This window comes from Colossoma macropomum, unplaced genomic scaffold, assembly GCF_904425465.1.
Source record: "Colossoma macropomum unplaced genomic scaffold, Colossoma_macropomum, whole genome shotgun sequence".
Taxonomy (NCBI): domain Eukaryota; kingdom Metazoa; phylum Chordata; class Actinopteri; order Characiformes; family Serrasalmidae; genus Colossoma; species Colossoma macropomum.
Genome location: NW_023494787.1, coordinates 9,806,108 through 9,878,196, shown reverse-complemented (window position 1 = coordinate 9,878,196; position 72,089 = coordinate 9,806,108). Strand labels below are relative to the sequence as shown.

Sequence of the window (72,089 nt, the reverse complement as noted above, 5' to 3'; positions counted from 1 at the left end):
CATCGTTATTCCACTCTGCCACACAATTCAGAATATCTGAAGCTCAGTGCTTTTTCAAAGATGAAGACTGAATAAATTAGGGAATTAGTTACAGAGCTCTGACTGCAATGGGACAAACTTTACAGAGTGTTTTTCTACACTCTTGTCTCAGTGAGAGAATGAGGCAAAAATAATGTCAAAGTGTAATTTCCCATAAATTTCAAAATATATAATAAATATAATGCAAGTAGAGATATACATGAGTGTCTAATAACAAATAATGCATGTGTGCACATTTTACTTTCTGCACTAAAGCCACATTTGCTGTTGAGTTTGAACTAAAGAAAATGCAGACTGAAGACAACAGAAAGATGCTTCATAAATATTAACTGAATTATTCATCGATTTATTATTGGTGTTTTTAGGGTCAAATGTGAAAAAAATAACCAATTGTAAGTGACACAATATACACACCACACTTTCAAGAATGTACAAAATAAACTTAGAACAGCAGACACACAAAAGCTTAGCTTAAACATTTAGAATTCATTGTTGGTAAGAATGAATGAATGAATGAATGAATGTGCAGGATCCTGTCTGTCGTCTCCATTTCAGCACACAAAACTGATCCACATCACATACAGTGTGCTGTCTAGCCAAACAGTGTTCTAAACATCTTCTATGGTCTTCTAGAATGTGTTCTTCAATCTGGACAGTTGATGTTCCTAAATGTATCCTCCACGACTATAAAGCAGGGTGATCTGCTGATGCTCATAGACCTTCCAAAACCAAGAGAAAAGCTTCTTCATTTGGATTTAGAAGTAGTGAATATGGTGGAAGGTATAATACGGAGCCTTGTTGATCCTGGAATGAAGCTTGAACGACTTCCACATGATAACACAGGCCCAACACAGAGCAGAGACTGTTTATCAGCTGTTCTTCCCCTTTTCTACACTCCTCTTCTTCCTTTCTTCCATCTTGCTTCATCATACAGCAGGCAGCAGCGCAGTACCTGTAGTTGCTATTTGCTCTTCATGTGTCTGTTGCCAGTTTGCTCTGCAACCCTGTTGAAGTTGTTCAAGCTTCATTCTAGGGCCTACAACTAAGGCTCTGATTTACCCTTCTCACCATATTCACAACTTCTAAATCCCAATGAAGAAGCTTTTCTCTTGGTTTTGGAAAGTCTATGAGCACCAGTACATCCTCATCAGCAACATCAGGTTCAGGAACTACTAGGATTGGAGAACACATTCTAAAAGATTGAAGAAGATTTTCAGAACATTGTTTGGCCAGACAGCACACTGTATGTAATGTAGATCACTTTATTTGTGCCAAAATGAAGATGAAAGACAGGATCCTGTGTCTTTATTCATTTATTTATTTATTTAATTATTTATTTATTTATTTAACAACAGACAAAGAAAAGCTCAAATGAGCTTTGTTTTTTTATATATTCTTACATTCTTGAAAGTGGTGTATATTTTGTATCACTTATAATTTGTGGGGTTTTTTTTCTCATGTAAACACAAATAATAAAGCTATATATGAATTATTAAGTTAAATTATATGACGTGTATTTGTATTGTCTCTAGTCTGCATGTCTGCATTTTCTTTGGTCCAACTCAGTTTCTCTTTGCAGAGAGAAACATCTGATTTGTTGTAGAAATTCATATGATCACTGTTTGGTATTTTAATGTGAATATTTCATTTTGAGGAAGATGTTCATGGTTTTGTAGCCAGAGGTTCATTTTGGTCTTAGTATGAGAGAATTTTCTACATGTGTGTAGTATTTTGAGAATGTATGTGTGAGCATTTGATAGTCTGTAAGAAATAATAATAAAAAAAGTAATAAGAACATTTAACTTTCTGCATCATGCAAGAAATATATACACACATTTAAAAGTTTCTCCCTCTAAAAGATCATAAAAATATGTTCAAGACATTGGTGTGGACAGTTTCAATTAGTGCATTTCTGACATCTTCACCATGTCTATGACATTTCTTGCACATATTTTTGTGATCGTTTAGAGGGAGAGATTTTAAGTGTGTGTAGAATGTCTTTGAAGCTATCAGGACTGATAAAGTGTTGAGTTAATGAGCATAAGAAAATCGTCCATTGCTATTTGATGAGGGGAAATGCCTTTTTAAGCCAGTTACAAGGTTTGGATTCTTACTGATGAAAGCACATATTTGTTTTTGATGTTAGTGATGATGCTGGGTGTGAAGCATAGCCTGCGTAAGATCAATAGACTCCAGCACGCATGACCATCATTCATACTGAATTCTGTATTAATGTGCCCAGTCAGTACTCAAAAAAACATTGTGCTGTGAATGGACTGTTATGCTAAGAAAAAAATCACTGTGTATTGCAATCACTTTTATTAACGGAGACAATGTACACTGAACATTACTGAATATTGACAATATCTCACATGTTTAAATGAAATCTGTTCGCTGCCGGTTGAGAATCTAATTAAACTTTCTATGAAGCCTGGATATTATTTGTTTGTTGATGTTCATTGGTTCCAAAATGTAACATCTACTGAGGGCAGAATGTTATTATTACTGTGTTTTCATTTAATAGTAGAAATGGATGTACATTGTTTGGTTTAAATTCAGGCGACTTTAGGTGATGATGATTGTGTATAAGTTTTAGAGAAGAAGGGACAGAGAATAACCTCACCATCATTTACTTACAAAAACTGCACTGCAAAGCTGTACTAAGATTATATAATAATTATAATTCATAGTTTTTTGACTATATATTATGTGAGTTTTTTACATAATGTAAAGAATTTCTTGCTATATATAATGTATAATGAATTATACTGAATGCACAATGAACTACAAAGGAATTTATTTTTTTCCCTTAACTTCTCCTCATTTTTATATTCTGAAAAAACTCTGCCTCTCTCTTGACTTGGACACAGCTCAAGTGGTTTTGTCTATATTACTAGTTCCTACACACTTAAAAAAGATGGTTCTTCAAGGTTTCTTTAGTAAAGAAAATGGTTCTATATAGAACCATGAACACTCAAATAACCCTTTGCACAATTAAAGGGTTCTTTGCATTGTGAAAGCGTTCTTCAGATTGATGGAGAATGTGCCATAGATGGTTCTATATAGAACCTTTTCGAAAAAGGTTCTATATAGCACCAAAAGGGTTCCTCTATTGCTATGATATCAGGTTTGTTACAATAGAAGAACTCTTTTTGGTATATAGAACTCTTTTCTAAAAGGTGCTATATAGAACCATCTACAGCACATTCTCCATCAATCTGAAGAATGCTTTAAATTGCAAAGAACCATTTAATCTGTTTAATTTAATACTGTCTCTATTTGATTAAATAGACTAGTGTGGCATAATGAAAAGTTCACACAGCGATTTTTTTTTAGTTAATCAGTTTATTGTCCTCTTCAGAGGAAATTCTTTCCACAGTCCAGATTTAAGTGCTCCATCTGACAACATTTTACATATAAAATATGTAGCTTATACAACATTACAGCTCACTTACTTTTTTAGTTAAAAAGTGCTGCTTACCCATGACCAGCCACTCAAATCCTCAGCTGTAGAACTGCCCCGATCAACCTCGCTTTTAAGAGGTTAACATTCTGTGCCAAAGACACTGTAAATTCACAAAAAATGTGAAGCCCCTGAACTACATTTGCTTGTTTCCTGCCTTCAAGCTCAGCATGCACAACCATGTCTACACCGGCTTTCACAGCCAGGATTCCTGATTGGTCAGTGACACGGCTTTTTCCATAGCAGATGGTTGAAGATGCAAAAAAGTACATTATAATCTATTTGGGGTCTACCTTCAACCAACATGTGTCATGACAGACAGGCAGTTGAGGGAGACAGTTTCAGACTATAATGCAGTACTTTAGACAAAGCCAACTTCTTCAAAGACCCAAAAGTTTTAGTCTATAATATTGTAATATTTCAGTAAAGTGCTTTTCTGTCTCTGAACATTTATTTAACTTTTCTTTAATGGAAAATGCTCCCCACTGCAGCTTTAGCATCAAGGTCCAGGCTCTTTCTCAAGAGATCCTAGCTGAAATGAAAGCTTTTGCTTCATCTTAGTCTTTCTTGCTCGGCTCAGTCGGCTTGTGTTTGGCGGGACGGAGCCGGGCTGCAGCCGCTGATTAAACTGCCCTGAAGGGCTGCAGATCCTTCTGTGATCAAAGCACAGTGTTTTGAATCTCCATGCCAACCATTACAAATCAATGCAAAACCCAGCGCCAGTTACACCGCAGGGAAGGAAAGCACTAACGTTTAGATTATTAATTACACAGTACTTTTTCTTTTTACTTTGACTGTTATCAATGCAATTGATTATGGTTTAAATTGATCTTGCTACTTTTTTGTAGATAGAAATGGTTACATTATTATACATAATTTGTGCGTGGATGTATGCAATATTCTGCAATATATATAATTGCTTTCATGAAATTTAATTGCCTAAAATGTATGACATATTTACCCATAATTGCCTCTACAACAGTAATGGCTGAATCTGATAAATGGCTGGGAATGGTCTTACTGTACAGGTCAAAAGTCTAAAATGCATAGTTTTTGTCAGCCATCCTCTATCCCTTCACCAGGTCAGTTTCTGATCACAGAGCCACTCTTGGCTGGATATTTCTGGGTTGTAGTCCACTCTCAACCTAACTGTGAAACTGACTTGTGTAAAAACCCCAGCAACACTGCTGTACCTGATACACTTGTACCAGCACCACACACACCATATTAGTGTCACTGCTATATTGAGAATAATCCACCACCCAAATATCTAGTTATCAGCAGTCTTGTGTTTAGAAACTGACCAGTGTTGAATGGGGTAGAAGGGGGTTGACAAATTGTGAAGCAACAGATGGGCTAAGTATATAGTGCCTATATAGCGATCGTTCCATGCCTAATATGCTGTTGGTCCTCTGCTTGCCACAAAAACACCTCTAATCCACCGAGGCATTGACTCTACAAGACCTCTGAAGATGCCCTGTAGTATCTCACACCAAGACATTAGCAGCAGATCCTTTAAGGCCAAGGCAACATCTTGATATTCTCGTCAAGTTCCTCAAACCCTTCCTGAACAATGTGTACAGTATGGCAGGGCAAATTATCCTGCTGAAAGAGGGAATACCAATGGCATGAAGGGTTGTACCTGGTCCACAACAATGTTTAGGTAGGTAGAACGTTTCAAATGACACCCACATAAATACCCAGACACAGCAGAACATTCCCTAGCGCATCACACCCCCTTACCGTCTTGTCTTCTTCCTATGTATTCTGGTGCCATCACTTCTCCAGGTAAATGGTGCACACGTACCTGGCCAGGCAACCTTCTTCCATTGCTTTCGACGGTGTCCAGGGGTTAGCATGGCCATTCTGTCTGGTCTGCAGCTATGCAGCTTCATATGCAGCAGAGCACATTGCGTTGTGAGACATTCCTCACGTAACCATCATGAAAAATATCTGTGACGTGTGCAACAGTTTGGACACAATGGGAAATCCTTTGTTGCTGGGGGCTCAACACCCTGTCACCAGTTTGTGATCTGTCCCTCCTCAGACCACCATGGGTAAGTACTCACTACTGCTGACTGGGAGCACCCTGCAAGCCTTGCCATTTTGGAGATGCTCCAACCCAGTCATCTCACTATAACAATTTGGCCTTTGTCAAAGTCGCTCAGGTGTTCATGCCTGCCCATTTTTCTTGCATTCAACATGTTGACTACGAGAAGTGACTGCTCACTTACCACCTAATATATCCCAGATAATGACATTTGCTGTTGTTATGAGATAATCAGTATTATTCACTTCATCTGTGAGTGGTCATAGTGTTTTGGCTCATCAGTGTACAGTGGTATCTATATATATAAATCATGTCTATATAATGATTCTACAAGGGAGGTGGAGCTCATAAAGTGAGCAGAGAGTGGAAGCAAAAGGGAAGTCTTTCTAATAAAGTGGATAGTGAGTGTAGTTATGAATCGAACGTATCTAATAGGTGTTTTCAACTCGTGAATTGGTTTGTATTTGCTAGAACAACCACTTTTCAATCAATCAGCCAAGCTCGGAGCGATTTGCCTTGCTTTTTACTATTAGAAAGTGCATTTAAAGTGATAATCTGTGCACCATATGACAGTGATCTTTGAGCAACAACACCTCTGAGAAACAAAGCCTCAAGCCAGAAAGTTTTCCACTTTTTGTGTCTAAATCAGCTGAAACTTCAGAGACTGTATCACTGCTTTCATCACAGAATATCTTCCCAGGCACGCTAAAATGTAGCCACAATCAGCCAAGACATGTTTGTCAAGATATTTTTTTAGTCTGAAGGCCATTATACCAAAAGAAATGTAGATAAATGACACAAAATGTGAAAATGAGACATGATTTTTCTCTATAAAAATCTGTTAAAAATGTAAAAATCTGTAAAATTACATTCATTTAAATGTAGTAATACTGCCTTTCACTATAATTCAACAGACTTACTAGTTCAACCAGTTATTCTGACCTACAGTATTTTACTATAATAATAATAGTGACAGCCATTCAAATTAATGCAAATGTAATGAAATATAATTTCTTTTTGCGAATTTATATTCTATTTCTGTAAATTAACAACAGCAGTGTTAGAATACAGTATGTATGGCTCATTTACATGCATTCACCCCTTTTTAAAAAAAAAATTGACCATTATATTTTACTGTACTTTGAATGTAAAATACTTTTTTACAGTGTATACTTTAAAGTATACAGTGTAAACTTTATTAAAGCTTTTGCACATAGCTTAGATGTCAGTAACCCACTTAGAGCTGGTTTTGGAGATGTTAGCACAATCCGTGACAAAGCAGAGGGAAAACTAATCCTTCTGACACTTGTGTAAATGTTCTTGTTGTCAGGACACAGCCAATCAGTTAGCTTGGTTGTCGCCATGCCAATGCCAGAGGCAACAATGATTGGCTAGTGAGTTCTCACAAAATCGAACAGAGGCCTTCTGAAAAGGTGCATTTGGTGTGCAAGATATCATCAGGTGTACATGTGATTGCACAAATAAATTATATTTGAAGTTTAGTATAGTTGAAGTTGAAGTTATAAGGCGTGTTTCAGCCCAGACTGCTTTTTGAATGTAGCATAATACAAGGCATCCAATCAGAACAGAGGTCATTTACATATACCAGTCTTAAAAGCACGGTAAAAATAGCAGCCTATTTAACTCTGAAGGATGATGATCAAGATATTGAAAATGTAGAAGTAAATTAATTCAGACTGTTTTTGATACTTAAAACCAGACAATTTCATAAATGGACCTCTGATGCTGTATGACATAGTATTATATGTGAAAAATGGGTGTCATACAGTGTTAGAAGCCACATCTGTGGAAAGGAGGGAAAATATGGAGATCTGATTTTTTGCCAGACTATTTTTTTATTTCGACACAGAGGCCATAGAAACTGGACTGTCAGACAAAGTTGCACAAGCAGATTTCCTCGAGCACGGAGCCGATCTATAAATATGAACTCTCAAGCTCGTCTTACTTCGCTGCCACAAATACGTCTAAGAATTGCCAGAGAGTTCAAAGCCCCTGCTGATCAGCACGATAACCTCCAGTTGTAGACATGAAAGGAATGCTGTTGTGTTGATTTATGCATGCCGCGAGAACATTAGTTTGCTGTAATGAAGAATTCACAACCAAGCCAAGTTTTTTTTTCTTTTTTCTTTTCTTCTTTTTTCCTTTTCCATTTCTCCCATTTTACAATATATGTTGCCTTTCAGTAGAACTGCCCTATCAAACATACACTGCCACTTATCAAGCCTGTTTACTCTGTGCAATTAAACGTCAATGTCGTGATTGAACTTGAAAAATGTCCCGGATTCTTACAATTTATTGCCTTAAGCTAATTCTGCACATTAATTGCTTTTAAATGGACTTTTGAATTAAAGGGTCATAAACGTGAAGGACTCATTTGAGATGTTTAACTCCAGAAAGGTTGTTCAATCATGGGGCCAAACCAGAAAGGTGTGTGTGTGTGTGTGTGTATGTGTGTGTGTGTGTGTGTGTGTGTGCGTGTGTGTGTGTGTGTGTGTGTGTGTGTGTGAGCGCATGTGTATACATGCTGGTTCAGTCATTTTAGGGAGTGAGCTGTTGTCTTCACCTTTGAAATGGACACAGAATATCAGTCATGGACTTGAATGCATTAGTACTTGGTAAATATTTTAATTCATGTATTTGGTAGATATTTTTTGTATATATATATATATATATATATATATATATATATATACATATCAGGTCAGGTACTGATGTTTGTTGATTAGTTCTGGTTCACAAATACCACTCCAACTCATCCCAAAGGTATTGGATGGCGCTTCATTACTCCAGAGAACGCAGTTCCACTGCTCCACAGCCCAGTGCCGGGGGCCTTACACCCCTTCACCTGATGCTTGGCATTGTCCATGGTGACATTAGGCTCATGTATGGCTGCTCCAGAGCTTCCCATTCTGTCAATTGAGATTATACAAGCTGTATGTGCGCAACTAAACAACTTCGTCAACAATGCACTTTGAAGTAGCTGTATTCATTAATTTCAAGTGCTCTTAAACCACAGAACTGTTCACACATTTGTGCTCTTCAGTGTGCGTAGATTCCTAGAACAAATCCCAAATAAGAAAACATTTGTAAATGTCAGAATTTTCGTGAAAACTGCATAAGTGTGTTTTAAGAAGAAATGTCTTAAGAATTGTTGATGAATGAAACCCATTGTTCTTAACTTTAATAAAACACTGCTGTAAAAAGATTTTACTCCAAGTTATTTTGAACCATTTCTGTTTCGATTGGTTCATTTATCATAAAATATTCACATAATATAAAGGTCTAAAAAAAAAGCTTGCGAATTCCTTAGAAACTGCAGCTTTCATTAGAAAAAGAGGCCAAATCTGATCTTTTGTTTACTAGCGTTAAAGTTAGGGGTGGGTTAGGTAAAGCTTTAACATATCATGGAATAAAGGAATAACTGGAATTTGGGAGGAGGAACATAGATGAAACCCATCCTCCTTCCAATCTATGGACTATAAATTCCCATCCTTAACTTCCATTTCCTGTGAGGAAGTTCTCGCATCCCTGACCACCACCCCAACTCCTCCCTGTTCCTTAATCCTATATCAGTTCTACCACAGTTACAAGGGGGGTCTGGCTTTCTAGCTCCAGGCTTAAGCTGCCCAGAACTCCAGCCTAAGTTCTCAGAGTTCTCTTCCCTCCCTCAATCAGTCTTCCATCATACCATCATCACATGCTGAAGGCACAATCCAAACTCGCAAACATAGGCTCATACAGAAAAACATGGAAACACCTCACACATGTCAGCACATTGTAATAATTTGTTGTTTTACTTAAAAAGTTTATAGATTCTAAAGTAATTTGGATACTTTAAAGTTTTGAGTTCATTGAATGTATATCAACACAACGATAACCTAAAATTCTGACACCCCTGGTCGGATGACAAGTTTTGTTGATTTTCAAAGTGAAGTTAACACATTGTCTACAGAGAGCAAACTTCACATTTTAATGCATTTTATTTGCTGAATTTAACACATTGAAGAAAAACATAAAATGTGGCCTGTGTAAAAGTTATAGCACGTATTATATTTTGTGTTTTATTTTATTTCCAGTATGTTAAACTTCCGCTAGAAGGTGAGTTAAATTATTTTCACTCAGAAAATCAACAAAACTTGTCATCCAACCAGGGGTGTCAGAACTTTTGTATACGACTGTATAAGTTCCTTAAAATTTAAAAGTTAAGACAGCCATGTTGCTTACTTTTTATGTTAAACACCAAATCCTTTTTTTCACAGTACAGTGTGTGTGTGTGTGTGTGTGTGTGTGTGTTTTAGCTGTGTGGAAACTTCCTTCTGGATCTCTATGTTGTGTTTGAACACTGTGTTGTGTCTGCTGAACCACTGGAACATGGCACTGGAGACATATGATTTTCATTGGAGGGATAAAAGGCATCTATAATGTTGTTTTTTTTCCCCCGTCTTCTTCTTTTGTATGTTTAGTAAAATCTAAGGGCCTGCAACATCCCTCAGCCATACATATGGTACTGCTTTATACGTCGTGAGGAAGGATTCATTGAAGTGAAATTGAAACTTCATGACATGTCATTATTATAAACTTATAAATATTTTTTTTGTTGCCGGCAGGCTGTTTCTTTGCTTAAGAAGCAGTCACTTGGCTGACTTTGTGGAGATTAGCTTTAACTCTTAGAAGTCTGGAGTTATTATTTTCCATTTGCTGTACTATTCCAGTTTAATTACTGATTATATACATTTAATTACACAGTGACTTTTGAGATTTGTGTCGTTTTGGTTTGTTTTTTTGTCATTTGTTTGAGCATCAAGCATATGTAGCAAAAAAAAAAAAAAAAACACAACAATAACTTTTTACCAAACTCTCTTCTTCTACTTACACAAGTGTAGTATGGACTGAAAGTTTAGATGCCACATTTCACAGAATTTGTCCACTTGTTTCAACGAACTATGAATGAGAAGTAATTAAAATAAAAGTACAATGTGCTTTTGTTATTGCTAGTGGTAAGGGTGACTTCTAAGGGTTGCTACTAAACCTAGTTGTGTATATATATATATATATATATATATATATATATATATATACAATACAACATGAAGCCTGTATACTGTAATAACTATGTAAAGGTTATTACCCTCAGTGATAATATATAGACTATAGACCTCAAAGTTGACATAAATGACTATATATGAACACTAGGGGTGCGGGAAAAAAACGATTCTTAGATGCATCGCGATGCAACCGTGAACGATTCTGAATTGATTCACAAATGTCAAAAATCGATTTTCTAAATATTTAATTTATAACGTAATGTTGACGGAACGCAAAAGGCGGAACTTGGAAGTGCAGAAGTGCAGCGCCCGGACAGTCTGTGGCGGCACATAACAAAAACACTACTGGATGAGCGAGAAATCCGACCGGCTCCCTCTGCATTAAAGCCAGGTTAGGTCAGGAGTCACAACACAAATGTTAAGAAGAGACATGTTGTCCTTTCAACAAAAATCAAACCAGGTTGGGAGCCACAACATTTAATGTCCAGTATGTCTCAGTATGTGATAATGTCCTAGTATAGGCTAAACAATATAAACGAGAGCGCAGATTTATTTTGCTCTGCTTTAAGCTTCGCCTACAGCTGCTTTCCTCCCATCTCTGCCAGAAAACTTTTCCTCAAAACTAGAGCAGTTTCTTGTGAAATGTCTCTCTACGTTCGACTGTTTTACGAGGCTAAAGTCGCTTCTCATTCTCGTTTGAATTTACCTGTTCCACCTTAAATTCTAACTGAGGCGCCGAATGTAACTGCGCTGCTTATAAATGCGAATAACGCATCGCTGCTAGGTGACCTGCAGTCTGCACGCCGGTTCTCAGTCGTTGCGAAACAGGGCTTTCGTGCTATGTTGCACACGTCCCGTCTCAAAGATACTTTACTGACACAGCGATCCCCCCCATCTCTACAACGAGACCAAAACAGAAGTTATAAAATCACTAAAGAAAACGGGTAGAATAGCTGTAACATGTGCTGTGTGGACATCCACTGCCACTGGATCTTATTTGACCATAACTGCGCATTTTATTGCAGATGAATAGCAGCAGCTTCTCATGCTCCAAACAAGAGCACTAAATGTAAAAGCCTTCTAGTTCACTTGCCACATCACTTCCATTTGTTTTATAAAAAAAGATATTGGAAGTAAGTTCATTATGGATCATTACAAATACTTTGCTTTAAAAGTTCCAAGTCACTTTAAATAACAACACCGAGTCACTTAGTCATTTTAAAATGTATATTGTCTCTATATTCTGTGTATATTTTGTGTATATTTAATATATTTCAGTTGAAATATAGTATAGTTGAAGTATAAGTACATAACTGGAAATAGCCAAAGTACAAAACCAAAGTACATAACTAAAATAGTGGTAGCAGCTGTCTTACAACTTTTTTTTTAGATATACTTTTTTTAGAACAATTTTTATAGATATCATCTTTAGGCAAACTTGATACACTGAACATGGTTTCTTTAAGGTAGGTACCTTGTTCTTCTATGGTTCCTTTCCATTTCAGTTACAACTTCTTTCACACTGTAATTAAATGCCTAATCTTGCCTGTAATCACTGTCCCCATCAATGTAGGGCAGCTCTACAAGCCATTGACTAATACACATCTGTCAGTGTAGTGAAATATTCCTCTTTCCTATGGGAGCTACAGCTGCAGCTCTGCTCCCAGTGCACAGGTGCATTTAAGGTATAAAGCATGTATTCATAAATCTACAGAGATATAGAGTCAAGCACACAGCTTGCTCTCACTTTACTTTTTTGGAAACAGTTAGTGTCATGTGGGAGGAGACGGATGGATTCTTTGAGAAATCTTCAATTGATTTTTTTTTATATGTGGATTACAGGTTTTCATATGACTAGAGGACTGGTACCTTGTGTTCTCCCCCACCTGAGCTAATTGGAAATCTTTTGATGCTATTCTCCTTGATGCCCAGCTGGGAGGCAGTCATGGAGTCCACACCCAGCACTTGGACAGAGTTGATTTGGATTTTTGGGATTTTTATTTGTTTGTGTTTGTGTGTGTAGTTTTTGTAGAACCATTGAGGTTCAGATGCATGCATGGCAAGTAGGGCAAGGTCAGCACCAGTGCATTGCAAAGTCTCGGACAAATGAAAAAACGTCCATGTTTGTCAGATAAAGATCAAATACTTCAAAGATTTCAGAACTAGCACCAGAGCTCTCTGTTTTGTGTTGCTTAGCAAGAAACTGTCATTAAAAAAAGCTGCATATTTGGTTGTCGCAAGGAAATATTAAAGAATAAACAGACAACAGCTACAAGCGTTCAGTTTTATTCAGTTTAGCCTTCAACCATTGCGTTCCCATGGAAACGAGTTTATAGATTGGTTTTGATCATGTTATCTACATGCTAAAGTGATGTACACATTACTAAGTTGTTGTGTTATAGTTAAACACCATACCATAGACCTCCGCAATGACTTTAACACTATAGACCTCAGCAATGACATTAACACTATAGACCTCAGCAATGACATTAACACTATAGATCTCAGCAAAGACATAACACTATAGACCTCAGCAATGACATTAACACTATAGACCTTAGCAATGACATTAACACTATAGACCTCAGCAATGAAATTGACACGATAGACCTCAGCAATGACATAACACTATAGACCTCAGCAATGACATTAACACTATAGACCTCAGCAATGACATTAACACTATAGACCTCAGCAATGACATTAACACTATAGACCTCAGCAATGATATGAAGTTAACAGATTTCTGTGACCATATAAAAAATCAGTGACAACCTAAAGACTATTTAACTATTGACTATACATCTCAGTGATGACATAAAAACTATAGACTTCAGAAATGATATCTAGACAATATATAGTATACAGTAAAGACTATATAGTGGAAATCTAAATACCATACTATGTAAGAGCTATGGACGGCAGTGACAACATAAAGACTATTGACTTCAATAAGTACATATAGTTGATAGAAATCAATGCTGACATGAAGTCTATAGACCTCCTTTCAATTACAGTGCTCCAGTCTTCCTTTTACTGAAAAGTAGCAGCCCAAGGATAAGGGAAAGACATTCATTATCATGTTCAGTATTAAACATGATATACATTTGTTTATACCTCAGAATTAATTCATCTGCATGTTTCTACTGGTAAATGGGTAGCCTCTTTTCAGGGCTGTTATGCAGTGAGTAGACTTGCAGGAATCTGGATTTGCATCCTTTCTCTTTCTCATTTCCTCTGTGGCTTCTGAAGATGTTCTGGAAAGCAGACCAGGCGTTTATTTTTTTCATCCTCTGCTGGAAACAGTGTGTTTGTTATGCAAAATAAAACCCAACAGACGCCCACTTTACACCAAACCCAAGAATCCACTGCAATTACCCCCTCAGACTCATGAGCGTTTGAGGCCTGCTGTGGTTCAGCGGCGGCACACACACACTCGCGCACGCTGAGGATCCTGATTCTTTGTTCTGCCGACCCTTGGCTTGTTGCCATGGCGATTTCTCTGGCAACACCTCACTGTAATAATCTCACAATGGCAGGCGTGCGAGCCGTCCATCACAGAACTCTTTAGATTTAACACACACACACACGCACACACACACACACACACACATAAACACCATGAAAATTGAAAAACTTTTTATCTTAGTGGTAAATGTGATTTTGCCAGTGATAACACTATATAAGAGTAAAATACATACAGATAAACATAAATACGTAAAACATAAGAACAATGTTTTGTTTTAAAGATGTTTTGATATATTGATTAGAAGAATACAAGTTTGGTTCCTGACTTCTTTAATTCTATCATCATTCCTGAGTTAATTTATGGGGAATTCCACTGATTTGGACCAGTAATGTACTGGCCCCCTCAGAGACTTCAACATCACTGAATGTGCTTGGGGTTACTTAGATTGTGAAAAGCAAAGAAATGTAACCAACTTCTAAGACTGAACTTTGGAGCTGTGGAAAAATATCCCTAAAAAAAACCGTTCAGTTGAAAAACTGAAAGTCTCCTAAAAAAATGGGAGCTGTAATAAAGGTAAAGGGTGGACACATTATATTTAGCTGTTGTAGCTTATATGTAGTTTTTTAAATATGTTTTCTTGTTACTTTTTTCTTGAGGCTGAATATAAATAACTTAATGGCTGGAGTGGGTGGTCTCTGACTTTTGTACCATACTGTATATCTGACATGTTAATTCTCACACACACAAAACTCACTTTCTCGCTGTCTCATCATGATGACACCTAACATGCACACACACACACACACACACACACACACACAACATCAGTATACACAGTGATGTATGGCACATTAATTCTCCAGCCAGTCATCTCTGCATGTTCTATCAGAGCTCTGCTGAACCACAGACTGATATAAGCCAATGCTTTCAAAGTAGAAAGTAAGAACACATTGAACAGGTGGCTTTACCAAGGTGTGCACCTTCCAATCAGTATATCACCTGCCCATACACTACAGACTGCTCTTCATCTGTGTGTGTGTGTGTGTGTGTGTGTGTGTGTGTGTGTTTGTTTGTTTGTGAAATATCCTCACCTATACCCAGGGCCTTGTCAGTGGATGACATACTGCAATTTGTCATTAAGAAATCTGCAGGGATATTTTTTCATACCTTTAAAGTTCAGTCTTAGAAGTTGGTTGCATTTTCGGCTTCTCGCAATCCAAGTAATTCTAAATACATTCAGTGCTGTCAAGGTCTGGACTCTTGGGTGGTCAGTCCATTGTTCAGAGAATATTAGCAGCTTCTTTTTTTGATTTGCAAATGTTTTGTCTAATTTCTTTTCTCAGTAAGAGCTTCTTGACGGCTACACATCTTTCAGACTCATAGTGTTGAGTCGTCTTCTCACAGTGGAAGGATGGACAGAAACACCTGTGAATGTTTTCAGATCTGAAGCAAGAATGGAGTCTGTTTTTGTCCTCTCTCTCAGAGATGAAAGTACTGTTTATCTAATGGTGACTGTTTTGGTGGTCTACCAGGTCTTGCAGTCAGATTTTCTCTGCAGCTTTAAATCATTTTCTGAACTCCAGTTTTGGAAATGTCTGTTATTTTTTTTTTCCAATCTCCTCAGCAATATCTCCTACTGTAGGTGTCTTTTTATATGATTTCCTTGATAAATTATCTGCCTGAGGTTTGATCACCACTTTTCAAATGCAAGACATTCTGCATATTTATTATAATTTAATTCCTAATGTTTTACAGCTTATTCAATCATTACTCATCTACTGCTCTGTTCATCATTCTGAACACATTACAACCCTTCAGAATGTTTTAAATAGTGATTACAAAGTTTACATATAGACAAAGTAACAGCACATAAAGCATAATGCACATCAGAGTCAAAAAGAGATGCAAAGCAACAACTTGCATGCAGGTATGTCAGAATTAGATATTTATATACAAGATAGACCTTGTGATAAATAAAAGCTGTTCCTCAGTGGCTCGAAACCTCCACTGAAACAAAACAAGTCCGCTGGCCTGCTGGTGTGATTCCTCCTGCTAACACTGCTGTTACTGTCCCAGCATGAGGCCTAATAAACCACTGACGACTGTAGAGATAAGAAAAGAGATGGAGCTTCACAAGTCTAAAGTTCCTATTGTTGTTCTGCAACATAATTGATCTACACTATATCATTATTTAAATGTAATTACATAATGAATAATTACATAGGCATCATTCAAGACTTGTTCTTTGGTCAATAAAGCCAAAATTAGTCACGTCTAAATGGTTTATTCACTATGCCTGAAGCCTTATTCATTAATACCCTTAATGGAACATTACTGGAGGTCTGTTATGTGAAAATCACTAATAATTGCACTATTAGTTGTCATAAAGCACAATAAACAATTTGTTAAGACCTTGTTAAGACTTTGTTAACACTGTTAATTTTTTTGTTGTTTCAATGTAAATATAATAAATACATTTTATATAATAAACTATTTTCTCCTCTTCATACCCAAAAGTTTAGCTGTGAAATCAGCTTTTTCAACAGAATTTTTCCTTTTGTTTTAATGAGCTACAACATGAGTTAAAAATAATTAAATGTGGCGTAATTTAACCCAATGTAAGCATTTAATGGTATATACAGTGAAGAGAGGTTCCAACAGCACCTTCAGAGGATGTAAAAGTAGCCTTAAAAACAAACAGGGGCACCCCAGGACTGTTAGAGTTGGTTCACACACACACAGTATGGAGGGGTTTTACACCCCTCTGGGCAGTGGTGGGGGTTTTGGGGGTAATAAAGGGGGCTAAACCATCACACTCTTGTAAACTTAATCTACACTGCCTTAATTACTATCTGGCGCCTCTCTCTCTCTCTCTCTCTCTCTCTCTCTCTCTCTCTCTCTCTCTCTCTCTCTCTCTCCCCCACCCTCTCTTTTTCTGTCTTTCTTTCCTCTCTGTCTCTCTTTCTACTCTCTCTTGCTTTGTCTCTGTTTTCCCTTCTCTCTTTTTTGTCTCTTTCTATCTCTTTCTCTTTTTTTCTCCCCCTTCATGTCTCTATCTCTCTCTTCCTCTCTTTCTTTCTCCCTCTAACTCTTTCTCATTGTCTTTTTGTCTGTTTCTATCACTTTCTTTTTGCTGTCTCCCCTCTCTCTCTTTCTGCTGTCTCTTTGTCTCTCTTTCCTCTTTCTTTCCCCCCCACTCTCTCTCCCTCTCTCTCTCTCTCTCTCTCTCTCTCTGTCACTCAGACGGGTTTGTAATGGGATTTGCTCTGTAAGTCTCCTGCTGGACGGGTCAGTGTGGAGTAAATGAACAGCATGCCCCCCCTGCTGCCCCCCCTCGTTCTGTTTGTCTTTACCTTCACTCTCCTCTGGAGCGCTGGAGCCAACCAGCCTTTCTGCTAATCAACCGTTTCCTAGCAGCACACACACAGAGACACACACACATGCACACACACACGTTTGTTTCTGTGAATTGTGGGGACATCACATAGACTTCCATTAATTTTCTGGAGACTTAGCCAAACCTTAACATAGCTACTACTAGCCTAACCCTAACCTAACTTTAAAACATGTCTGCCCCTTAAAATTCAACTATTTATGTTGTGAGGACAAGCTTGTAGTAGAAAGGAAGAAAGGTCCCCACAAAAGGTTTTGGTCCCAACAACATGACATAAACCTCACACACACACCCACACACACACTCCTCCTCTCTCCCTCAGATTCAGATTAAGACTCAGATTGTGATTTAATATAGTGATGTAATTTAAAGTTTGCCAAAACAACAAAAAGGATATGACCAACAGTTCAGATCATTTTGGAATCCATATTGTTTGGAAATTTTGATAAAACCTCTTCAAAACAGAAAGTAGAATGACAACTGATCAGCAGTTTATTTCTACTGACTCTTTTTAAATCCATACTCACTGAAATTAAAAAAAAAGAAAAGACTTTTGAAAATGAGCTGAACCTAAAAGTCTTTCAGACCTTCTTTAATTGTGACCCCTGCTTAAATCCATGATGTGAATTTGTGTGTGTTCCCCTCATTTATCTTTGCTCTATGGAGTTTAAACTTGCCAAAAAAAATATATATAATTAAAAAGTGTCATTCAACATTGCCATCAAAAGGATAGAAGCATATCTTAAACTAGAGTCTTATTATACACAATCAACAAAGTATCCACACTGAAAATGTAATGCATTCAACCCTCTATTGCACGATGTTGCCTCAGAGCAACAAACTAATTTTCCTCACTTTTCAATAATCTTCTACATATTTAAAGACAACAATAGGGTTAACAATAAAGGGAAGAGTTTGTGTAAGTCAATAGAATGCATGTACTTGGTCATGCTATCTCTTAGTGGGCACATTTAAACTTCTTTTTCAATATTCAGTATAAATTTATTTGTTATGAGAATTTGCAGAAATATGTTTGTTGCCTAGAAGCAACATTGTGTGACAATGGGATGGATTTAGCCAGTCACAAGCCAAGTCCCACCACTTCAGGGAACACTATATCATTTCTTCCCATTGGCGCACAATGTTGCCTCACGGCAACATACTCCAAAAGGACCTCTGTACACATTATTTCTTTTAAGTGTTTTTGAATTTAATAATCGGGTCTGAAAAAACTAATCAAGGACCACTTTATGCAAGAAACGTGTTTGAATATAATTTTTTAATTGCTCTTATCATGTGTGCAGTACAGAGGTAATTTATTTGATTCATTTGAATAACATCAATCATGTTGAAATAATAATAAAAAAGCCATTTCAAAAATCAAGAGTATTATCAGGGGGTTTGTCCCCTTTGCTGTAACAGCCTGTATCTGTCTGAGTTGTTGGAACATAGGATTTGACTGCATTCAGCCACAAGAGCATTACACGCCAACTCATCCCAGAGGTATTGGATGAACCTCCATCTCTCTAGTGAACGCAGCTCCAGTGCTCCACGGCCCAATGCTGGGTGGGCTCTACACCCCTCTACCAAACGCTTGGCATTATACATGGTGACCTTAGGCTCATGTGTGGCTCCTCCAGAGTGTCTAATTCTATTGGTAATGCATTTCTAGGAATATAAGATATGTAAGCTGTGTGTGTGCAATTAAACACCTGTGTCTGTAAGGGGTGCACCTTAGAGTAGCTAATTCACTAATTAGAAGGAGTGTCTGGATACTTTTGGACAGACAGTGTTTAGTGCATCACCACAAATATCATCAAAGTAAATCAATAGAAAGACAATATTACATTGATGTAATATGTTGAAGTATCAAGTTAAATAAATTAAATTATGTAAAGCTTAGCAGTACATTGCAATTTCTATACACACCCACCTTCGGAAGAGGAAACAAGGGTGGGGGGGGTGGGGGGGATTGGCTCAGTGGTCTGGGCTGTAGGCTGTATTCTCTGGAGCCAGAGTAATGAAGTGTGAAATTCACAGATAGAGACGTCCTGCTGTACACTACACAATCAACACAGACACCCAGACTGCTACTCTCTCTCTGTTTCCTTCTCTCTCTCTCTCTCTCTCTCTCTCCTTCTCTCTGTCTATCTGTCTCTGTATATCTCTCTCTTTATATATGTTGCTGCCTATCCTGTCTTCTCATCTCCTCTCTTCTCTTCCATTCTCTCTTTCTATCTCCTCTCTCATTCTCCATCTGGCCTGTATCTGTATTCTATTCTGATTTACGAACACGTCTCCTTCCCTGGTGCCAGTCTTGTTTTTTCCCACTTGTTTTTCAGATCTGGTGCTGTCCCTTAAAGCCCAGCCACTAATCTTTTTGACACCACATAAGCATGCAGTCCTTCCTGGGATGACTTGAGTGAGAAGAACCCATTTCACAATCACAATTAGAATCACTATCAGGTACAGAATCAAATTTATTGTCAGAATCACAATCAGATGCACAGTCTGAATCACAATTAGAGTAAGGATCAGAATTACAAACAGACTCACATCCAGAATCACAATAGAGTAAGAATCACAGATGCAGAGTCTGATCACAATCAGAGTAAGAATCAGAATTACAAACAGATGCAATCTGATTACACTCAGAGTAAGAATCAGAATTACAATCAGATGCACAGTCTAAACCACAATCAGAGTAAGAATCAGATTTACAATCAGACTCACATCCAGAATCACAATCAGAGTAAGAATCAGAATTACAAACAGATGCACAGTCTGATCACAATCAGAGTAAGAATCAGAATTACAATCAGATACACAGTCTGATCACAATCAGAGGAAGAATCAGAATTACAATCAGACTCACATCCAGAATCACAGAGAAAGAATCAGAATTACAATCAGATACACAGTCTGAATCAGAATCACAGAGTAAGAATCGGAATTACAATCAGATGCACAGTCTGAGTCGCAATGTGTAAGAATCAGAAATACAATCAGATGCACAGTCTGATCACAATCAGAGAAAGAATCAGAATTACAATCAGATACACAGTCTGAATCAGAATCACAGAGTAAGAATCGGAATTACAATCAGATGCACAGTCTGAGTCGCAGTGAGTAAGAATCAGAAATACAATCAGATGCACAGTCTGATCACAATCAGAGGAAGAATCAGAATTACAAACAGATGCACAGTCTGAACCACAATCAGAGTAAGAATCAGATTTACAATCAGACTCACATCCAGAATCACAATCAGAGTAAGAATCAGAATTACATTTAGATGCACAGTCTGAATAAGAATCAAAATCAGAATCAAAATCAGATGAACAATCAGAATCACATTCAGAGTCAGAATCAGAATTAGAATCAGATGCACAGTCAGAATAAACTAGAATCGAATGAAGTCTGAATGAGAATCACAATCACATTTACAATCAGAAACAGTCAAAATCACAGTCAGAATCACACTCAGATTTACAGTCGACACCAGAATCACAGTCACAATCAAACTCAAAGTCAGATTTACAGAGTCAGAATCTTAATCACAGTCAGAATTACAGTCAGCACCAGAACCACAGAGTCAGAATCACCATCACAATCAGTATAGAGTCAGAAACAGAATCTGATGCCCCTTCACAGCATAAAATTATCCATTTATTTAATTTACATTATACCCTTTTTATCAAATGTTTCTTTGTGCAACAAACCAGGCAAAACTGATTTTTGATTCTGATCTTGATTGGGGTTCTGACTGGGGCAGATCAAAGACAATAGCAGCAAACAGGCATCCACAGGAATGAAGGAGTGGTGGAGGGAGGACAGAAGCCATGAAGGGAGGAGAAGAGAAAAGAGTAAAGGAGGAGGAAAGAAAGTAGAGGAGCAGCCATGTACTTTGATGTCTGTGGAGTGGTTTGCTCTTCGGCTCAGTGCTAATCAAGAGTCTGCCAGACCAAGAGCCATGTGAGACTTAAGTCTGGAGCATGGAGAGAGGGAGAGGGAGAGAGAGAGAGAGAGAGAGAGAGAGAGAGAGAGAGAGAGGGAAGGAGGGAGAGAGAGAGGGAGAGAGAGAGGGAGAGAGAGAGGGAGAGAGAGAAGCATGGAGGCAGAAAGAAACAGGAAAAGAGAGAGGTAAAGCTGGAAACAGTGAGTGAAAGAAGGAAATTGGGAGATGAGAAGGAAAAGGAAACTGAGGGGTAAAAGAGAAAAAGAGGGGGGAGGAAAGAGAGGGAGAAAGAGAAAGGAAGAAAGAAATGCTGCAAGAGATATGTGGAGAGAATGTTCAATAAAAAAGAGTGAATGTGGAATGAAAAAAGAAAAAGAAGATGAGGGAGTAAGTAGAAAAAGAGGACGAGAAAGAGACAGAATGCAGAATGAGAAGAGAAAGTGCAGGATGAGAAAAGAAAGATGAAGAGAGTGTAGAATGAGAAGAGAGAAAGAAAGTGTAGAATGAGAGGATAAGAATGTAGAATCAGAGGGAGAGAGACAAAGAGAGAGTAGAATAAGAGGGAGAGAGATGAAAAGAGAGAGTAGAATAAAAGGGAGAGAGAGGAAGAGAGAGAGTAGAATCAGAGGGAGAGAGAGGAACAGAGAGTAGAATTAGAGGGAGAGAGATGAAGAGAGAGTAGAATAAGAGGGAGAGAGAGAGGAAGAGAGAGTGTAGAATCAGAGGAAGAGAGAGGAAGAAAGAAAGAGAATGAGGGAGAGAGATAGGAAAAGAGAGTGTAAAATCAGAGGGAGAGAGGAAGAGAGAGTGTCGAATCAGAAGGAGAGAGAGGAAGAGAGTGCAGAATCAGAAGGAGAGAGAGAAAGACAGAGTAGAATTAGAGGGAGAGAGATGAAGAGAAAGTAGAATCAGAGGGGGAGATAGAGGAAGAGAGAGTGCAGAATCAGAGGGAGAGAGAGGAAGAGAGATAAAGAGAAAGTAGAATAAGAGGGAGAGAGATGAAGATAGACTATAGGATCAGAGGGAGAGAGAAGAAGAGAGAGAATGTAGAATCAGAGAGAGAGAGAGAAGAAGAGAGAGATTGTAGACTTAGAGGGAGAGAGAAAGGAAGACAGACAGTGTAGCATTGGGTGGGGGGTGATAGAGCATGTTTAATGACTCAGTTTAGATTATATCCAGTTTGATTTAGTCAGACTCTGTTTCTCACTGTGGTTCTCTACAGGGGAGCCAGCCAGGAACAAACACACACAGACGGAGAATACACACCTCAAACACACAAACACACATACACACACACACACACACACACGCACACAAATCTCAAGACATCCTTGTTGAGTCATCAAATCGTCTTCCAGGACGTTTACTATAGTGGATTCCCGTTCCTGCCTCAGTCTCACCACAAACTCGAGAAATACAAGGACAGAGAGAAGTCATTAGATTTCATATGAGCAGAGAGAGTAAAGGTTCTGACTGCTAAACCTTCCCAAAGCTCAGATCTTACATACATAACAGTCTAGAGTTATTATTGTCTTTCTGAAATAGTGTTTTACTGTAATTACATAATTATACATTAAGTGCATAGATGGTTACCTTTTTATGTCAAAAATGACAAACATGGCAGGAATGTATCATTCTCCCTAAAGAGTGGTTTTTACAATACTTTACAATAACTTTTCATCAAATTCAAATCATAGTAAAATATATCTTCTTCTACTTACAAACAAAAATGTGATATGGATTAAAAGATAAAAAGTGTTAATTATAAAAATTGAAGAGAATCAATAACTACAAATTTTCTTGCATTATGGACTTCACTCCCACTCGCCCGGCAGAGTGGCTTTAGCTCAAGTACACTGTGCTCTTTCCTCATCTGTTCACTTATCAATTACTCTCAGTTTTTTCTTTCCATAATTTTTTTCATAATTTCTTTTTTTATTTAATTGTCGAATTTATTTAATTATATTAAATACATTTAAACTCTAAGGATCTTCAGTCTCATTACTTCAGAGCTTACACATTAGTTACGTATGAGTAGTTCATATATTCATACTTCACAGTAGATGCTGAATCATATGTAGTAGTTACTCAATCATTTATTGCATTTAAGTAATAATTGATAGCAGTTAGAAATAATTCATAGTATTTACTTTATATGTATTTTAGTATTTACTCAATGATTGACCACAGTTAATAAATCTTTTAATAATTATATTATTTTGAAAAATCAAAGAATGTAACTAATTAAGTATAAATATTATAACTGATAGTAAATATATCGGTGTTGTCGGAAGAAAACCTTATAGCTCCAAAATTGTAATTTTACAGGAGAAGAAAACAAACTACTTTACTTTTAATGTAAGTCAATGGAACCAGACTTTTTTCCAAGTAATTTTGGGCCATTTCTTTTGGTCCATTCATCACGAAATGTACACAAAGCAGCCGGCATCAGGCATCTTCAAATTATGTCTAACTCTACATGGCTGCCCACTCTACACTGAAGTCTCCTAACTATTACTACTATTACTATTAATATTAGTAGAATAATAATTTTGTACGTAGTTTGACCAGAGGAGGATGGGTCCCCCCATGTGAGCCTTGGTTCCTCCCAAGGTTTCTTCCTCAACTGAGGGAGTTTTTCCTTGCCACTGTCGCCCCTGGCTTGCTCACCTGGAGGATTTACATTTCATGTTGAAACTTTGTTCTAAACGGATTTCTGTGAAGCTGCTTTGTGACAACATCAGTTGTAAAAAGCGCTATACAAATAAATTTGATTTGATTTGATTTGATTTGATGTCAAAACCTGAAAAATTACAAAAATGGAGATTTTCTTCTGACAGCAGCAATATATGAATAATTAAATACATAAAAATAACTATGAATAATTCATAGTAGTTACTGAATAATTTATAATAGCTACTGAATTGTTCATAAGACTACTGAGTGAATAATAATCATAGGGCTCAGAGTTAAAATTCAGAAAATGTAAAAATGATCATCCAAAATAAGCAAAATAAGAGCAGAAGAAACAATAACACAATTTTTGCAGCTTTCAAGAACTGTCATAACAACGTCCCCAACCTCCTCCCCACAACTCTATCTCTCTCTCTCTCTCTGTCTCTCTCTCTCTCTCTCACACACACACACACACACACACTCGTCACAGGTATTAAGCTGCTGACTCCAACATTGTTTATGAAACACGGCGGGATGACATCATCCAGCGAGACTAATCAATACGTTTTCACTCTGCTTGTTTCAGACCACTTCAGGTGTCAGTGAATACTATGTGTGCGTGTGTAATATGTGAGTGTGTGCGTCTGTGTAATGTGTGTGTGTGTGTGCGTGTGCGTGTGTGTGTGTGAGTGAGGCAGGCGGCAGTGTGAAAAGTGAGAGTGTGTGTGTCAGACATGTCGACTCCGCTGGTTTGATGGATGGTCAGTGGGGTAAGACAGATGACAGTGTGTGCGCACTAGTCTCTGTCTAAGCTCTCAATATCACTGGCCAAACTAAAGTTTGTTTACCCTGCTGAAGCAGAATGATTTAGAAGCAGACTCTGTGTGTGTGTCTGTGTGTGTGTGTGTGTGTGTGTGTGTGTGTGTGTGTGTGTGTGTGTGTGTGCAGTAGAATCAGATTACTAAACAGCTCTTTGAAATCCAGCCCATCGTTAAAGTCCTGAAGAAGCTCTAAACACACAGCCCTGCTGGAGATCTAGCGGCTTGGCAAAACAAAACAACACACACACACACACAAACACACACATATTTTACATAAAAGTCCAGTATGTCATGAAAACACAAATCTGTGTTTTTTTAAAGTTTATTTATTTAATAGAATCATTATACTAATTATTTTTAATCTATGCAACTACTGTAGTAATAATCTTATTTAACTGCTCAATGTTGGTCAGAAACAAAAGGGTTACATTTTTGAAACTCCCAATGGAAAATTGTGCAATAAAGAATTGTTTTCCTCCATGGTATCTCGGAAGACACAGCCAAGCAAACTCTCCCATTGTTTAGGACGTCAGGAACTGAACAGAAGGCCTAATGTGTCAGATTAACCACTAATGTAATTAGGAAGAGACCAATCATACTTTACCAAATAAACTAATCATATTTTCAATTCCAATAGGTGGGACCAATTTTGTGGGAAAAAGCATCACTCTAGATGGTGTGGAAGTCCTAGTTATGTTACTGACTGAATACAAGTGGTAGCCTGACCAATGCATTTCAATCAAAAATCCAGCTAAGAAAAGCTTTTGCTGGTAGCTGGTTCCAGATTGTCTATGGTGATCTTGGTCTTTGACAGTAGGTAGTTGACAAGCTGGACATCCAGCTGGACTAGAAAAAACTATCCTTCATGCTGGTTGGTTAACTAGCTGAAGTATGGAAAACATACTGCAGCTAGTTAAGCTGGAAGATCAGTTTAGCTGGTTGATCAGCAAAGGATATATTTTCATTTTACTTTGATGGTTTAGCTGGCCTACCAACTTGACCAACCTAGTCAACCAGCTCAGTCATGCTGGTCGACCCGCTTGGTCAAGCTGGTCATGTTGATTGAACAGCTGAACGATCAAACTCAAATGAAAACATACCATTTCCTGAACCATCACCAAAACCAGTCAACCAGCTTGAGCTAACCAAGCTGTGTTTTGTGTGGCAGCTCTATGCCAGTGCTATTTCATTTGTCTACTGCAAGCTTCAAATAAAACACGTCTTTTAAAGCTTCAGATATTAGCATTTTCGTTCACATGTATTTTTCCTCATTTTGACATTAATGGCCCGAACTGAACGCCTAGCTCTAGTAGTCATGGTTTGCTTCTGGCAATATCATACTGTCAAAATATTATTGTGTGTTCATGGCAGCGAATGCGACTCAAGTCACATGCTGATTGACTTGCTATTTGACTCAAGAATTACGCTTAGCTGACTCATGACTCAACTTGGATTTCTGTTTAGTTTGATTAGCAAGTCTGTGAGCTAGCACCATAGCTATTTTGATCTCCAGATACATATTCCTTTAAAACTTCAGATGGGTTTGCTATAATGATAGCTAGCTAGCATACTTGCTGTACAGACTAACCAATTGTTTCAAGTTGTTTTTCCTCTTTAAACACTGCATTTATGGCACGTAGAGCTTCATTCTGTCCTTCAGATTGAAGGTTTGTCTACAATGAAAGGCTTCTTATTTGAAGCTGTAGCAAACCTGACAGGTTTTTAGTAGGGGTTTCCTTTTGTACAATGCAATGCCTACAGCTAATAATGAGACTTAACAAGCTCTCTACTAAAGACTTGAAACTTGACTTGATTTTGCTGCTCAGATACTCAAAACTCAACTTGGACTCACAGCTGAATAATGACTCGAATGGGACTAACAGCACAGAGACTCAAGACATGACTTGGACTTGTAGCTCAATAACGACTCGACTGGGACTAGCAGCTCCAAGACTCCTGACTTGACTTCGGCTCACAGCTCAGAGACTCAAGACATGACTTCGGCTCAAAGCTCAGAGACTTGAATTGGACTTACAGCTCAGAGACTTGAGAAATGACTTGGGCTCAAAGCTCAGAGACTTGAGACATGACTTGGGCTTAAAGCTCAGAGACTGCATACTTGACTTGGACTCGCAGCACAGAGACTTAAGACTCTACTTGGACTCACAGCTCAGTGACTCAAGACTCAACTTGGACTCACAGCTCAGAGACTCAAGACTTGACTTGGCAAACTCGATTTGAGATTTGCAAACTTTTGGTGTCTGAAAAATTAAAATGACAACGAAAAACTATGCCTAGTTGACACCTGAGTTGAGTTAAAGATATAATTTTCCTCTTATTCATTCTTTATTTCTTTCTGCCAGGGTTGTTTGAGGGTGGACTGATGGGGTCCCAGATTTCCATAAGAGCAAAGGAACTCTCATAACAGAGACAGAATTGCATATTTTCTTTCTAGAATTATCCTTATTCCACTAAAGCACTGAACAGTTGTTCTGACACAACAAAACTGTATACTGGGAAAACAATATTCCTCAGTGTATTTATAGTAAGGTTTGTTTGATAACCTGTTTGCTATGCTGGTTGTTTGTATAGTGCAACCAGGACTCATGCCAAATTTGTTAAAGGTCACTTCACAGTCAGACCCTGCCCTGGGGGACCACCACAAGACAAGGCCACAATTCCACCCTGCTTTCTGTATATTTAAAATGATGACAATACCATGGCATTCTCAGCTATTTTTGTTATAAATTAATAAATCTGAATCTGTCAGCATAAAATAAATACCAAAAACATGCAAAATCACTCTACAGATATATAAAACAGAACAGTGAAGTGAATAGCATGTCTCCACTATTGTAACAGAACCTCATATCTTCAAGATGGTAACTTTACAGAGAAGATAGAAAAAAGGCAAAAATATGTCCTTAACTTTAATGTATGTTAATGTAATAAGATTTTTATCAAGAAGCATAATAATAAGTGATTTCAGACCATTTGTATTGCCCCAAACAATCAAATGTTCACTCCGTGTAAAGGGTCGCTGCTATTTTCAATACACACACAAGGGTTTAATATGGCAGTGGTGATGTACAATTGCATTATAAATAAAGATACATACAAATTTAAATAGTTACGGTTGTGGAGCAGTTGTTGCATAAATGAACATTTCAGACATTATTATAATAACTACACGCTGATTCCTGTGGATGAGTGGAAGGTGTGAAGGTGAGTTAAACAGTAGCGCTCTTGTAGGCTGTCATGTCACTGATAAAGCACAGCAGTGGTGTTTCTGTTTGTGTTGTGTCTCTGCTGTTTCAGTATGAAATCTCTAACCTGTAAGCCCCTCAACGCGCCCCCCCCTCCAAAAAAAAACTCTCTGTGCTGAGTTTCTGAGTAGCAGTATGATGTATGGTGGTACCGAAGAGGCAGTGCAGTTATATCATCACTGCAGATGTAAAATGATTCCTCACAGGAATTCCTGTGACCCCTCTCTCTAACACACACACACACACACACACACACACACAGTGTCTCTCTCTGTCTCAGTGTGTGTGTGTGTGTTATCAGTCAGGGCAGGGCAGCAGGTCAGATGCTACACTCGGGTCAGGTATGAAAGGATGAAAGAGAAGACAGCAGCACAGTACACTCAGGGGAGAGTCTCCCTCTCTCTCTCTCTCTCTTTCACCGTCTCTATCTGTTTTTCTTTCACTCTCATTCTTTTTCTCTGTTTCTCTCTTTCTCTTGCACTCTATTGCTTTCTCCCCCTTTTCTTTTGGTCTATTTATCTTTCTTTCCTTCTTTCTCTCCCTCTTTTTTTCTCTCACTATATATACATGTTGGGAAAGATATCAATAAAATCTCTCTCCTCTTTTCTCTTCCTCCTATCTATCTATCTATCTATCTATCTATCTATCTATCTATCTATCTATCTATCTATCTATCTATCTCTATTTCTCTTTTCCCTTATCTATTTATCTCTCTCTCGCTCCCAGCTGTACTCTCCCTATCTTACCCCTCTCTATTTCTCTCTCTTTGCCTCTCTCTCTCTCTCTCTTGCTATCTCTACCTCTCTCTCTATTCCTTTCTGTCTGTCTTTTCCTTTTCTCAAACACACATACTTTTTTCATTCCACTCTAACAGATTCTCCATGATGAACAGATGAATCAGTCATCATTTTTTTCTTTCTGGGCAGTTACAGTTGGATTTACACTACATTTTTAACTTTTATTAAACTACTTAAAGCTTGTAGCTGTTGGTGAGTCCAAACTTGTATTACACAATTCTATATGAATAGCTTTGCATTTCGCACTGCATGCATTTTGCTTTGCATTGCATTGTTTTGGGGTGTAATAAGCCTGAGGGGTTATGGGGTGAAAGGGTTATCCTGGATTGGGGTCTTTAAGAAACATGCCCCCAGGTACAAAACGACTTCTCTGATCTACTTTGTTGGGATTGAATTAGCAGAACTCTTGTAGTTTATATTCATTCAGTTCACTTTCACTTCATTCAGTCTGCAAAGGTTAGCAGTAATTAACAGTTAATCAATCCGTCTGGACCGAATCCTGAAAATCACCTGTAAATATTTTAATACAACAGCGCCATCTCGTGGCAGACTCATGTACTTGCATTTGCGAGTCCGAAATTTTTCCCGAAAACCGTTTAACTCTTTAAAACGTTAGTAGACTATGGATACCGAAACTGTCAGAGGTATTTTACGAATGTCACATTTTTTTTTTATTTTAATGAAAATATAAAATATTATAAAACCGACACTGAAGACATTTATTCTCAGGAAAAAGCACATATTTACTCATAAATATGGTCATGTGACAGATTTCCCTCACGTGCTTCTTGCAACAAAGAGAAGGAAACACAGACAGTATGACAGTTTTTTTTTGTTTGTTTGTTTGAAATGCTGCCACTTTTTAGCTCTTACAGTGAGAGAAATCCACATATTCAGAAACGACTATAGATTTTCTAAATGGAAAGTGTTAAAACAACTTTATGTGGCAGAGAAACTCTCGCATTATGGTTCTGATGGTAAAAATAATAACTACATTTTCTTATCAGAAGGTTATGATTTTTTTTTTACCTTATTCAGCTTTTGACATAATTTGAAAGTACCTGTCGCCTATTAGATTGTGTGTAAGTTTCCTGATGAATGGACTAAAAGAAATTGCCCAAAAATCTTGGTTCCATTGACTTACATTAAAAGTAAAGTAGGTTTTTTCCTTCTCCTGTAATCATTTTTAAGATACATGGTTTTCTTTCGACAACAGCGAAATACAGTAAAAAAATCTAATTCTGTTTGAAGTAATTAATATGATTACCAAAGGAACATATCACATCATATCAAATCTGGATAAACTGCTAATTATTTTAGTGGTAGAAATGTACTATGCAGCTTTCAGTAAATTTATATAGTTTAGAGGCTGTCAGTAAAAGTCTTTAGAAGTTGACACCTAAATGTTTTTCATCACTGAAGTAAATTAGGCATCTTTAAAAATGTATTTTTAGTGTTATTCAAGTAGTGCTACACAGTAATGATGATAAGACTGTCTGTGCAGTATGTCTGAGCGTGGAAAGTGGGGTAGTTTAAACACAGCATGAGTTTGGGAAGTTTTTCGGTAACATTGTACAATGTCTGACCAACTTTCAGCAGAACTTAAAACTGTGTTTTCAGACACCTTTACTTAGTCTCAACTCTTATTTTCTTTGTTTTCTTCTTTTTCGGAGGTAAGGGTTAAACAATAGTTGGCCATTGATTGTTGGGTTTCCTTTCTCCCCACCCTTTCACATGCCAACTATTGTTCACACTGTGGGCGTCCAGCTCCAGACCCTTTCAGAGACCCTCATACAACCCGTACAGAAACTTCACAGGAACTTTTAGCACCACTTAAGCGACCTTGAGCTTCAGTGCTATATGAGTAAAACACAGGCTCCACACCTTCAGCAGTGGGGGCCGCTCTTCTCTTTCTCTAATTGACAAAAGACAACCGGGCTACTGTGTCTAATTCCTTCTGACCAACAAAAAACTGTTTTCAACTTCACAAACTTTCCATAAAGTGTTGTTGTTGTTTGTTTGTTTTGGCCCTGTGGAGTCCACTCTGCTAGCTATCTATATCAAATCCTAGTTTAGCAAGGGAGAACAGACTTTTTGCAAATTTCACAGTGTGGTGCCCCCTCTGTTTGCCACCCCTATCCATTCCCATTTTCCATTGTCTCTGTTTCCCAGAAAATGACATACTGCCTGACAAAATGCAAAGCTTTTTTACTTCAGCATTAGGTGTCCTGATGGTTCGATTGACTAAATAGGAATCCTTAATGGTTTTCCACAGTTATTTATAGCTGAATTCCAGAGCACCTCCATATCAGTGAAGGAAAACAAACCATTGTTTTCGAAAGCAAAGCATGTGAATTTGGATTTGTAAGTTACTCATATTTCATGGATCCTCCACAAGGGAGTGCTATTAACTTAAAATAACTGAGCCTCATTGGAAGAGAGGAAACATCAAACCAGCACCATCAATGCAGCAATTTTTTGTCACAAATTAATTTCAAAACCACAGCGTGAAATAATCTATTACCCAAATAATTGCGATGTTCACTGTAATTTAATATTATTTAATATTTAAGTGTACGGAGTGTCTGTATGTAGAGGGGAGGGAGAGTTGGTGTTGTAATAGGTAATGCTGCCTTTTTAAAGCTATGCAAATTTTGGGGATTTGGAGACCTATCTGGTGCAATTGGGTAATTGCACACAACTTGAGGAAGAACATTTTAAAATACTGGTTGTGCATTGGACCCCTTCCCCAAGGGGATGAATCTGATTGTGAGCGCATTGAAAGAGAATTCAAAGAGAACTAAGTCAAACCTTGGTGAAGGCTGTGTCTTCCGAGGATGTAAGTATCTACTATGCAATCCTATCCTCATCAATAAAATATTGATTTTATATTAAAGACCTAAACATTGAGACGAAGCTTCTTTCTAAGCCTGGGAAAAAGACATTAATACATAAAGACATAGCAGTGGTCCGATAAACTCCTGCGAAATGAGACCCAAGCAGCTCTTTTAAATGATTATTTCAGGATTTACAAGGCAACATAGCAGCGCACACACACACCATATTTTAGTGTGTTTTTCCCTTCTGACTCAATACTACTACTTTTTTCAATCTGAACATAAATATCTTTCATAGTGCAGCTTTAAAATGTGTCAGCTAATGCTGCCTGTGACAAATAGCAGTGAAATCTAACCTTGTGAGGTCAGTTCTGCCACTTGTGAAAGCTCATAAATACTGAGGGGCACCTGCTTAATACGTGACCCACATCTGCGATGGGAAAAAAGCCAATGTTTACTACCCAAAATACAATGGCAGTTTCTGACTTCCTCCATTTGTTTACTGAAACTGAGGAGAGCTGAGAAGCAGCTGGCAGGAGAGAAGTGCGCCCACACGGCTTTGCACAAAGCGTAAATAAACTTCAACAAGACTCGTATGGCATGAAGCCAATGCAGCTTGGCACTGAACCTTCACTGCACGCACAGCAATTCAATTACCGTCACTTTTCTCTCAATCAATCAATGAGCCACTAGGTTTTATACAATCCTTACAAAGGCCTCAAGGACAGAGTACACTAAACAACCAAAGTGAGCATTCTAATGTCTGTAACTGTCCTTAAATGTCTATAAAAAGAAGAGACAAGTCAAGTGACTCTACAGTAAATAGAGAGAGAACGTTCTAATCTTTCAACAATCAAAAACGTGTTTGTCTGGTTAGTGTACTCTGGCATTAATAGTACTTTAATTTTCCTTTATGACACATTCATAACCGATTTGTACTGAGGGCATGAAATTTCTGACCGCCCCATGATTCAATTCGATTAAGATTCAACACATCATGAAATCTCACCGCCTTTTCATTACTTAAAATTATTTCATGATTAATTTTTTGTTTTTACATTTTGTTGTGTAACTACACTAAATATACAAATATGATTAGAGGAACCACTTACATAGTAATTAGATGAAAACAACAAAAAAAAAGATTTTTTTTGTATCATTACGTTTTAAATAGCCTGAGAATAACCTTACAGGGTATCAATAACTTGACTGAAATAAATTCTTGTTACTTTTTATAATGTTACTCATTATTTTTATTTGTATTTATTCTAATTATATTATTGTATTTATATGTTTTCACATTTATGGCATATTTATGGCAGATTCTTATATATATATATATATATGATGATCATGTAAAAATGAATTACGACTGTTTTTGATACACAGACCCCTACAAAAGTGGACCTCAGGAAAAAAACAATAACATGCAAGAGGAATGTAGGACAGGGGTCCTTTAAAAAGAGGGGGGTTCCCTACCATGGAAATTCCATAGAAGAACCACTTTTGGTTCCCTAAAAAAAGTTTGAGAGAATTATGAGTGTGAAAAACTGATATAATATAAAGGTTCTACACCAATTCAAGGGTCCTGCCTAGAATCTTTACAATATGTGGTTTATTGTGTGCTTTATTAAACTTTTAAAAGGGTCTTCACGTTTACATGTCATTACGAACCATCCCTTGAAAGAATACGTGGTTCTTACACGCAATCACGCCGTTTTGGCACCTTTAACAAATATATCATAAAAAGAATGATAATTGCCTACATTCCAGTGTGTGTTTTTCTTGTATTCTATTTTTTTCCCTGCAGTCCACTTTATATGGTTTTAGGTACAAACAGTTATAACTAATTTTCACATGACCATTTCTGACCTCTCTTTATCTCTTAAATGGGCTGTTTTTGTTACTGTGCCTTTAAAATATATGTATGACGTATGTAAAGGAGCTCTGTTGTTCTGATTAGCTGCCCTGTATTGGGCCTCCCTCAAAAAGCAGTTCAGGCTCAAACACAGCTCATAACCTCAGTATGAATAAGAGGAACGAAAAACTGTAAGCTGAATATGAGGATTTATGTACATGTGCTGGTTTTCGTGACATCACAAAAACAATTAATTAAAAGCAGGTCGTTTGGCACCTAAGTTTTCATTTATGGGCCGTATCCACTGGGAGTGAATGGGTAGTTTTGAAACTTCAGGGTTTACACGATACATTAAAGTATTATTTAAAAAACAAATAAAACCAAGGAAATCTTAGTTTTCCATGATATGGGCCATTTAAATTCATTCTGTGCTAAAGGAATCCCACTCAGCATCGGTGATGATTGGAGACTTTTCAGAAGAGATTCTTCCAGTGGTCTATAGCAGAAAGCAGCCATTATCTGGCATGCCATTTGCCTCACCACATGAGAAATATAAGGAGCCCCTGATACAGAAAGACAGGAGCGTGCAAAGGAGTAACCTAAGCTCGTTCCCTGCCTTATCTCTGCCCCTATGAGCCAATGAGATAAGCTATCACCCTCCCCTTCCCCTAGTGTTGGACAAGAGAGGCGCTGATAGCATAACCACACTCAGTAATAAAGCTCCTCTTTGCTACTACTGGTAGTTTCAGTTCTCAGGGTTACACAGACAGACACACACATATATATGCACACACACACAAACAGACTGTTACAGATGAAAATGTGGTTTAATTGGCTGCTTGAAGTACATGTTGCAACCATGTAATCAAATTTGTGTCTACTGAAGGCATGCCGGAATATCTAGATTTAAAATGATCCATGTCCGTTGTAAGATAACCTCAGAGGCTTCTTGACAAAACAGACCACAAATAAAAGACAATTAGCTACCTGTAGCTATTGGTGCTATCAATATTGTGGACCGAACTGAATCTACCTTGATAATTACTGAAAACAAAGAACATTTAAATTAAAACTGGCTGGAGGTTTTCAAAGACTGGAACCTCTTTGCCACAGACACTGCTGCCTTTCATACATATATACTGACCAGAGCAGAGGAACTATAACCCATAATAGACTCTGTTAAGCACCTCACTGGCTAAACACTGAGACAACAAGGCACTTGAGATTTGAAAGATCTGAACCCTCTACAGAGATAAATTAAAATCCTTTCAGTTAAGCGACTAAAGACAAACTGAATTTGGAAACAGAAGCTGCCAGTTTTCTTTAAAGGGGAATTGTACCTATTTTTCAAATTTTCTGCATAATCAAATGGTTAAGATGTAAACAAAGTCATTAGTGGTTTGATGTGAAATACACCAGTCTGGAGAAACAATGGTGGTGTTTGGGACCAGAGGTCTAAAGAGTTTCATGCTTCTAAAGCTACGTTCACATTACAAGCCTCATTGCTCAAATCCGTTTTTTTGCTCAAATCCGATCTCTCTGACACGATGATTCACACTCATTTAAGTAAATGATTAAAATCTGTCATTAACGTGAACAAACCGGCGTCCCGAAAAGACCCGCTTGTGCACATCCTACTCAGTAACGTAACGTGAATGCATCATGTGCGTCACATCCATCATCAGCAAACAAACTAACGAGCAGAACGAGCCTTGGCTGCGAAGATAATTAACTCTAAACAGCTCTCAGCTGCATTATTAGAGCGAGACAAAGGCAAAAAAGGTGAGATGCGTTGCTTTTTTACACCACTTTAACTTCTGTTTGGCGCTGCTGCCATAGTAACACTGAATAATGGAGCACATACAGTGGAAAAAAGCACATGAATTCCAATCTGAGCATTCACATTAAGGTTGCATGGCCACGAATCAGACACGTATCCGATCTAGGACAACATATGAAAGTGGCTCAGGTTGGATTTGAAAAGATCAGATTTGCATGTCCACACAGCCCTGAAAACATCAGATCTGAGTCACATTAGGACAAAAAAATCGAATTTGTGCCACTTCAAACTGGTAATGTGAACGTAGCCTAAAAGCTCTTTCATGTGTAAAATGGTAACAAATACTTACTTTTTGCCTGAAATTACACATTTCTAACAGAGACCTCCAAATCTCACATAGTGTAGGTATAATCTCTTATGTCAGGGGTCTCCAATTTCTGGTGCTAGAGGGCCAGAGCTCAGCACAGTTTGGTGATTTCTCTACTTTCACCATTGAAAGATAGTTTTGCAATTAGGTTTTGGCCATTCAAAGAAAGTAAATACAGCTGATTCTGTAAATTTCTCTGCAATACACCACTTCACATCAAACCACTCTGAAAGACTTTGTTTACATGTCAGTGATCCTGAAAAATCGGTGGAATTCCCCTTTAAGATTCACATTCTAACCCTTAACTCAAAAAAGTCTCATTTAAAATAAACTGTGTCAAGTCCATGCTTCATGAAAGTTTGATTTAAAATGAGTTGTCAGCTTTTTTCCTACAAAAAAGATTGTTTACTGTTTTTACACAAAATCTAAAAATCACAACACAGTAAGAAACAATAAATAAAGATGGAGATATCAAATGCTATCGGAGAGAAGGCCACATATTAGCCAGAACAGAACAATGCTAAACTGCCCTTGAGACTGCTGCTTATAGTTCTAGTAAGGCAAAAGCTTCACAAATCTAAAACTGGCCTCCTTAAACTGGCCAAAATAACAAACAAAAAACTTTGGATAAGTTTAAAAATTGTCTTCTTCTGTAGTTTTGTGCTCATGTAAACAATACTGTTTGAGAACATTAAACCACGTTTGCTCCGATATCCATGATGAGGCTCGCATATATGTCCGCTGACTTAGTATAAGACACGTTGGTTGTAACATAGTATAAAAATGTGATCTACAAGACTGTGTTTCTTCTTTCACTAAGCACCACTTAGCAAAGCACCTGATTAAAGACGTACATAAAGAGCATTTTCTCGACCATGTATCATATCTTCCAGTCTTAAGTTTGGTCTCCTATTTTAAAGTCAAAGCACATCGACGATGCATCCTCTAACAAGCACTAACAAACCCTATACCTTCACTATCTCTGTGTGTGATTGTTGGGAGTCTCCAGATTGTCTCCCACTCTAGTCCCCAATTTACTTTGTTTTAGAATGTTGTTCTCCCTTTACGCTAGCTCATTTGGCTTGTCAGTTCTTGTTTCTGAACACTATAGAGCCAACTGCAAATGCACTGCAATGCCAATGTTTGTTAGAGAATGTTAAATCAGTGTGCTCTACCCCTTTAATGGCAAATTGAGATGGTTCTTTGAATAAAAAAAAAAAAAAGTTGAAAACTCCCAATACAAAATCCTGGAGATACGAGTAGAGAACAAAACGTTTCTGAAGTCTTCCAAGCACCAAAATGGTTCACAAATGATTAGTAATTCCGGATACTGAAGAAGCCAACGCTGGTGGGAGACTCCTTCACGGTGACTGTGACTAGGTTGGCGGTGACGTCGGTGACAAAAACATGTTCTATCAGGCTGCGTGTGGGCCTCCAGTCCTGGCTTGCCTGCACACCAGTCGAGAGATCCTGCCTTTTGCTGGGTAATGAAGACTCATGCTCAGACTCAGAACTGGTTCCTTCTTCCCCTGTGCTCATTTCGCTCAATGTCTTCGCCGTCTTGGTGCCGTCTTTGGAGCCGTTTCTGTCCAAAGTAGGTGGGAAGTTCAGGCCTTTCTGAGGCCTGCCTTGATTTGGTTTCCCAAATCTCTCCGCTGGGTCACTGCAATCCTCCGATTTTACCCTCTCCACCCCAACAGGCATGCTGTTATTGCGGGTTCCCACCATTCCCAATCCTGCTGCTTGACTGGTCGGATTCAGCGAAAGGCTCTTCTCTTGTGTTGGGCCTTTTCTCACTGTGCTTCCAGAGTTCCGATGGATAGAGCCTTGGCCATCAACTGCAGAGGTGTCACTACCTTGTGGCATTTTGCTAACACTGTGCAGGGTGGCATGCTGGAGGCTTGTGGTCTGGTTACTGGAGCTTTTTGCAGAGGACAAAGCAGTTGCAAGTTTGTTGCTGGCTGGTCGTTGCAATGGACTTTGCGCCAGAGATTCCTGTTTTTTTGTCCAGTTAGGAGCTCCCACTGCTGCCTGTCCATTGGTATTGCAGGTTGTAAGTTTTGGGTTGTGTAAGCTAAGTGACGCCACTCCCGGAGACTTGCATGCTGACGCTTTTAAATCCAGTCCTCCTCCTCCACTCCCCATGTCAGAGAGTTTAAAATCTGCAGTGCTTTTCCCTTGCGATGGCCGTCCAAGCGGTCCCACTGGGCGACCTGGACCCACCGAACCCAGAGAGCTCTTTGAAGATGCATTGTGATTAAAGGATCCTCTGCTCTGCATTGCCATTGGCTCCCTGTTGGCAGCTCGATTCATGCCTGTGTAGGTGAAGCTGGCAGGCATGAGGGGTTTCTTGATGCTGCCTCGCAAGTCAGACAGAGAGTCTTTGGGCATAGGTTTTCGTGAACTCTTGGCCTGACTCTGCCGCAAGGCCTTTAGCTCTGGCGCCAGAGGCTTCCTGCCTCTCTTCTTCTTCGGAGGGTCCGGTTTGGCCACTACAATCTGAGCCTTTTTCTGTGGAACGGGATGCAGTTCCCTCGGACGGGGGCTCAGCTTCGGCTTCCTGTCACTGTTGCCGTCATCGTCATCATCGTCATCCTCGGATGAAGAGGAAGAGGAGGATGAAGAAGAGGAGGAGCCAGATGAAGATGATGATGATGAGGAACTGCTCGATTTTGAGACTTGTGGAACAGTTTCCTGACAAAGTACCAAAACAGAAAAACATTAATTGATAAAAACATCTACTACAAGTCCTGAGACAACTAACATTTCATCGTTTAAAGCTGCACTATGTAAGACTGTTTTGGTTAAAACAGCTTTTTACTGAATTAGGAAAAAAAAACATGCTAAAATATGATGTCCATGCACAGAGTTGCAGGATTGCAGGAGTTTTTCGAACCACATCATAGATCTTTATGTATTAATGGCAAGCACAGGCTCAAAACGAAGGTCCGACTCTATATTTACGTCGTAAATACAAAAATCAACATAATACTGATGAAGATATGATGACAAGAGTAGAAAATCCGCTTACACCCTCAGAAGACAAGTTTTTCACCAAGAGGTCTCTTATGTTTTCAACGTGATCATCATTATCAGATTCATCCATTTGGGGAATAGTTTTGATGTGTAACCAACATTACAAAATGTTCTTCTGGACGTTGTGTACCATTACACATTTCTAACAGAGACCTCCAAATCTCACATAGTGTAGGTATAATCTCTTATGTCAGGGGTCTCCAATTTCTGGTGCTAGAGGGCCAGAGCTCAGCACAGTTTGGAGATTTCTCTACTCTCTTCCAGTAACTATACATGGTAATTAATTTAGTTTCAATAATTTCGTTCATTCAGTTGTTAGGACAAAGAAATCACTGTGCTGGACTGAGTTGGACCCTGTCTTATGATCCTTTGTTTGTCTAGATCATAAAGCTTATTAACTACTTGGAAAATTATTAAGTGATTAAGCCATGGAAGACCAAAAATGGTTTGACTATGGCATTATTCCAAAGAACCCTTTTTGGCACCTTTATTTTTAAGACGTAGGTAATCGTTCCACTACCTTACCATAATTTTCCGCGGTCTTCCACGAGGTCGTTTTCCTCTTTTCTGGAGTAACAGCTCTCGTTCCTGCTCCCTGAACATGCAATAAAACCGCATGAGTTAGAAACTACAATTTGTGCACAGTACACAATACTTCATTCAAAGGATGATATTTTCCTTTCCTGAGTAGGTTGAAAACCAAAGTTATTCTCAACAATGTAACATGTTTAATCAAAAACTTTCAACTTTTATAAAGATTCTATTGTAATATTAGATTTATAAATACCCAATGATGGATCACCATGTGTCTGTGTTTTTTTACCTGAGCTTTGTTTAAAACTAAGGAAAGAGCAAAAATCATTGAGCCATTGTTAACAAGTGTAAAATGCAGCAGCTCAAGTTGAGAAATCTAGTTCCTGTTTTTATGAATTAACAATCTCGCCTCCACATTTCCTGTAGACAGCCTCCCTGCAGCTTTAGGCACCTTTTTTTGTTTTAAACAAAACAACTACTCTTCTTTTTAACTGTCTCTTTACTTCCCCTTATAAGCAAACTTTAACGCTTCACACATCTTAGCAAGGGCTAAACTGACAGTATTTGACTATGGAAGTCTGTTGTTATTTTCATTCGCATTTAAACTGATCCTATGGAGGGAATTAGTTGTCGACTTAAACAACATAAAGTATGGCAGAGCTACCAGGTGCCAAAGCAAGAATGTTTATTCGAATGAGCCCTTTGGCAACTCTAAAATCCATATGCATGTCCATAGTACTGAATGGCTGAGAATGGTGCACCATTGACGCCTGGCCAAGCGTTGCAGTCCATATTGTTTGCACATGGAGGAAGAACATCTCGCTGTTCGTCCAACCCCCTCACCTCTTGTTAAATGCAGCCAGCAGTCTTGGGTCAAGGAGGTTCTCCTGTGGCTCCCAGCTATTGTGCCTGGAAACACAAATCCAGAAGCCCTTTAGCATTTTCTCCACCCCATGCACACATGCAAAACAGGAGAGACATTCACATACACTCCCTTGAATGTTATTTGAGTATAATTTGGATAAGCCTCTGTAAGTGTGGTTTGGTAGGGAAAAAAATCCGAAACTACTGGCCACAGACAAGCATAAATCTGATAATTCTGACTTCACATATCCAGTCCATTATGGTCTGTTTCTTTGAAGTTTCGACTGGAATGAAAAGGCTTGAAACCAGATCTTTTCTTCTGTTCCAAATGTGGACTTGGTGTACCAAAGCACCAATTCTGAAAATGTTTACATGCGGACTGCTTTGGCTAAACACACGCCCACAACCGCACCAAAACCAGCAGGTAAAGCATTACAGGCTGTTCAGTAAACCAAGCCATGGACGGATTTGTGTAGTTTAAGGGCAGGGAGTGGGAGTTTAGGGCCAGCATGAAAGACAGAAACTTCTTTAACTCTTTAAACTCCAGGAATCCATGCATGGTTCCAGATTACATTCCTCAATCTCAAAACTACACAACCTACATTATTAGTTTCATAGTTGTTACTGAATACTGTTTGTTGCTATTGTTAATAACCGTGTAACTCCGAAAATGTAACTTTATAGGAGAAATGGGAAAGGAACACCCTTAATTTTAATGTTTGTTAATGCAAGAAACCTTTCCAAATAATTCTGAACCTTTTCTATTAGTCTATTAATCTTGGCAGGCTTACACAATGTGAAAGGCAGCATTTTAACATGCATTAAAAAATAAAAACACAAAAATGTTGATTGACATAGAAAAAAAAGACTTATAAATGAAAAATAAGCCTGCTGTTTAGGAAGCTAAAAGAATGCAGAGGAATCCACACCCTCTGCTTTACATTTAGTTATTAAATTAGTAATAAGCGTATAGGAAAGTAAACTACACTCACTGCTACACTACTCCAAGCATCCACTCAGAAAGGCAGGCCTATGTTCCCATCAACATGATGCTATTTAAAAAGTCATTCAGAGTGATCTGATGTGAAATGGTGCATGCTAGAGAAATTTAATAACTCAGGTGTTTGGTACAATAATAGTGATAGGAATCGGTCACAAACATAGCCATTTTATTTACTATCCAAAATGACCAGTGAACCTACATATGTCTTCTGACTTTTTACATGTAATGTTGATAATAGTAAAATAGTGGTAAAACATGTTTCTTTGGGGACAGTTTTGGCTGTTACCATCCTGCATGCACCTCTCCACCATTAACAGAGTCTAGAAAATAAGTATTTAGGAAACAAAGTCTCAGGCAACGTGTTTAGAACCATTTCATGTAATAACTTTCTGCGAGGGGGGCTTTTAGAGGCATTAAGCTGTTCAGATGTCTGGTTCCTGTCATCACCTCGACTCTGTAAGTTTCTCTAGAACAGAGAATTTCACGTTAAACCACTCCGACTGACTCTGTTCACGTGTTAGCACTTTATATATGCTGAGAAATTGGTATTCCCTTTTAAAACTGCTGCATTCACTCCGTACGCAAGACCTGACTGTTAAAAAGCAAGTGATTAAAATAATCAATGGCTTTTGCATTATCTGCCCCAACCTGCGCGTGTGGAAGCAGATGGAATGGAAGGGGGGGAAAAGTGGGTTGTGATTGACAGATAAAATGCCCACTGAGTGGGATTAACAGCGACAATAGAGAGAGAGAGAGAGAGAGAGAGAGAGAGAGAGAGAGAGATGCTTCTCATCCTGTAATTGCTTTGGCAATATTGCATTTAAGCAGACATGCCAATAAAGCCCATTACAGCGAGAACTGAGGAGGGAGGGAGAGAGAGAAAGCGAGGGAGAGAGAGAGAGAGAGAAAGAAAGAGCATGTGTGCATGTATATTGACTAAAGGAGGGGGGTGATTGTGAATGTGGAGGGGTAGGGGCGAGCTGGGGCAGCTGGAGTTCACCAAAAGCCCAAAAAGAAGCGCGCGACGTCTCGGGGGGGCACACGACCAAACAAGGGGGGAAAGAACCACACAGAAAAGCCCAAAGTCCGAATTCAAAAAGCCCCCAAGTGGACGATGCAAAGTCAGCCCATTTAACTGAACACAAATATAAAATAAGTATATCAATGGGGGACAGTGCAGTGTGGACATCACTGAAACAACGTGGTTAACAACGAGAAAAGCGTCGCGTTCTGCAAAACACACACACACACATCCTACTATACACGCTCTCCTTTTCTCAAGAGAAGAAATATAACATAATAAAAACAACCGCAACCCCAAACCGCTCGTTTCGAATAGGGCGAAAACTTCGTGGACAAAGGAGCAACAGGGAAAGAGGTAAAAAAAAAAAGACACACCAAATCCTGTTCAGAACTGCAGCAGGCGATATTTATGCGGACATTTGCAGCGCGTGAGTGTGTGTAAGTGTTTATGTGAGAGTGTGTCCTGCTGGAGCAACAAGCTGCTGCTGCTCTGTTGTTGTTGTGTTCATTGACGAGGCTGAAGTTGGTTTCTCAGTCGAACTGTCCGTTCCACCTTAAACAGTTCAGCAGTTTCATCCTGTTGCCTCTAGCTAAACGGTCTATGGCGCCAGAATGGAACTGCTGCACCATTTAAGGTGGAGCGGACGATTCGACTCAGAAGCCAACTTCAGCTTCGTTGTTCATTGTGTGATTTCTTTGCTCTTACTTGGCCGACCATCCCCTCCACTTCACCAGATACTCCAACTTTCCCTGCAGAAACACACGAGCTCCGGGTTACCGAGACAGGAACAAGACGGTTTACGAGCAACAGCGACGAAAGCAACCGGCAAATAGTCTCACCTTTCGCAGTCTTTTGTTCAGAATGCACTCGGCATCAAAAACCTGCTCTCCCATAGCGCTCAGCTCCTCCATGTCTGCCAGCACCAGCCCCTCTCTCTCTCTCTCTCTCTCTCTCTCTCACACACACACTCTCTCTCTCACACTTACACACACACACACACTGACTAACACAAATGCACATACACACACACACACACACACAGGCACGTCTGCGTGAAAGAGAAAAGGAAGGAGCAAGGGGGAGGAGAGAAAAAACGCCAAAACAACCGCCGTGGACCTCGGCGGGCACCGTCCGCGATGATGTCGTCACGCTTCGATCCGGGTACTTTTCCCGGGAATTTGATAAAATAAAGTAAGAAAAGATTAAATGAAGCTTATTTTTGACCAAATATTTTAGCTGATAGTTAACGCACTAAAATACAAATTACATGAATGTTATTTATTACATGTTGTATATTTATATTAAATACACATGTACTTATGTACGAATAATAATAATAGCAATATAATAATCAGACAGATGTAATATAAAATTGTATAACAGTGGCTAATATTAGGAGTGGGCGATATGGCAAATATATAACATATGAAAATATAAAAGACTGGGCACCCAGTCAAATTATATGTTTTGTTGACCTCGAATATAAGCATCATCCTTTACAGAGAACACACTTCTGCACAGTTTAATGCAGAATCTTAACATTGGGGTAAAAATAAAACATAAAACGTAGCATTTGCAATAGCATTAGCATAGCATAACATTAACAATAGTTGGCACATTGCAATAGTTCAGACTGTATTAATTTTATCCCAATATGATAAACTCAAATAAATAGAAATGTGCACTAAAATCAAGAAAACATGTAATTTGACCAGGGGGTGTTTTGCATACATCTCTATAGGGGTGTTTTTGCATACATCTCTATATGTGTATTTGCATTATATTAATACAGATGTAGTTATATAGTTGTAATACTACCACCACTACTACTACTACTACTACTACTAATAATAATAATAATAATAACTAGCAATGTGTAATATATTTTATAATAATAGCCCATTTTAGGGGTGATTTAGCAAAAATGTATCACTATACCTCACAAGATTTCCTGGATATATGATATGCATAATTTTTCTGAGGTTTGATTAGTTAGAAAAGACAAAAAAAAACTATCAGTGGTCAGTTGGTCAGTGTTCTTTAATCGAGAAAGCTTACCGTAATGTAAAGTGACATCATTTAATGATAAATATTGTTATACAGCCCACCCCAGCTAATAAAACTCATATAATTTAAAAAAAAAAAAACTAAACATAAAACACACTGCACAACAAATCATATACATTCAAACATACAAACACATGCTTAAAATAGCAAATAGTTTTAATTGAACAGTTTTGAAATATTGCATATATTCCAGTATGAATGACATCAGTATGAATGCGCATTAGTATTTGGTTTGGAGTGCTCATCATTTTTTAACTTGGTTTTTATTGTGTCTTTTCTGCTACAGCAGGGCATTAAACAGTATGTTTGTATTGTGTTACAATATATTTTAGGATGATGACTTGTCTAGAAGTATTGTAAATCCCATTGAATGCTGACATCAGTTCATGAAGCCACTAAAAGTCTTAAAAGGAAGCCTCTTTTGTGGGAAAGTCTTCGGTTTTCTCCCAGTCACTAGCTCTGCCAGTAAAAAAAGAACAGAAATGACAAATATGTGATTAGCTTATTATAACCATGTACCTAACAAGTCACTTCTTTAGTGTAATTAATTAAAACTGTATCAGGAATGACACAATTGCAGTGATGCATCTTGACTAAATTCTTTTTTTTCTTTTCCAGTCAAAGAAACACAACACACATATAACACATTTTATAACAATACAAAAAAAAACATGAAACAAGATTTAAAAATATTTAAAGTGTGCAAATTCTACAATTTTCTTGTATTTTATGTTTCCCTCTGAGGTCACTTTATAATGTGTTTGTTTATGTACCAAAAACAGTCAAGACAGTTTAGAACTAATATATCGTCACTGTCCAAAGGAAACCATGTATCTCCATTTTTGTTGATTTTAGTTTTCTACATCATTCCAACTCACCAGCTGTCCTTTACATTGTGTAAAAATTGGACCAATAGAAATGCTTTAAAATCACTTGGAACAAAATCTCTTTGCATTGACTTATATTGAAAGGTAAGAGTGTTTTTGCCTTCTCCTGTAAAGTTAAAATTTTGGAGATACTTGTTTTTCATTGGACACCAACGATATGTAAATGATCCTTGTTCTGATTGACTGTCCTGTATTGTGTCTCATTCAAAAAGCTGAAATAATGCTTATAACGTCAAAGTGAATGGGCGGGGCTAAACGATCCTAGACTGAATGGGAGGATGCATGTAAATACAGTTTAGCTTCTATATGTGGACTGTAAGGACTGTGAGGTGATGAGTACACTGTGAGTACATGTTAAAAGTACAATTACATACTACATCAAACTGTTTTATTTAAAACAGTGAGGGAGAGTCAATTTTCCATTATATGGCTACACAATAAATTGTATTTTTATTGCTATCACAATATGAGTTTCAACAATTAACACATCGATAAGGGCTGCGATGCCAGAAAAGATCAGATCACCTCACACACAAAGTGCATAGTGATTTACTTGGAGAAAATGTATATATTACACTATAAAAAATATTTGATGTTTTAACTTAAAAAGTAGGTTACCAGGCTCAACTAACTCTGAGTTAATTGGAATACAAATAGTAATTTAACAGAACAAGTTGCCCATAAGCATTGTTTTTATTTTATATATGTAAAGCACTTTGAATTGCTCTTGTGTATGATATGTGCTACAATCTTAAGCAAAAGTTTGGTGCCTCAGTCAAATGATTTGCAGATTTTCTAAGTGAAACTAGGTACACATCATCTACAGAGGACAGACAATCACTGCTTATTTAATAAATTTAACATATTGGGGAAAAAAAAAGAAACATAAAATGTGGCCTGTGCAAAAGTTATGGCACACTTTATATTTTATGTTTTATCTTTTCTATGTTAAAATCAGCAAATAAATAGAAATTGTACAGTAAAATGAATGCCCTATTGAAGTATGTTCCCTGTATAAGATATGTAGAAGCTTATTTTCATTATAATCAAAATCAACAACACATGACATTTGAGCAGGGGCACCCCAACCTTTGCCCATGCCTGTAGCACATTTCATACACAAAGGCAATTCAAAGGATCAGGGGTGTTCAAACTTCTGCATACCACTGTATTTGAATGAAATGACTGGCACTGTATATACAAACAGACTGTAGTATCTGATGTTACACTGTTCTTCCTTTTACATAGGGAAACATCTTTTTATACCTCTTTTCTTTCCTTCTGCGTTTGATGGTGCTACTGGTCACAATAAGAACGAACACGATAAACAAAAAGCCAGCCACTGCAGCCAGTCCGATGAATAGACTATTGAGGACATCACCTACAGCAGTTTTGTCTACAACACAGAGAGAGAGAGGAAGAGTGTGAGAGAGAGACAACAGTGAGTTACAGTGTTGTATTTGGCCCCTGACTGATGTCACTGTGCTGACAGTGTGTAACTAATTCATTGCTGTTCTAATGCTGAAACACTTGTTTACAAAGTAAGAACTAGTGCATGTCTCAATACAAGCTAAATGTCAGAAATTACACCCTGTAATCAAGAGTTCTGAAGAATGTTTTGAATGTCTGAGTCACATTTTCTACTAATCCGGTCACATGGTACAGTCAATGAGAGGTTTCTGGTTGTTTGTGAATGTAACTAAAGGGTTGCAGTGTGTTTTAAAGTAGCTGCTTATACTGGTAGCCAAAAGAGTTCTAGGGAACATATTTATTCACCAATTCACCATGTTTTGCACTGTGTATGCACAAAATATCTCAAGTATGTATTTTTAACTTTGATAATAATTTGCCCACTCATGACCGAAAACTTATCTCTGGCAATACCAATAAACAATACGCATTTTTGTGAACACCTCAGTGTTGCAGCACTTAAACAATCCAAAAATATCTAGCATAAAATTTCCCCAAAACCTGGATCAACAGAATAAAAATGGCCTTTTATGTGTTTTTTTAAAAGTTTTTATTCAAATGTTAACACATTTATTCTGCAGTAGTAGTGTTATAGAGCCTGAGTTGGACATTGGTACTCTGAAATGTTTCCTTAAAATGCAGTCTTGGTTTATCACCTTTAAAAAAGTGACTTTTTTAAAACATAGTTCTAGACTGGCTATTAAGTCACATTTAAAAAATAAATAAATAAATAAATAAATAAAAACACATATGACCGCACACATCGATTTAACTCTATTAATGCATGAGCTACTAACAAACCCTGATTCTTGGTAACCACAGTCCATTTTTAACAAACTACCTTGCTGTTTATTGTAATTATATAAACCAGACTAGACAAGCCTCATTTTGTCTGACTGCCAGGCTGCACAGTCTCTCCTCTACAACTTTTGGTAAACAATGCCAGGGCGACGCAGTCATTTTAAAAGTAAGGGGGGGCACAGTTGTGAGTACATGACCCCTGAAACCCCACACTTGTTCAGAGTTATTATTATGAAGCCTGTAGCATTATGTGCATTCTTACAACCAAGTTTGACAAATTACTACTTCTCTCAAACTGTAATGGGGTGTCTTTATTTATCACTTCCAGGGAAAAGTAATCTCACAATTCTCATTATTTTACATCTGCATAATTTCTAAACTCCAAACAAATTTGTACCAGTCTTAGATAGCCAATGTCACATAATTTAAAAAGCATCTCACCATCTCATAAGCTCAATCCAGTGAGATAAAGTGAAAGTAAAAAACCATTAGCTGTCCACTGGGTGGGAAAAAAGGCTAATTAAGTGACCGTTTAAACAGGGAATGCAGTATTAGCTACCATTCGTTAAAACCTCCCTAAATAGCAGTAAATGGGGCTACTCTTCCTGTTTACTTCTGCATCACTTAGTTTAATTAACTCTTTGTGCAGCGTTTTAGATTAAAAGTCACAAAGAAATAGTATTCTTGTTAATATTCAAATACTTTGCATTTACAAATTTGAACATTAGAAGAACAAATGCCCTTTCCTAGTGACAAAACTCTGCTACTCTGCTACTCTGCACTTAAAGTTGCTTATGCTATGTGTTTCCCGCAACTCGCTCTTGGCTAATACCAATTCAACATGCTCAGTTGGCCCAAAAAGAGCTGACAAGACATCACTGGCAGTTGCCAGGCTAAGTTAAGGTACATTACCTCTATCGACTAAGGGCTAGCTACACTCCTTGTGCATGCACATATTAGGCATCTTCTTGTCTGGCCCCCTCAGCAGTCCGACTTAAAATTGTATATTTAATTTTATTGTAGTTTGCCGCTTCATGTGATTCCTATCAACTGCGCCCCTTAATAATGGTAACATCACTGTAATGCACAACCTCTCATGATTTACTGCTTCAATCATGACATCACAACCATGATGAATTCAAAACTTTGATTTCTGGCAGTTTTTGCAGTTTCCACCTAGTTACTATATGGATTAGAGAGTGGTATACTTCGATACTTTGATGTTTACATATCACATCAAGCTCTTTTATTTTTAAAAACTGAGAAATTTTCAGTTTTCCTTGAGTCATTACTTTTAATATTAGCATGGCATTTCTAGTGTGAGTGATTCAGGAAGGAAACTCACCCTCTGGTGGCTCAGAGGAGATCAGCATGGCCCGAGTGGCGTCCAGGTGGCCATCGTTGGGTTCAGGTGTAATGCCCAGCAGGTGACACATCAGTGGATAGATGTTCACCGTCTCGAAGGGCTCCACCACCAGATTCTTACGGAAGGCTGGTCCGACTGCCCTGAAGAATGGCTTCATGTCCAAATTCTCATTGTCAAAGCCGTGCTCTCCTTTGTTGAACTGTACTGGGAAGTACTTTCAGCAAATAAAGAGAAAGACAGCCATGTAGATAAGAGCAGGGGAAAAAATCTGTAAGATCTTGATCTTTACAGAAATGTCATTTGACATGGTACACAACCCAAAATGTAATAGTTATTACTATTAATTAACTAAGCTATTAAAATTAATTACACACTTACATAGTGAGTTACACAATGAAGTACATTTACTTTCAATTTACATTCTGTATCCACGGGTTTAAGTCTGACTGTTTATTTGCTTTAATGTCAAAAAATGACAGAAGCAGGACAAAAATATAAAGAATAATTTATTTTTTGCACAATTTATACAGGGTTTTGTTCCCGAAGCACATTATAGACTACTTTCAAGAATTTTCTTTTTTTATGAAATATGTTGAGAGTGAGCCTAACACACACAAGAATGTCTATTATATTGCTATATTATGATTAACACCACCTTTATTAGGGAAGGAAAACACCTGTTATGTCCAACATTTGTACAAATGGATATACATAATTTTAGGATGAAACTCTTACAGATTACATTTAGATGGGATAAAAAGAAGCCTAATGGGCAGTTATTGGTTGAATTTATTTAAGATAGTTGTTATCAATTCCTCCTGTCCAGGCCTTATCAATTCCTTCGTGCCTTCCACCCAATGACTGCTGGGATAGGCTCCAGCACCCCCGTGACCCAGAAGGATAAGCGGCTTAGAAAATGTGTGTGTGTGTGTGTGTGTGTGTGTGTGTGTGTGTGTGTTATCAATTCCTACCCACTAGAGTCACATAACACATGTAAGTTCACATAAGTGATTGCGAGTGTTTTAAAAGAACGTTCAAAGAGAACTCTGTCAAAATTTGTCAAAAACACACAATATTCAGCATGTTTTTCCTCCTGACTTAGTTTTAAGTAAACCTATTTTTGCAGGGTAACATTTGTATTATTCTGGGATGTCCCAGAACCTTACTAAACAACTGAAGTAAATATAACATATCATATACTTTAAAAAGTTATTTTTTTTCAAAGACAACTGTCAATATTGCTTTTAACCTTCATGATTAGGTAAAATGCTAATGAACTCAAATCCTCAAAAGAAATCAACCAGTATACTGAATGAACTGGTATATTGCCCACTACTAAATTGTAAACCCAACTGTATGCCAATTCTCCACAAAGTTAAATCGCAATAAATTCTGTTGTTTTTGAACTTACCCCATTAATGACATATCCTATGTCAGACCAGAGGATGATGGGTAATATGCGGGCATTGTTGGCGAAGTGCAGCCTGGAGGGCATTTCTTCTTTCATGTAGACATGGAGGTGTGGATGAGCGCCCTTCAGGGCATTATACACCTTCTCCAGCCTCCCTTCTTTGGGCAGGAGCATGCCCGTGGGCCCGTAATCCACCAGGTGGAAGACCAGGTCTTGGAAAGAGAACCCTGGAATCTTAGAAAGGATGATTTCCTCCACCAGCCCGTTACGGTAAATCGTGGTCATACCATGGTCAGCGGTGATGATGATGTTGAGGTGGTCTGTAAGGCCATTGCGTGCGGCTGAGTTGCGCAGGTAGCCAACAGTTCGGTCCACCTGTTTCACCATCTCTCTTCTCTCTGGAGAGTCCGGCCCATACCTGTGACCCGTGCTGTCTGGTTCACCAAAGTACATTGACACAAAGTCTAGGTCTTTCTCACGAAACCAGCTGCCCATCACCTTGTCCACATTCTCACGCCAGGCTGTCTCATTGCTATAATTGTAGAACCACGGCTCCACCTCGCTCACTTCGGCACTCTCTCCCTGATAGGTGGAGGCTGTGCCAGGGAAGTGAAAGGAACCGGCCCGGAGACCCTGAGTATAAGAACAGCATAGTGATGTCATGTAGCATTGTTTGCACATGTTTATTTAAATTAGTCTGCACTGACTGTAATGAAATCCTGAATGTGGTTTTAGCAGGTTGAGAGAAGTTTTGGGGATGTATTTTTACAGAAACTCTTTGGGCCATTTGGGGGAGTTATGACCCGGTGACTATTGAGTGCTAGTGTCTGTTAGCAATGTTAGCTTTGTAGCTCCAGGTCTTAAATAAAGAAGAAATATTTGCACTCCAAACATGTCTTGGCTAATCAGCTGCATTTGGGGTTAGTGGAAAATTCGGTAAATAGAATATTTTTCAGAACCATTCATTGAAGATATTAAATTAAGATACACAATTAGACCTTATGGTCCAATTTTGAGGTTTGTACCCAGAAGGAAAATTCCACCTGTTTTTCTGACAGTGCTGTGGCACTGTATGAAATACTATTGTTTTTTACAAATAGTCAAAAGTATGTCATATAGCTAAAAACAGTAGTAGAAAAGTTGAAGCCTGCTTTATTTTTGGTTTGTGACGATTCAAGCGTACAGTTAGTACTATGCTAATTGGTGTACATGAGCTTTACTTCTTAGCTATATTAGCTTCAAAACTCCAGTGCAAAACTAAAAGGGAAACTTTAGACACCAGCGTCTTGGCTGATTGACAATAGTTGGGGTACATTTGATTGTGTACATTTGATTTTTTGTCAAATTACAGCTTTGATGGCTAACAACAACTCAAAGCTAATCTTTCAAATAGAGACATCATAATGCAGAATAATGCAGCCGAAACCCACAAAGGAAACTCCAATACTAGAAGTATGTTTGTTAACCAACCAGCTAAGCAATGTTTTAGTCTCTTGCAAATAACTGATTAGAAAAGTGATACTTCTAAATATTCCACCCCAGATAAATCATCTTAATCATAGTTTTCTGCTAAATGCTACAGAAGTGCAAGGTGTTGATACCTGTCTTTGAGCAGTGATCCAGATGGGAACACTGCCATTGTCCCACCAATCATTCACAAACTGGGTCTGGTAGTATGACTTCTTCTCAGAGGTGGTGGTGTTGAACCACATGTTATGGATCACCCCATGATTTTCAATGTATTTTCCTGCAGAATAAATGCCTGTATCAGTCATAATTCACATTGTGAAACTACTGCAATGCTGTAACCAAGGTATTATAGCATCAAAACTACAGCAATCGGTCTCCTCAGTTCCCAAACGCCTACAAAGTGCTGTTAAAAGAAGAGGTGATGAAAAACAGTGGTAAACACGCCCACATCCCAACTTTTTTGGAATGTATTGTTGGCATCAAATTCAAAATGGGCATATATAAAAATAAAAAAACAAAAACAAAAAAAAAACAATAAACATTTTCAGTTTCAATATTTGATTTGTTGTCTTTGTACTATTTTTAAATAAATATATGGTTTTAATTATTTGCACATCATTACATTTTGTTTTTATTTACATTTTTCACTGCGTCCCAAATTTTTTGGGGTTGTAGATGATAACTTATAAAGACATTATGCTGTCATTATTTGCTTCACCCACAATCAGTAAAGCTTCTGTTGGCTTCTGGCATTCTTGACTAACTAGAGCTGCAGCACTGGTCTGCCTCAGGGTGGTGCTGTAGCAAATTGGTTCACCCAATTGGTCCTTCACAGCCTAGCAATTGTAACTATGCCCTGGATACCTCTAAACGTCTTTATGATATGCCGTAACATATATGTAAATCTGAAAACTTGCCCAATTTCCCAAGATTTTGGTGGAAGTGAATTGTTACTCATTTCTGAAACCAAAGACACTAGAGGAGATGTGTGAGATCTCACTTAATGTGTAGAAAAGTACATTACCAAACTACAAAAGAGCATTTCCAGAAGAAGAATTGTTAAACCAAATATTTTTTTGCCCCTGAAGCTAGCAACAGCGCCGCTATGGTGAGTGAGCTTCCAGCCAACACTGGATTATTGAGCCAACATGGGACCCCCCGAATACCTGGAGGTATTTTCACACACTGGCTATAACCCTGGAAACCAACATCTGTATAAAGCCCATATGTACCAATATGTACCATATACCACACTAAAAACTAAAAAAAAAGGGCCCATAACCTGCATTCTTCTTGTATTCAATTTTTTTTCCACTTACAATATTTGTGTGGTTTTATGTACCAAAAACAGTCATAATCAATTTCTAAATCACTATTGTCCAACTTCCCTTTATCCTTTAATTTTAAGTAAGCTGCTTATATTACTGTGCCTTAAAGACAGACATACACTATATTGCCAAAAGTATTGGCTTGTCTGCCTTCACACGCTTATGAACTTGAGTGACATCCCATTCTTAATCCACAGGGTTTAATATGATGTCAGCCCACCCTTTGCAACTATAACAGCTTCAACTCTTCTGGGAAGGCTTTCCACAAGGTTTAGGAGTGTGTTTATGGGAATTTTTTACTATTCTTCCAGAAGAGCATTTGTGAGGTCAGACACTGATGTTGGACGAGACAGTCTGGCTCACAGTCTCCGCTCTAATTCATCCCAAAGGTGTTCTATCAGGTTGAGGTCAGGACTCTGGGCAGGCCAGTCAAGTTCTTCCACACCAAACTCGCTCATCCATGTCTTTATGGACCTTCCTTTTGCACTGGTGCGCAGTCATGTTGGAACAGGAAGGGGCCATCCCCAAACTGTTCCCACAAAGTTGGGAGCATGAAATTGTCCAAAATCTCTTGGTCTGCTGAAGCATTAAGAGTTCCTTTCACTGGAACTAAGGGGCCGAGCCCAACTCCTGAAAAACAACCCCACACCATAATCCCCCTCCACCAAAATTTACACTTGGCACAGTGCAGTCAGACAAGTACCGTTCTCCTGGCAACCGCCAAACCCAGACTTGCCCATCGGATTGCCAGACGGAGAAGTGTGATTCGTCACTTCAGAGAACACGTCTCCACTGCTCTAGAGTCCAGTAGCGGCGCTTTACACCACTGCATTTGACGCTTTGCATTGTGCTTGGTGATGTAAGGCTTGATTGCAGCTGCTCGGCCATGGAAACTGATTCCATGAAGCTCTCTACGCACTGTTCTTGAGCTGATCTGAAGACCACATGAAGTTTGGAGGTCTGTAGCGATTGACTCTGCAGAAAGTTGGCGACCTCTCCGCACTATGCGCCTCAGCATCCGCTGACCCTGCTCTGTCATTTTACGTGGCCGACCACTTCGTGGCTGAGTTGCTGTTGTTTCCAATCGCTTCCACTTTGTTATAATACCACTGACAGTTGACTGTGGAATATTTAGTAGCGAGGAAATTTCATGACTGGACTTGTTGTACAGGTGGCATCCTATCACAGTACCACGCTGGAATTCACTGAGCTCCTGAGAGCGACCTATTCTTTCACAAATGTTTGTAGAAGCAGTCTGCATGCCTAGGTGCTTGGTTTTATACACCTGTGGCCATGGAAGTGATTGGAACACCTGAATTTAATGATTTGGATGGGTGAGTGAATATTTTTGGCAATATAGTGTATGTAAATGATCTCTGTTCTGATTGGTTTCCTATATTGTGCCTGATTCTAAAAGCAGTCCAGGCTGAAACAATTCTTACAACTTCACCATGAATGAGTAGAGCTAACCTGCTGTAGGCTGAATGAGATGATATGTGTAAATGTGTTTGTTTTTGTGACATTACAAAAACAGTGAATTCAAAATGACCTGTTTATGCAGCTTAGTAGCCGCATATAGACTGTATGGACTGGGGAGTGAACTATATGTTTCTGAAACTTTAACAATGTTTACATAACATTACATTTTATTTAAAAAGCAAGGTTTTAAATGAAATGGGCCCTTTAAGATTATTGGTCTCATTGTAAGAACATAACTGTCAAACTCATTCCGGTGGTACATTCTGTAACTTTTGGTAATATATTTGTGTTTAACATTAGCAGTTGGTAATCACTGTTTCATGACTCATGAAATTTATCTCCTGATTGGTTATGCAGTTATTTCTTCCTCATGTGAGCAACTAAACTTTGACTTTTATGATGGTAATTGTGTTTTGTCTAATCTATATTCAACTTGATTTTAGATGAAGGTTAAAATGCAGGATAAGAGAAAGTTCAAATGAATATGATTTAGCTCAGTAAACAGGAGATCATCATTCAGATGAGCAAGCAGGAGTTCAAGTGAAGGCCAAGGTTAGTGATAAGATGAATGCTAATGGCACAGCATTTGCATGCTTTAACCTACTTAGAAACTGCTAGAGTAAACAGCGGTGTAATTGAGGCACTCTGTTACAAAAGGAAGCAATGCATGCGCAATAGTGAAATATCCCACCCTGCTATAGACCAGATTAGTTCACTTTTTATGTTTATTAAACAGTTAATACTGGCACATAGCAAATGCCTCAAACAAGCATGAGCTCTCTTAATGTCGTTTCAGCAGAGAAAACATACAAGAACTTTACACTTTAGTACTCTTGTTAGCTGTCTTTAAAGGAGAATTCCACCACTTTTTCAAAATTTCTCTATAATGAAATGGTCAAGATGTAAACATTATTCAGAGTGGTTTAATTGAAATTATCTATTCTAGAGAAATTTACAGAGTCAGAGCTGTTCATAGTGATGGTTCTAGGAACCAGACTTCTGAAGATTTTAATGCCTCTTAAAGTTCCCTCACAGAACATTACTACATGAACAAACTGAGACATTGTTTTACAGTGGTGTTGGACTAAAACTTTTTTTAATGAATTCATGGTGGAGATGTACATGCAGGGCATTATAAAGCAATATAGTCATTTATGAAAACCTGTTTTTTTAGGTTTATAACTATTTTACCAAAATAAATGTTGCATTAAAAAACACATACATTTGCTAGGTTTGCTAGTCATTTTGGACACAAAATAAAATAGTTATAATTATGTTGTAGAGATTGTGACCCCTGGTCCCTATCTCCATTGTTAACAAATCCAAATTGATACGTTTCTCTACAAATGACTATTTTATACCAAAGAACTCTGAATAACTTTGTTTACATCTAAATGATTTAAGTACGCAGAAATCTGTGGAATTGAAGTCGACTCCAAGCATTTGAACTCTCATTGTTGTTAGCCAAGAGTTGACCTCGACTCCCAGGTGAACTGGAGTCAAAGAAGCAACTCTTTGGGAGTCGACTCCCCATCACTGGAGACATTGGCACAGGCTGTATGTGAGATTAGCACTAATACATTTTCACAAAATATTGTGGGCATATACATGAGCATGATGACAGCAAAGAATGAATGTTTCTGTAGAAATTAACCTGCTGTGGGGGTAGTGTGGTATTTTTGATAATGGGTTCTGAGGTGACAGCTCTTAGCCTGTGAACTGGCTCTGAAGGGTTCTATGGTAGTTTTTGCCAAGGAACACTAGTGCTGCTGATTTGAAATATACAAGTAGACACATGAAATGATCTTTTTTAAAATATTTATTCTCCATTTATTTATATCAGTCAGACAGTTTTTTTTTATTTTTATTTTCCTACATTGTCCAAGGATTACCTGAATAAAATCAGGAACTATGTGTATTTTTTTTTTTTAATTTAATCTGTTTCTGCCTTTTAAGTATGTCTTTGTTCCAGCAGTTCTTACTTGTTTGTGCTATAAGCCTGTTTGCTGGACAGCAATGTCTTACTGAAACATCTTGATAGTTCCACAATGATTAAAAAAGTCTTTTCTAACATATATAAGTGTTATAACATTTTAATTAGAAAGACTACATTAAGACTTTATATTTAATAATACCTAATAACTTGGCTAATTTGTGAATTTAAAATAATGAATGAAGAGGCATTTGGGAACCAAATGACTCTGCTCTTATTGGTGCTCTGAGCCAATTGATCTAACTCACTGAAATGAGTCAAGTGTGAGTGTGTAGCCTGATTTCTACTGCATTTTAATATAAAAACAGCCTGTAGGGCTGCATTTATTTCAGCATGCCTACGAAATCTACAAAACTCATTGTGCCTTACTATTAAGTTCTGAATGCAGTCACATTTAAGGCTCCATTTGGGAGACTTTTCTGTTGTATAAGAGGGACGTTTAGCTGCTGGTTGATTTTAGTAAGCAACTATTTTGATAGCCTGTTTGAATATAATGCTTAATTTCATCATATTTCATCATTTGCTGGTGCTATTGGTATGAGCTAATAACTCCGCACAATGTGTTAAAAATGTTCATTTGAGCTTGGTTTCTGTCCTGGTGAGGACACTGTGTAGCAAAGCACACAGTGTAACAAACATTTTTGAGAGTTTGAAAACCTGTGAGATTTCACTGCATGTTGTGAGACTGCAGCAAAAGCAACAAACGGAAGTCTCTTACTAGCAGTTCTTAAATGAATCATGTGACTTGACAGCTATGTGAGTTTCTTTTTTAGCTGGTTAATTGGGCTTCCTGTGACAGGCTCATTTTTGCATCATGCCCTGTCAAAAGAGTAGCACTTGATTCTTCCAGTGGCATGAAATAATCAGCTATTTGTATTCACACACAATGAATTATGCCTATTAAAGTGGTAGGTCATCAAAGTTCTGTGCAAATTTCTTAAAACAGAAAGAGCAAATGCAAGCACCTACTGTAGAACCCTGAGCTAATTTATTAGGTTATGTGACAGTTCTAAGTGATAAACGTTAGCCTTCGTTATCTGATGGCCAAAACTTTGTGGTGGTGGTGAGATGAATGTTAGTACTGAGAATTAGCTGGAAAAGTAGGTTTTGTATGTGATGATGGTCAGAGGGGGGCGGCTATGTGGGTGTTGTGTTCTTACCTGTCAGAATGGTAAAGTGAGTAGGACTGGTCATGGTGAAGAAGGCAGGGGTCACATATGGGGCTTTCACCCCATCTCGGGCCATAGCGTCCAGATGGGGAGTGTCCACATCCCTGTCGTAGTCCCACCTGAAAAATCAGTATGAATATTAGGGGTGGGGGTGGGGGGGTCCATTCTTAGATGCATCGCGATGCGGACGTGAATGATTCTGAATCGATTCACAAATATATTAATAGATGGATGGATGGATGGATGGATAGATAGATAGATAGATAGATAGATAGATAGATAGATAGATAAATAGATAGATATTTTATTGATCCCAAAGGAAATTTAGCAGCCAGTAGCAGTCACACACCACAGTACAGTAATAATAATAAGGATGAAATATAAAAGGGAGAATAAATATTAAAAAATCCTATCTACAGGTACATATACAAATAGAAATATACAACAATCTGGAATTAGATCTACCTGAGATGAAAAAGGCAGTGCAATAATGACTGTACAAGGAGGCACAGGTAACGGCATATAATGACAATACTGAATAAATATGTGCATATATTGGTACTGAAATAAAGTGTCTAGGTGTGGAGTGTCCAGATGTGCAAGATGCGCAATAGGGGCTACAGAAAGTGCAATATGTACAGTAAGGTGTCCATATGTGCAGATGGATTTAATAAACCTATGATTTTACATGAGATTCATAAAGTAATGTTGACGGAACGCAAAAGGCAGGACTTGGAAGGGCAGAAGTGCAGCGCCCGGACAGTCAGTAAGCCAGGTTAGGTCAGGAGACAACAACCCAAATGTTAAGAAGAGACATTTTGTCCTTTCAACAAAAATCAAACTTTCTTCCCATCTCCGCCAGGACACTTTTCTTCAAAAGTAGAACAGTTTCTTGTAAATTGTCTCTCAACGTTCCACTGTTTTACGAGGCTGAAGTCAGCTTTTTATTCTCCAGCTTCTCATTTGAATTTACCCGTTCCACCTTAAATTCTGCCTGAGGCGCCAGCACGTAAATGCGGCACTATTTAAGGTGGAACAGGAGAATTTGAAAGAGAAGCTGACTTAATCTTCGCAAATTTTTAGTGTTTGACAGTTTCTCGTTGCAGATTTAACATACTAGGAAACCAACTGCGGTTCTTATAAATGCAAATAAGTCCATTCGTCACCAAATGTTTGTCTTAAATCCCTCTCTTTGCCTTTTCATTGGCTACTAGCTAGGTGAGACTATGTGTTGCTATGTGACCTGCAGTCTGCACACCAACCTTCAGGGTTATAGCGTGGTGAATTAGCAGTGTTAGAACCCAGACAAGGGCCATATTATTTGCAAGTTGTGTCACACTAAACTAAAATATTTTGGAAACGACAAACATTAGAAACCATATTACGTGTCCACGGGTTTTCTGTCTGGTTGTAGTTGCTGCCAACCAGAGGACCATCGAGCAAGCAATGTCAAAGCTTCCACCCAACTCAGAAAGGACGAAGTGAATTACTAACTCTATCGCAACGTTTATTACCAAGGATTTGCATCCATTCTCAGTCTTTGAGAATCAGGGCTTTCACGCTGTGTTGCACACTTTGGAGCCGAGATACAGCGTCCCATCTCGAACATATTTTACTGACACAGCCACCCCCCACACTCTCTACAACGAGACCAAAACCGAAGTTATGGAATCATTGTAGAAAACGGGTAGAATAGCTGTAACGTGATTCGTGGACACCCAGTGCCATAGAATTTATGTCACAGTAACAGCGCATTTTATCACAGATGAGTGGCAGCGTCTCATGTGCTCTAAACAAGAGCAGTGAATGAGAATCGTCTAGTTCACTCGCCACATCACTTCCATTTGTTTTATTAATAAAACATATTGGAAATAAATTCATTATAGATCATTACAAATACTTTGCTTTCAAAGTACCAAGTCCTCACACACTGAGAAAATAGAAATCCTGCATAGAAAAAAGATGCATCAAGATGCATCGATAATCGTTTTATAATCACATCACAGCCCTCTGAATCATAATCGAATTGTAAGGTTCCTAGAGATTCCCACCCCTAATGAATGTAAAGTTAATAAGGACTGTGCTGGTAAAAAAGTGCATGATACAGCAATCGTTAGACGATATCTCACCTGAACCCGTCAAAAGAGACCAGTAGCACTTTACTCCGGCTTGAAATGCGAGGTCCAGCCACGGGCACAGCTAGAGAGCGTGCACACACACATAGGAACACACACACTGCCCACAGCATGACCATATCTTTACAGTCAACCTGCTTTCAGCGTCCAGTGATCTTAGTATTGATCAAACTTTTCTGACTTGTCCAGCTTCTTTCTTCACCTGCCTGGTGGAGATGTTCCCTCACTGCTTCCCTTCAAGAACTATCCATTCACCCCGCTCCACACACACACACACACACACACACACACACACACATCTCTCTCTCTCTCGCTCATTTTCTTTCTTAATGGCTAATGAGCAAAGTTTGCTCTGGTTATCTTATCTGATCATATGTTTTTGATTAGAGAGGTGTTGTCTCAGCAAAGTAAGCTACAGCGCAAACATGCCTTAATGAACTGATCCCAGACCATCTATCCATGCCAGTGTTGAAGAACTAACATTTTCACTTGAAAACGTAGCCAGTCTGATTCAACATTCCTCTCTCAGAGAACTGAAGTACTGAAGTGACTCCAGCAAAAACAGAGAGGTCTGGTTCTTATTCCATGGATCTGTTTGTCCATCTGATTTAGTTTTTTTTTTATATTGTTTTGTTTCTGTGAATGATTTACAAACATAGATATCTGCTAGCTGAACTACACTACTAGGTCGCCTGCAGAAACACAGTAAAATATATCCACATGTGCCAGAAAATACTCATGAGTACACTCTTTAAAAAGTTCTTTAAAGGTTCTTTAGTAACAATAAACTGTTCTATAATAGCATGAACACTCAAAGAGCCCTTTGCATGTTTAAAGGTTTCTTTGCATCATGAAAGCATTCTTCAGATTGATGGAGAATGTGCTGTAGATGGTCCTATACAGACCCTTTTTGAAAAGGGTTCTATACAGCACCCAAAAGGATTCTTCTATATACTGTTACGATATCAAGCCCTTTTCAAAAACGTTCTTACAGAACCATTCATAGCACATTCATGCACATTTTCCATCAATCTGAAGAACTCTTGTATGATGCAAAGTAACCTTTAAAGGTGCCAAAGGTTTTTTGAGTGTTTATGGTTCTATATAGAACCATTTTCTTTACTAAAGAACCCTTGAAGAACCATCTTTTTTAAGAGTGTAGCGCTATAATAAAATTTATTGTATTGTTTTATGGAAGTTTGCAGGTGCTTTATTATATCTATTTAAGTGTTAATTGCCTGTTTGATAATGTAGCCTTATCAATGTCCATTGTATCTGCTGACAAGGCACAGATGAGTCTCTCTCCTTTTTGTACCTGAAAGAAGTTCAAGGCAACTGTCTAAGCAAGGAGAAGATAAAAGACTGTTCATCATCTCTCACTCTTATCAGAATCATGTTCACATTTTTCTTCTGGTGTTGTCTGCTGTGTCTGTGCGCAATGTGTATGCCATGTAATAAGAAATAAGCTGTTAAATTGTTGCTGTGTATTTACTAAATACATTAAATGCATTTTTTATCATATTAGTTTTGAATGAATAGAAGTGTTCGACATCAGTTAATTTTGTATTTGTTCATTATTTCTTGTTGCATGATCACATTAAAGGGCCCATATCATGGAAAACTGAATTTTCCTCACCTTTTTCAAATAAAAGAGTTTGATGTAGTATGCAAACATTGTTAAAGTTTCAAAGCATACTAGTCACACTCCAGTCCATATACAGTTCATATATGTAAAATAAACTGCAAAAAAAGCCTGTGTGAATTCATGTTATGCAAACCATCACATTATAGCCACCTATTCAGGCTACAGCAGTTTAGCTTCACCCATTCACACTAAAGCTATAAAGAGTGTTTCAAACCCCAACTGCTTCTTAAGGGCAGCTAATCAGAACAGAGCTCATTTGCATATACCAGTCTTAAAGGCAAAGTAACAAAAAACAGCCTGTTTAATTTTAATGCTATGTTTACATGCTGGTAGTAGACTATGGCAAACCATGTATTCCCTTGTTTTCAATAGTGCTGCTACAGAAAATGATGCCACCACGAGCAGCAATGTTATGGTGACTGCAGTAGTGAGCAGAACGTTCTGTTATGAGTTCAATTTTCCCAACTTTTGGCATCAAGCAGTGAAATTAACAGTGTGTTTATTTTTTGGGGGACCATAAATGCTGAATGTCTCATTGTTAAAGTCGAGAATCACCCACTGTTATTCAACAAAAAATAAAAGAGCAGAGAGCGTCCTCCTGACATTTTACTTTACCTTAAATAAAGGAGTTTGAAGTAATATGCAATCATTTGTGTATATTAATGTTTCAACACGTACCATTCACTACCCAGTCCATACAGTGCATACATGGAAACTATCCTGCGAAAACAGCCTGTTTGGAATTCACTGTTCCTGTGATGTCACCAGAACCAACTCATTTACATCTATCCACCAGTTCAGCCTATAGTAGTTTAGCTATAGTTCTAAAGAGCATTTTAGGTCATTTCATTTCATTTTCTGATTTTGTCAGTCTTGAGGGTACAGTAACAAAAATAAACTGCTTAATTCTAAAGGTTGGAAAATGGTAATGGAAAAAAATAGCTACATAAAATCACACAAATGCTACAAGTGGACACCAGAGAAAAAAAAATAAAAGAAAAAAATTACAATATGGACCCTTTAAGAATGAGTTATGAGTTTTGGTATGTAAAACTACACAAATCATAAATATTAAGTAGATCTCTGGGAAACAAATGAAATACAAGAATAATGTAGGATTTGGTCACTTAAATACACTTTAAATAAAAGTAGCAGGTTATGGTAAACCAAACTGTTTTTTTCTTGCATTCAGACAAAAAGAAAATGTAGGGACAGTTTCCCAGAACCAGATTAAGCCTAGACTAAAGACTAGACTTAAATCTAGACTAAAAAGCATTTCTAATGGTGATTTACCATTGGCTCAGCAATTTAGTCCAAAAATAAGCATAATCCTTGTTGAACAGATCTTGAACAGATAAGTAGAATAATTGATATTTTCTTTTTTTATGAGGTACAACTGTTTATTTATGATATAGAAGTTATGAAGGTTGACTTACAGGTCAGTTTTGTGAGTATTAGGATGTATAAAAGGTATGTTCTGTGCTTCAGAGCCTTAGATAAAACTTTTTAAAGTCCCAGTAAATCTGATAATTTATGTTAGTGGATTCCCTCTGCTGTTACAGATCTGTTACTGCAGCATGAAGAACAAAATTGTAATTGTAGTTATTGTATTGTATTCACTTACTCATATATAAAGTCCTTACACAACATGTTATATCCCTATTACACAAAGGATCATCTATCATTTTTACAGTAATGCTGCTGGTTCATGGTTATAGCTGAATGATAGACTCGGGACCAGTACCCAATAATAGTCAACTCTTACAATTTCCCAGGTTTTTGGTAACTTTCTGGAAGTCTTATGTGGATGCGTATTTATGTTTGCACCAGAATCTGACAGGCACACGTGCTGCTTACCCTATTCCTACTTTGGTTTTATGAGGCATTGGTAGCTGAAGTGATGTGATATGTCAAGTGTGTCTTTCTATCAAATTTCTCTGTCTTCTTTAAGCATCATCTCTCATATTTTGCTTTTATATGGTGATCCTTTGTTTGCTTCACCACCCTATTCACTACCCAGTTCCGAATTATGAGAACTTCTGATATTTGGTGGCATTTTCAGTAATAAAAACAGATTTTTCCTGATAAGCTTGTCATGAGCATGCCGTTAGCCTCCTTATAGTGTTCAGCTCCTGGGAAGCTGAGCAATGGAGGTATTTTAAGCAACGTATAGCATGTTATTAGCAGTTTCAAATTTGACCAAGCATATGTCTCATGTTGTTCAGTTACTCTTGCAATAAATGTTAGTTGCTTCCAAACAGGGACTGATTAGATTGGATAGCTTGGCCCTCAAGGGGCAAAGCTTTGAAATAATATTATTTGTCTATATTTCTATTTTTATATCATTTTGCTTTGTTCCCATACTTTAGACCTAGTTCTCATTAGTAAACCATCCATCCAAATCCACGATACATTTCTTCATTACAGAAATATTGTAGAATTGATGCAGAAGAAGCCAATATATATATATATATATATATATATATATATATATATAGAAAACATAGCGTATATGGGTGAATGATCTTTTATTTAAAACAGGCACTTCAAAGGCAGCAAGAAATGCCCAGCCTAGCGTTACCCCAACAAACACAGGAAGGGGTAATGCGGGCGACTCTGGTTAAAAACTCTGGTTAAAAACACTGGTTCTACTGTTTAATGGTTTTAATCTAAAGAAAACCACATTGTACCCTGTAAATCATGCACTGCAAGCACATCATTCAAGTGAAATTTTATCTTTCACCAAGATTCATAGAGTGATGGAGGACACTGGAGCTACTCTAAGGGACATTAGTTCGAGTTTTACAGCGAATATCAGTCTCATTGCAAAAACTGAAAAATAGAAAATAAAACTTGTATGAACAGAAAAAGGGATGAATGTTTCGTTTAAGACTAGTGGTCATAAACGTTCATGGGGTAGCACGGTCTTGGGTAGGGGAACACCGGCTTCATGGCTAGATTATGTAAAATGCAACAAACTAGAATTATATGGCAGACCTTTGTAGGATGATAAAGTAATGTGCCTCCGGCTGTGTCGAGGCACATCCAGTAACCCTTTAGGACACCATTAGTGCACTCTATCGCACTGCGGGTCCGTGAATGTGCTTCACTTTGTCGGATTTCTTGTGCCGTTTGAGGAGTTGCTAAGGGGGTCATTAAGAAGAACTGCATGATCACTCATTTAAATATTCAAATTGTGTTAAGAGGACACTTTATCTACTTTAATACATGTTTTGAGTATATACATACAACCATCCATCTGCAACAGCCCCACTAGCCAACATCTGACCCTCAGAGCTATGCAGGAGAATGAAGGAATCATGTCGATGTTGCACTGGGCATCACAAATCAGTTGCACGTTAACAGAGTGATACCTGTGTGAATCTGGTATAATTGATTCAGACATAGCTTACTGTCCACCTTTCTAGTTAAACTGAAGGTTAAAAAAAAGATAAAACAGTATTATGTCTGATACACCAAAAACAGGCTTACACCCAGTCAGTGTCACTGCTGTGGATGGGCTATAGAGAAGGAGTGATAGTCAGTAAGTGTACACCTACAAAGTCACTTATGTGCTACGTTTACCTTTATAAAATGGTCAGTGTATGTGTCTAATAAACTGGCAACCCTGTTTTTGTTTGTTTATAAATAGTGCATTTCTTACAGATGAACCTAAGGGCACCAGGATAAAGGTGTGTCTACACTCTGTCAAGCATACCCAGATAAGTATTTTTGTGAGTAATTGTAATAGTCTGCTTCTGTAGGTGGAAACATGAAACAGATTATTAATAATAATTTAGTCAACTGTTGTAAATCCTAAGCAGTCAGTTGGCAGGAGTGACACTTCTTCTGTTATTAGGAGCCCTTCCTGACCCTGAAATGTTGTCAGCTGGAGCCCACTTAAGAGATACAAGACCACAAACTGAAATCTGTGAGATCTTGTGCGGCTTATCCACCACCACTTTTGTGGGCTCAAAATTTGGACCAGTCCCTCAGGGCTCGGTTCTCTAATATTAGTGTCCATCTGTGGTAACACAAGAAATTACTAAACATCCAGAAGCCCCCTTATTCCTGCAGCTTCCACTAAATGACCATAAATTGGAACAGCATCTACATTTTGTTCCCAGTTATCATCATTTTTATCATTTGGAGAGTTTAGAGGTCACCAGAGAATTATCAAGTTTCATTGAGAAGAACACAAGAGGGCAGTCAGAGGATCCGTTGTCGAAGCACAGTTGACCTCCAGCAGATTTGGGGATGTATGCAAAGTACAGGGGGAGTCATCTAGTCAGGCTTGAGCAGTCAGAATCTTTAAGGGGGTGCGACAAACATCTGCCGTGAAGAGGGGTATTGACCTTGAGCCTTACAGCGATAAAGTGACCTGTGTAATGTAAGTGTGTCACCTTCTGGATTTGTTATACAACCTGACGCGCCTTACCTTGGTGCCAGCCCGATGCTAAGGTGTACGATCCTGCTGCAAATCCTCCCTTTGGGCTTGCTGAAGTAAAATGTCCAAATGTTGAGAGTGTAACAGAGGCTACGCACATCAAGTTCATCAGTGGTCAAGCCAAACTGAAAAGGAACCAGAAGTACTTTTGGCAGGTCCAAGGCCAGATGGCCATACCTGGTTTGCCTTGGTGTGATTTTAGCCCCTCTTCCAAAATTGACCTCACCCTTGAGACAGTCTGGTGAGATGATTCCTGATCATGGAAACGAAGAAGAAGCTTGACCTTTCCTATTTCAACACATATATGGATACGTACCTGAATATGAAATAATTAGCCAGTGAATCTACTTTTGTACACTTCTAAAAAAACTTGGTTCTTCAAGGGTTTTAGTAAAGTTTTATGGTTCTATAAAGAAACACTCAAAGAACAATCTGTCTGATTAAACAGATTAATGAAGAATGTTTTGCATATGTTTCTATATAGCACCTTTTTGGAAAGGGTTATATATGGCACCAAAAAAGTTGCTGCTATTGTGATGTCAAGCTTGTTCCAGTTGAAGAACCCTTTTTGGTGCTATGTAGAACCATTTTCAAAAAGGTTCTATACAGAACCATATACAACATCAATTAGAAGAACCATTTCACAATGCAAATAACTATTTAATCATGCCAATGGTTCTTTGAGTGTTCATATTTCTTTATAGAACCATAAAACTTTACTAAAGGACCCTTGAACTATTGTCTTTACTGAAAACTCCTTGAAGAACCATCATTTTTAAGAATGTGGATATAGAGCCATTTTGCTTAAATGTTCTTTTGCATGGTAAAATGGTTCTTCAGACTGACTGAGAAAGTGATGTATATGGCTCTATATAGAACCTTTTTGGAAATGGGTCTATATAGCACCAAAAAGGCTCTGCTATTGTTATGATGTCAAGCTTGTTACAACAGAAGAACCCATCCATCCATCCATCATCTAAACCGCTTATCCTTCTGGGTCGCGGTGGGGTGCTGGAGCCTATCCCAGCTGTCATTAGGCGAAAGGCAGAAGAACCCTTTTTTACTATATAGAACCATTTTCAAAAAGGTTCTGTATAGGACCATACATCATATTCTCCATCAATCTGAAAACCATTTCACCATGTAAAGAACCATTTATGCGTGAAATGGTTCTATATAGAACTGATGTTTCTAAATAGAACTATTCCCTTTAATAAAGGACCCTTGAAGCACCATCTTTAAGACATTTACGTTTTGGTCCATTTCTATTGGTTCATTGTAGGGGTGGGAATCTCTATGCACCTCACGTTTCGATTCGATTACGATTCAGAGGGCTGCGATGTGATAATAAAACGATTATCGATGCATCTCGATGTATCTTTTTTTTTTTCTATACATGATTTCTATTTTCTTACTGTCTGAGGACTTTGTAATGTTTTAAAACAAGGGGACTGCAGGTCACCTAGCAACGAGGTTTCGCCTGGCTAGTAGCAAAAGAAAAAGAAAAAGAGAAAGACAGAAGATCATTTGGAGACGAATGGACTTATTCGCATTTATAAGCAGCGCAGTTGGTTTCCTCGTATGTTAAATCTGCATGTAACGTGCGACCAGAGAGCAGACGCTCGCAGATGTAAAAAAGTGATGAAGCTTTACTAGAGTTATTGTCACTGGTACACAGGCACAGCAAAATACACTGAAAGCGATCAAACACAACAGGGCTAGGCAGATCAAAGTCCAGAGTACAGGCAAAAGTCCAAAACCAGATATCAATCCAACCAGGCAACAGTACAAAAGGGCAAATCCGAAAATCCAAGAAACCAATCCAGAAACACAAGGTCATAACAGGGGAGATCAAAAAACCAGAATGAACGCTCAGTAGTTTTCAAGAAAACAATACCTCGCAAAGGTCCTATGCTAAGCCCGGGCTAATATACTAAACTAAACAGATCACATGACATAAACACACAGGTGAGAGTGATCAGTATTCCGGAGAGCTAGAGCGGCGATTGGTTGCTGCTGCTCTTCCTGGTGTCATGTGATGAAGCGGAGGATTCTGGGAATCGTAGTTTGGAGGCTGGCTGGCCGAATACGTGACACTGCAACGAGAGACTGTCAAACACTAACTAAAAAGTTGCGAAGATGAACTCACTTCTCTAATTTTCCCGTTCCACCTTAAATGGTGCCGCTTTTACATTTGGCGCCTCAGTCAGAATTTAAGGTGGAATGGGAAAGTTCAGCAAGAAGCTGGCGAGTGAGAAGCGACTTCAGCCTCGTAAAACAGCCGATAGCTGAAAGACATTTTACAAGAAATTATTCAACTTTTGAGGAAAAGTAATCTGGTGGAGATGGAAGAAAAGCGGCTATAGCTAAAGCTTAAAGCAGAGCAGAGTAAGTCTGCGTTTTGGTTTATATTTTTTAGCCTAAACCAGCACATTATCACATACTGGACATAAATGTTGCGGCTCCCAAGGTGGTTTGATTTTTTTTGAAAGGACAAAATGTCTCTTCTTATCATTTGGGTTGTGACTCCTGATCTAACCTGGCTTTAATGCAGAGGGCGCTGGTCGGATTTCTCACTCATCCAGTAATGTTTTTGTTATGTGCCACCACAGACTATCCGGGCGCTGCACTTACCCAATTCCAAGTTCCGCCCTTTGCGTTCCGTCAACATTACGTTATAAATTAAATATTTAGAAAATTGATTTTCAACATTTATGAATCGTTTCAGAATCGTCCACGTCTGCATCGCGATGTATCTAAGAATCGATTTTTCCCCCACCCCTAGTCCATTGTATTATGGAATTTCTAGACAACGCAAAGGGCAGCTGGCATAACAATTATAGAGATACAAGTGTTTGTCCTCAGGCTACAGTATGCTCTTAAGTTCCTAAATGGTGGTTCCCAAGCCTGGCCCTGGGGTGCCTCCATTCTGCACACTGTAGTGTTTTCCCTGCTCCCAACACACCTGGTCTGAATCAGCTCATTAACAAACACTTCCTGAGTTGAAATTGTGTTGTGTTACAGTAGTATAGACACTAAAATGTGCAGACCAAGGGATACTCCAGGCCCAGGGTTTGGAACATGTGTTCTTATGTATTATCAGTATTTCTGCTAACTTTGGTACCTATGCTATTATACTTACAGGTATTGTTCCTTTTTTTTTCAAATATGCTGTCTTTGCCATGTTTTGCTTAATGAAATAAATGTGTAAACTATGTAAATGTGTAAACTATGAACAATGAATTGTCTTTGTTTCTTCCAGTGTTACAAGAATAATTCAAACAGGTACATCACCTTTCACATCTAATGGACCATGGTAGTTGGTCATTAAACAGCAGTTTCAGAGGCTGAAAGGGTCAGAGGAATGGTTGTATCCCAGATGTGGATTCCTTGACTCTCCTGATAGCTCTCTCCACTGGGATTCTAAGCCGAGCTATGGCTTGTGTTTGCTCTGTTTCCACTTTGCTGAAGCAGGTACCTTTCTTGAATGGAGGGATTATGAGACTTGCACCAACATCAGACAGCATCTGTCAAGTCAAGTCAGCGTTATTGTCAATACTACAATATGTACAGGACATACAGAGTATTGAAATTTCGTTACTCTCAGACCCCATGGTGTAGCAATAACATTAAATAGACAGTAAACAGGAAATGTGTGAATTAAATAGACACTAAATAAACACTAAACACTAATCGTAAAAATAAACACTAATTGTAGAAAAATAGAATAATAAAAAATAATATAAATATAAGAAGGTCCCTGAATTTAACAATAAAGTGACAAAAGTGACATAAGGCACATACAGATTAAGGTCTGTGGGTATAAATAGTGCAATTATAAACAGTAGTGCAATTAGAATGAGCTTATGGAGCAGTTAAAGTGATGAGTTCATAACAGAAAGTGATGGGTGCATCAATGACATGGTCAATGACAATGGTCAACGACAAAGCCTTTGTCTGCCAAGCATGAACCTCCTGCCTCCAGTAATCTGAGAATTCCAGACTGCCTTGTTATTTCTTGGTCAGAAACTGATTCTGTGAAGAGCTTTGAAACAAAAGTGATCACACCACATGGTGCAAGCCCCATCAAGGCTTTGAAAGTGGTGTGATTTTAGTACGTTGAAAAAGTTTCAGACTGAAGCGTACGCGATGATGGTGTTTCGCATCTGATTTCAGTACAGTCCAGAATCACTCTCACGTTTGAACAGTACCATGTACACTTCTCTGACACTGTTGCTTGGACCTTTTCTCTTGACATTCAGGTTGGCATTGACCCCAAGACAAGGTACAGATAGTTGGCCCATGTGATGATCATCAACTCAATTTCCATGACATCCTCAGCTCTTTGTGCTTTACTCCAGTACACTAACCTTGAAGCTGAAGAGGCAACAGACTCCCAAAATATCCAAAAGACCTCTGAAAACGAGTGTAGAATCTGAACTCTTCATCAGTTGCACAAAATCTCTGATTTGTAGTTTTGTGGCAGTCAAGTACCTGAGCTGAGATTCTAATTCTCTGACCTTGGCCTCCAATTCTCTGATTCTTCCAGCAGCAGCTTCTGATGCACCTGAAAAAATGATAAAAGCATTAGTGAAAAACTTAAGTTCTCCTGTTCTATAAATTGAGACATTTAGTGTTTCCCCGACCCTAACACACCATAATAATTTCAAGAAGGGCTTTTAACTTTGATTGTTTGAATCCAGTGTGTTGGAGCAGAGAGGTAGCGCATGCAGAGCAGAGGTAGTGCAGGACCAAAGGTAACTGTGTTTTTCCTGCTACAAAACGTCCAATCCAAATGATAAGCTCTTTATCGTGCATTTGATTAGCTGAATCAGGGCCCCTTTTCAAGAAGCTTCTCAGAGAAAGAGTGCTGATCTAGGCTTAGATTTCGTTGTTATTTATTATGATTTTACTCTGATCTTGGATCAATAAACCTACTCTGAGAAGCTTAGTGTATGTGTATGTGTATGTGTGTAGATGGGAGCAAAATGTCAGAAATTAAATATACAACTTCCTTTCTTTGGCCAAACATTTATAATATAAAATATGTTTGGTGTCCAAAGTTTGCTTATTCGGTTTTGCAGTGGAGCCACAAAGCCAATATTGTAAACAAGCAAGTGGGGCATATACGCTACAGTAACTTAGCTAACTACCAGTGTAGCATCATGAAAACTGTATTAGCTAGCTAGCTACATCAGACTTACAGCTCCACTGCGAAGAGGTTTAGTGTAAGCTAAAGCTAATGTAAGGTAAAATAATAAAAGACTGTGTTCAATGATTTAAAGCATTCTTAAAAAACAGAAGTTAATTTGCACATACTTACCAGTTGTAGGTTGTACCTCGTCCGCTTCATCCACAGTAGAAACCTCATTAGCCGGCACAGCAGCACTTTTGCCATGAACGTCGACTCCAAAATGAGTGCTAGTGCGGTCAAAGGCAGATTCCTGAGACATCTGGTCATTCCCCCAGTTGTTCCAGGAAAAACGGTGAGGTACAGCACCGGTTTTCAGTCATTTCCTGCCACTTTTCGAAACGTAAACATCAGCACTTTTGAAGTGCAGGCTATATATGAAAGTGCGCCCATGGACTATATTAAAAAAAGAACCTTCATTCCTCATTATTAACCTCACCCACAACCTTTGCAATTTTTTGTCTTTCATGAAATCATGAAAACTCAAGTAAGGGTATCTCTGTTTAGATTTAAACCAGCCACGAACGCTGCAATAACACCGTCAAGAGGATTCCGCCATTGCTAATGTAAACCAGAAGTGCGAATACACAGGAAGTGTGCCTACTAGTTTCGGTGTGTCCCAATTCAGGAGCTGCATCCTTCAAAGGACACAGTCTATGAAGGGGTGTCCATTGAAGGCTGCGTAGACCCGGGAAGGCTGAACCGAAATAAGACAGTCTGCTGGATTTCACCATTGAATGGTGGATTTCCTGTTTGTGTCACAGCACTGCTGTTTTGCTTCAGACCACATTGCCTTTACAATTTTAACGTTAGCTGTTTTACTCAGTTTAAACCCAATACTTACATTTAAAAGTGTACTCCTCAGCCGCCACTCACTCCTCTGCCACCATGTTCTCGAATCCTCGCCGGCACACAATGAAACTTGGAA

The 72,089-nt window shown here is 38.3% G+C and overlaps 2 protein-coding genes across 2 annotated transcripts; both read right to left on the bottom strand.

The window, feature by feature from the left end:
* Window positions 1-35,684: 35,684 nt before the first annotated feature.
* cbx2 (chromobox homolog 2 (Drosophila Pc class)) lies at window positions 35,685-43,354 on the bottom strand. The gene is made up of 5 exons (XM_036566064.1): window positions 43,142-43,354; window positions 43,008-43,051; window positions 40,255-40,320; window positions 39,403-39,472; window positions 35,685-38,535 (listed from the first exon to the last, which is right to left on the bottom strand). Exons 1-5 carry the CDS (start codon window positions 43,211-43,213, stop codon window positions 37,156-37,158), a joined length of 1,632 nt encoding a protein of 543 aa, XP_036421957.1. The 5' UTR covers window positions 43,214-43,354; the 3' UTR covers window positions 35,685-37,155.
* Window positions 43,355-44,323: 969 nt separating this feature from the next.
* LOC118805337 (ectonucleotide pyrophosphatase/phosphodiesterase family member 7-like) lies at window positions 44,324-60,135 on the bottom strand. The gene is made up of 7 exons (XM_036566063.1): window positions 59,873-60,135; window positions 57,735-57,862; window positions 51,906-52,051; window positions 50,305-50,937; window positions 48,873-49,107; window positions 46,523-46,652; window positions 44,324-44,828 (listed from the first exon to the last, which is right to left on the bottom strand). Exons 1-7 carry the CDS (start codon window positions 59,995-59,997, stop codon window positions 44,774-44,776), a joined length of 1,452 nt encoding a protein of 483 aa, XP_036421956.1. The 5' UTR covers window positions 59,998-60,135; the 3' UTR covers window positions 44,324-44,773.
* Window positions 60,136-72,089: the final 11,954 nt, after the last annotated feature.

What these genes read in the sequence shown, in the direction of transcription:
- cbx2 (XM_036566064.1), bottom strand. Translation starts at nt 43,213, where the DNA reads ATGGAGGAGCTGAGCGCTATGGGAGAGCAGGTTTTTGATGCCGAGTGC. An exon ending in TGGAGGGGATGGTCGGCCAA is followed by an intron (nt 40,321 to 43,007) that starts GTAAGAGCAAAG and finishes TTGTGTTTCCAG; the next exon opens with GCACAATAGCTGGGAGCCAC. An exon ending in CTGGCTGCATTTAACAAGAG is followed by an intron (nt 39,473 to 40,254) that starts GTGAGGGGGTTG and finishes TTGCATGTTCAG; the next exon opens with GGAGCAGGAACGAGAGCTGT.
- LOC118805337 (XM_036566063.1), bottom strand. Translation starts at nt 59,997, where the DNA reads ATGGTCATGCTGTGGGCAGTGTGTGTGTTCCTATGTGTGTGTGCACGC. An exon ending in GTCTCTTTTGACGGGTTCAG is followed by an intron (nt 57,863 to 59,872) that starts GTGAGATATCGT and finishes CTGATTTTTCAG; the next exon opens with GTGGGACTACGACAGGGATG. An exon ending in TCACTTTACCATTCTGACAG is followed by an intron (nt 52,052 to 57,734) that starts GTAAGAACACAA and finishes TTTATTCTGCAG; the next exon opens with GAAAATACATTGAAAATCAT.